The sequence below is a fragment of the Nyctereutes procyonoides genome, unplaced genomic scaffold (assembly GCF_905146905.1).
Source record: "Nyctereutes procyonoides isolate TBG_1078 unplaced genomic scaffold, NYPRO_anot_genome, whole genome shotgun sequence".
Classification (NCBI taxonomy): domain Eukaryota; kingdom Metazoa; phylum Chordata; class Mammalia; order Carnivora; family Canidae; genus Nyctereutes; species Nyctereutes procyonoides.
In genome coordinates, this window is record NW_026575135.1 from 53,215,728 (window position 1) to 53,275,856 (window position 60,129).

General features: G+C 48.1%; 2 protein-coding genes and 1 long non-coding RNA gene across 9 annotated transcripts; 1 reads left to right on the plus strand and 2 right to left on the minus strand.

The window, feature by feature from the left end:
- Window positions 1-1,879: 1,879 nt before the first annotated feature.
- On the minus strand, window positions 1,880-5,152 carry SOWAHA (sosondowah ankyrin repeat domain family member A). Its single transcript, XM_055302339.1, has one exon. It carries the CDS (start codon window positions 5,065-5,067, stop codon window positions 3,334-3,336), a length of 1,734 nt encoding a protein of 577 aa, XP_055158314.1. The 5' UTR covers window positions 5,068-5,152; the 3' UTR covers window positions 1,880-3,333.
- Window positions 5,153-29,855: 24,703 nt separating this feature from the next.
- On the minus strand, window positions 29,856-34,536 carry LOC129494816 (uncharacterized). 2 transcript variants are annotated; one of them, XR_008661408.1, is made up of 3 exons: window positions 34,416-34,536; window positions 32,841-32,942; window positions 29,856-30,176 (listed from the first exon to the last, which is right to left on the minus strand). It is a non-coding gene; the product is annotated as an uncharacterized LOC129494816 (long non-coding RNA). The 2 variants fall into 2 exon arrangements; XR_008661407.1 differs by lacking the exon at window positions 34,416-34,536 and having other exon boundaries at window positions 32,841-33,368.
- Window positions 33,505-59,833, plus strand: SEPTIN8 (septin 8). Of its 6 annotated transcripts, none has more exons than XM_055301932.1 (10): window positions 33,505-33,527; window positions 45,311-45,431; window positions 46,385-46,580; window positions 47,128-47,308; window positions 47,822-47,983; window positions 48,550-48,646; window positions 48,864-49,032; window positions 49,254-49,386; window positions 49,484-49,674; window positions 58,469-59,833. In XM_055301932.1, the coding sequence occupies exons 3-10, from the start codon at window positions 46,414-46,416 to the stop codon at window positions 58,632-58,634; spliced, it is 1,266 nt and encodes a 421-aa protein (XP_055157907.1). In that variant the 5' UTR covers window positions 33,505-33,527; window positions 45,311-45,431; window positions 46,385-46,413; the 3' UTR covers window positions 58,635-59,833. The 6 variants fall into 6 exon arrangements, with proteins under 6 accessions (XP_055157907.1, XP_055157906.1, XP_055157908.1 ...); XM_055301931.1 differs by having other exon boundaries at window positions 33,506-33,527; window positions 47,122-47,308; XM_055301933.1 differs by lacking the exon at window positions 58,469-59,833 and adding an exon at window positions 52,384-54,784 and having other exon boundaries at window positions 33,506-33,527; window positions 47,122-47,308.
- The last annotated feature ends 296 nt before the right edge of the window (window positions 59,834-60,129 follow it).

Below are 60,129 nucleotides of genomic sequence, written 5' to 3' on the forward strand. Positions count from 1 at the left end.
ATTTCTTCCAGGAAATGGCCCAAAAAAGGGGGGTCAAATATGGGTCCAGAGAGGGCCCAGCTTTATAACTGTGTTGAGGAGTGCTTTCAGCTCAGCTGGCTGGATGACCTGTTTAGGTTCAGAAGACAGGGGTACGGATGCTAGGGGAATGTTATGAAAGACATGGTGATGTCTATTTTTAACTGAAGTGATATACAGAGCATGAAATAACCTCCCTTTGATGGGACTACATCCCCTCCCCAGTCCATTGTTATTTATGTATACAAATACTAACATGGTTAGTGATTATAAGAATGGTGATCATATAAAGCAAAGCTACAGATGAGAGCTATTTGGTTTTGGTACTGAGGCCACAAACCCCAATGGGACCAATTGGGCACCGTGGTAGTATTTCAAGATGGTGTTGCAGTTCTCAAGGAGCTCTAGGTACTCCCTCCCTATGCTCTACCGTCCTCGAAGCCTGTAGGATAGATGCTGCAGTCTTACCACCCATGGAGGAGGGAGATAGAGTCTGGAGAACTGGATGACTTGCCTAAGGTCACTAGATGAGTAAGGGCTGAGATGAGACCACCTTGCTTTCCTGCAGCAGGACACTGTCAGGGAAAAGAGAATCAGGAGGCCATCCCATCTGTGACAGTTATAGCTGTGAATCCTGGACAAGTTACTCATAGTTTCTTGAGGCTTCCATTCCCTCACTTTAAATTCCAGATACTAACAGGACATACCTTGTAAGGTTGAGGTTAATACCTGCACAGTGGTTAAAACTGTACTTGGCACTTAATAAACACAGGCCATATGTGCATCACCCATATCCTGGTCTCCATTAGGTGTGACATGTTCTAGAATAACCTCCAACCTCCTTTAAAGGAAGTATAAACCTTTATTTAAAAGTTTGTTCTAGATGACTCATACACATCTATATAACAATTAACTTCTCCCCCATTAAAAGGAGTGATTCTCTTCTCCATGACAATTCTAGCCAGCTAAATTGCCTTAAATTAGAAACATTTTTTTCTTTTTTCTTTCTTTTCTTTTCTTTTGTCATTTGTTGAAAATACCCCTCACAGGTGTACCTCCTGCTAGGCAATATGTAGTTCTTGAAAACTTTCCATATACATATCAAAGTATAACTTCTGACTGACTTATAGTTCTGGAACATCTTGACCTGCAAGGAAAAAACGATGGTTTCTAATACCTAAGTTTTAGGCTTATTGATCCTAAACTCTTGCCAAATGTTTTACTTCACTTGGAAGGCTTGCAGCATGCCCTTCTGAAACACAAAGATTCTTCTGGCAGTTTAAATAACCGTCCTCTGATTTAAGTGTGCAGTAAACATTAGTTATTGTTATTACTACTCTGCAGGTTTAGATTCTGTTTTTCTCAAGGCAGGTCATACCTCTGTTTGTGACCTTTGTTATCCTGTCTCAGTCAAGCCTCTCTCTTACCATGGAAAATCTCTAATATTTTATTCTGTCTTCTAGACCTTCAGCAACTGAAACTGCTATAATTATTGCCTCCTACAATTTTTCTGCAGAGGCAGATTTAATTTGCATTTTTAAATAATTTATGCAGCTTAGCAAGAGTTCCAGGCAAGGAAGGTGGGAAGGAAAGGGTCAGATCAGGGCCTACATTCATCTGTTGTTCTTTTTTTTTTTTTTTTTTTTTGATACTATATCTGTGTGTGGATGCTGCCTTTATTTAGCAGATCATTCCAAACTCTTTCAATAACAGAATGCCTGGAAGAGGCAGAAGAGGATGAGAAAAAACTGAAGAAATTAAGTAGATAAAAAGAAAAGAAAAATACAGTAGTAAGGGCTGTAGAATGTTTAAGGGAAAGACATTACCACACAAGTAAGAACAAAATGGGAGACTTGTTTATTTCAGTGCTTGAATCAAAACATTCCATTAAGGACTGCCTTAAATAATGTCACACAGGATATATATGGAAGGGAGAAGACACACTCCCCTGTGCCACAAAAACTATTTGATATAACTAATGACATGCAAACACAATTTGCAAAAGCAGAGCATGACCACAATATGATATTTAAAAAAGGCTGGTTGAGCAAACAGAGTCCCCATCTTTAAAACAGAAAAAGAGACCTTATAGTTAGAGTGGGTTGAACCTGGTACCTCTTGGTAATAGCAAACCTTCTCAATTACAGATAGAATCAAAGGTCCAGAGAAGTTAAGCCATCCCTGAAAGGTCACTGAGCAAAGAATTCTGTATTTGCTATTTTGGAATAAGTGGTTTGCTTTCAGATGGCTTTTAAAAGTGGATATAATATATTTTTTGTTTCTATAGAATTTTCATATAAAATAGTTGCTCTTTAAGTGCATCTACTTTTATTTAACCAATTATTTTTCTGGTATAATGCTATGATATGTTGTTGTTCTTTAAATATTCACCTACTGCATTGAAAGGCGCATCCAGATTGGAAAACCAGATTCAGAAACATGGCACAATGGTGCATTCACAAGTAAATCATACTTAAAAAATTAAATATTCATGCCAAATCAAAATAATCACCCACTAGTGCCGAAGACAGTTTATATTTCATCATAAAGACAACCAGAAATTACAAGTATTTGCCAAAATGTCTCCTTTCTCTCACTGTTAAATCATTCTTACTCCCCAGATGCACTTGTTTCCTAATATTTAGCATTCACAGTACAACTGAAATGAATCACATTCACAATGATCACATTCTGTGTTCAAGTCTCTCTAGAATCGCCTAAAATGAGGTAGATAAACGTTTAAGGGTTTTGTTGGTTGGGACTACTTTCCTTTAGATCATGATCCCGTTTGTTTCTTTTTAATAGAATTCCAAAATACTTAGCAAAAGATCGAAAATGAGCATTTTGCCTAAAAATGGAAAAATATAATTTCAAAAGGTCATTATGAAAGTCGTTTTACCTCATTTTAATTTAAAAACAGGATAAAGGCAGCAGCAAATTACAAAACCACTAGGTATCTTAAAGCTGACAGTCCAACAGAACACATTTAAAGAGACCCTTGCTCTAGTTCTGGCTTGGGAGTGTGTGGTTGCAGAGGCATCGAGTGGACTCATTCGGGGGCCCTTAGCTCTGACCCAGTATTCAAGACTGATTTCTGGAGTTCCTTATCGAAGGCTCTCCCTGACGTCTTGACTCCCATCTTGACTCGGAGGCAGGTCAAGCTTCTGGCCGAAGCTAGAGGCGGAGGCCCGCCCGCCTGGGTGGAGCAGGGCGCCCCGCGCGAAGCCGGAGACGGTGCTGAGCGGCTGTTTTGGGCAGGCTTAGGCTGTGAGGGGCCGGCCGCGTTGCATCAGCCGAGCCGGGCCTCAGGGACCGTCAGGTTGCGGGGGGGAGACTGGGCACGAGCCCAGCCAGGGGCCCGGGAGTAGGTCGACGAGAGATTTCTGGGAAAGCCGGCAGGCCGCTGCGGGTCTTCGTCTTTTTCCGTGGAGCTGTGGGCGAGGCACCCAGGAACTTGCCAAGGGAGCCCGACTTCCTCATGCCTCGAGCCAGGTCTTGGAGCATCAGGTCGTCGGCCAGGACACCCAGGAACGCACTGGTGGTGGAACTGAGGATGGTGGCGGCCACTTGCACCGGGCGCCGGGCCGCATGGGGGCCACTACCGGCCCCGGCCCCGGCCCCGGCCCCGGCCCGGGCCCCGGCGGCGTCGGCGTCGGCGTCGGCGTCGGCGTCGGCAGAGCCTGGAAGGCAGGGGTCGCCGAGCAGGCGGCGCAGCGCGTACGAGGCGCCGGGCGGCAGGTACTGGTAGGCGCGCCGCCCGCTGTGGTCGCGCACGTGCACCTGCGCGCCCAGGCGCACCACCAGCAGCACGGCGGCGTCCTCGCGGCCGTGCAGGGCGGCCAGGTGCAGCGGCGTGTAGCCGCCGTGCGAGCGCGCGTTCACGTCCACCGGCGCGCCCCCACGGCGCGCGACCTCCACCAGCTGCAGCGCCATCTCGCGGTCGCCGCTCTTGGCGGCCCAATGCAGGGCCGTGAAGCCCGACATGAAGTCGCGCTTGGCCGCCAGGCCGCTGTCGCGCAGCAGCAGCCCGTGCAGCTGGTGGGTCCAGCAGCCCCCCGCCGCCCGCACCAGCCACTCGTGCTCCGTGGGCTCCAGGGGCACGGCGGGCGGCGGCGGCGGCGGCGGCGGCGCGGCGGGCACTTCCTCCGTGTCCGGGCTTAGCAGGCGCGGGCCTGCGCGCGACAGGCGCCTCAGGTGCGGGGAGCGGCCGGGGCCGGGGCCGGGGCCCAGGCCGGCCTCCTCCACCGACAGCCGCCGCAGCAGCAGCGGGGAGCTGCGCGGGCTCGGCTCTTCCGACAGCTGCCGCCGCAGGCCCTGCTCCTCGGCGCGGATCCGGAGCGCGGCGGGGCCCGGGACGCAGCGCACGGGCAGCAGGCAGGGCTTGGGGGGCGGCGGCGCGTGCCGAGGGAGCGGGGGCGCCTCGGCCGTCGGGCCGCGCCCAGGTTCCGGGCCCGGCGCCGCGGCGTGGGGCAGGGGCTCCCCCGACAGCGGGCTGGGCGGCGCGGCCGCGTCTGCAGAGGGCCCCTCGGGGGCCGGGGCTAGCTCAATGGCGGGAACCTGGGGCGCGGGGGCACCCCCCGATGGCTGGGCGGGCCCAGAGGCGTCCTGCGGCTCGAAGGGCAGGGCCGTGTCCTCGCGCGGTGCCACCGGCTGCTGCGGCGGCGGCGGCGCGGCCGGGGATGGAGCCCGCGCGCCAGGCGCTTCCCGGGGTGAGACGGAGGTGCTCTCGGAGGGCAGGGCTGCTGCCCCGGGCGCGCCGGGGTCGCCCGAGGGCGGGGGCTGCGCCGCCTCCCGGGGCCGCAGTTTCTTCTTCAGCACCACGAACTTGACGCCGTCGAACTCCTTCACCACCGCCACGTCGTTGACGAATTGCTTGAAGCGGTCCCTGCGGGCGGCGCGGCCGCGCGGGTCGCCCGCATCCAGCAGGGGCTTGAAGCGGCTCAGCAGGTCGCAGCTGCGCACCTGGCCGCCGTGCTCCAGCAGGAAGCCCAGCACGGCCGCCTGGCTCACGCCGGCGGCGGCGGCGGCGGCGGCGGCGGCCAGCGCCATGGTCAGCGCAGCTCCCGGCTGCCGGCAGGGGCACGCGGCCGCGGCCGCTGGGACGGGCGGGAGCGCGGGGAGCGGGGGCTCCGGGAGCCACGTCCTCCCCGGCCAGGCTCACCTGATCGTTTCCAGCGAGGCGCGGCGGGCGTGTCCCTGAAGCTGGACCTTGGTCACGCCCGCGCCGTGCCGCCCGGGGGCCTCCTGGAGGAAGGTGCGGGGGGCCGCATCGTGCACCCACCGCCTCCGGGGTAGGTTTCTGCCTTCGTATTGCGTCCAATGGGCGCCGGGCTCCATCCCCCGAGCTCGGTGCTCCCTTACAGGTGACAGCTGCCACCAGGACCGCGGCGGCGGGGGGGGGGGGGGAGCGGAAATTATCCACCGCCCCCTCCCCCACCCGGGAATTAAAGGCGCAGTGCCACGCTTCAGCGGGCGCCCGGTTGCTAGGTGGGTGTGCTCCCCAGGGATGCTGTGGTCGACCGGGGGAGGCGACGCTTTTTCTTTCTTTAAGGAATAGTTCACCGCCACAAAAATACCGGGAGGTTATTTAACAGCAATTATTTGTTCATCAATCCCTCTCCGATTGTCGACTGCGTTGACCGCGTTTCCCACAGGGAAAGGGCATCTTGCAATTTGCAGCTAAGACAGTGGCCATGCATGTTACCCAAGGTTTAGAAGGGATGTTTTAAAAAAGCAGTTGTTTCATGATGAGATAGTACATTTTCACGTGGAAGTTTGAAAATAAAACCACAGAAAAATACAAAGGAGAAATATCACTTGAAATCACCATTAACATTTTGAAACATTTTTCTTCTTCCTTCCATACACACGTGCATACATGCTTTTTGTTTTAGAATAAAAAGCGAAATGGCGGGATCCCTGGGTGGCGCAGCGGTTTGGCGCCTGCCTTTGGCCCAGGGCGCGATCCTGGAGACCCGGGATCGAATCCCACGTCGGGCTCCCGGTGCATGGAGCCTGCTTCTCCCTCTACCTCTCTCTCTTTCTCTCTCTGTGACTATCATAGATAAATAAAAATTTAAAAAATTAAAAAAAATACATTTAGAATAAAAAGCGAAATGGTAATCATGCTATATTTAAATTTTTCCATTTAAGACACAAATATTTGTTGAGCACCTAATTTGGGCCAGTACCTTTTCCGGCTGTAATACATCAGTTAGCAAGAGAGATAAAAACCCCTAATCTAGTGGAGCTCACGTGGCAGGGAAGGGGGGATGGAAATAATATGGTGAATCTGAAAATTCTGTAATATGCTAGATAAATACAATGGAAAGATAAAACAGTAAGACAGGGGGGTCAGATTGCAATTTTGCACCTTGTGTTCAGGGCACGACTCATTTGAAGGTCCCAATTATATAAGGACTAAGGACTTGAAGAGATCAGGTAGTTATGCAGCTAGGTAGGAGAAGAAGCTTTTTGGCTGAGTAAACCACCAGGGCCAAAAAAATGGGATCAGTTTCTTAACTTACAAACACCATACTACAAGTATATAATCAGAGGTACGATTTCTTAGTAGTTTAAGAGAATAAGCCTGGGATCATAATTGCACACTCGAATCATAGCTTTACCTTGGCTTACTTGATTGACCTCTCTGTGCCTCAGTTTTCTTATCTATAAAGTGGGGATGATAATAATGCCTACCTCATCAGATTGTTGTGAGAATTAAGAAAATAAACACAAGAGACTTAAAGCAATGCTTGGCCCAAAGTAAGCATTCAAATTGTATAGCAATGATTATACCACTATTAATGACCAAAACAAAAAAGAAAACAGTAAAATGTGAAAGGCCATCCTTTTCCCAATCCCATTTCCCAGGGCAATTTCTGTCTTCAGTCCTTAAATGCATACGATTTAATCTTTTTTTCTCCCACTTTTTATTATATTGTGAGCATTTTCCTCAATGACAGTATCTATTCTTTAAATATATATGATTTTTACTATAGCATCAGATAAATACAGTATTACGCTTATTTTCTTTCTTATAGTTAGTAGTCTAAATTGTTTCCAGTTTTTAATTCTTGTGAATAGTGGTGCTCATATATAAAACTTTGTGCACATTTCTGATTAATTCCTTAGGATAGAATCCTACCAGTAGAATTACTAGGTCAGAGGGAATTCTTTTCAAAACTCTTGAAACTTAACTGCTAGATTGTTTTCCAGAAAAGTTACAGTCCTGTAAAAGTACCTTGTCTTTCCCTCAGTGGTATTGAGTAGCATCTTTTAATTTGTCAATTTGGAAGGTGAAAAGTTGTAGGTCACTCTACTTTTTATTACTAATGATGTTAAACTTCCCCCCACTTATTTATTGTCTATTTGGATTTTTTCTTTTGTGATTTACCTCCCCCCCCTTTATCCATTAATATCTTCCTGTTGATATGTAGTTATTAACCTTTTATTGTATACATTGTCCAGATTTTCCCAGTTTGTCATTTGCCTTTTAATTTTATTGGTGGCTAGTTTTTTTATTGTAAATACTGTATCCTTGTAGCTTAAGAATGCTAGTTCAAAATATGAAGATACATCTCCCATTTAAAGGAGAACGTTTAGGATCAACTTACTCTGTAATATTAAGCAGTCTACATCAGAATGATAACAATGCCCTTGAAGAAGTCCCTGTGTTTTTAATCATGCAATGATAACTGTAATCAGCTATCATTTATGTCTGAATATTACCTTTTCTTCAAATCCAACTCAAATCCCACCCTTGCAAAGTCTTCTGCAGCTGCCCCAGGGGCATCCTCCTCCTCCCCCCCCCTTTTTTTTTAAGATTTTATTTATTAATGAGAGAGAGCGTGGCAGAGACACAGGCAGAGGGAGAAGCAGGCTCCATGCGGGGGCCCAAAGCGGGACTCGATCCTGGGTCTCCAGGATCACGCCCTGGGCTGAAGGCCGTGTTAAACCGCTGAGCCACCCAGGCTGCCCATCCTCCTCACTTCTATGATCTATTTCAGTAAACATCTATTGACTATCTTTGGGTGCAAAGCAGTGAGCCAGGTGCTCAGGGGAGAAGGCGCAACCTGCCTGTGGAGAGCTTACTGCTTAGTGGAAGAGAGAAAAACAGTTACAAACATGTTACATTCAGATGAAATCAATGCTCTGCAGGCTTACCAGTGCACAGCTTCTAAAAGACACATGAGGAAGCCTTCAGGAGGTAGGCCGAATTTGCGTATGCACAAGATAGGCAAGGGTTTGCAAGTTGGACAGTGAAGACTGAATTCAGGGTAAACAGTCTAGTGTGTTTTCTGTTTAAGTTATGTGTTAGAGGTACAGAAGATAATGTCAGGGAAGTAATCTGGGGTCATGGATAGAGGACCTTAAATTATACTTTGCCCTTTATCCTGTTTGCAGTAGATTGCTGTGGAATGCTTGCTTTCTTTTTTTAAAAAGTAGCTTCAATTCTTTTTTCTTTTCTTTGTTCTCCAAAAATGATGGGTTCATTTTTTTAAGATTTTAATTCCATTAGTTAACATACAGTGTTGTATTAGTTTCAGATGTACAATATAGTGATTCAACAGTTCTATACATCACTTGATACTCATCACAAGTGCCCTACTTAATCCCCATCGCCTATTTCACCTATTCCCCCACCCACCTCCCCTCTGGTAACCATCAGTTCTCCATATGTTTTAAAATTCTTTTTTTTTTTTAGATTTTATTTATTAGAGTACAAGGGCATGTGCAGGCACATGCATGTATTCGAGACAGAGAGAGAGAGAGAGAGAGCAAGAGCAGAGGGAGAGGGAGAAGCAGATTCCCTCCTGAGCAGAGAGCCCTAAGTAGAGCTAGATCCCAGAATTCTGGGATCATGACCTGAGCTAAAGGCAGACGCTTAACTGACCGAGCCATCCAGGTGCCCCTAATTATTTTTTGACTATAGAATTCATGATTATGTTTTCCCAAATTCCAATAATTTCCAAAATATAAACAAAATAGATTACATGTTTGAGAAGCATTCCTAATATTTGTTGGCTTATTCTATGAAGCTTTTTATCTACCTCCCTAGGTATAAACACAGTCATGTATATGTTCAGTGCAGGTGGCATTAGAGCACCCATTATTTCATAACCCATGCTGCTTTGCGGCCTGCCTGCTATAACTCATGCATGTGTGGTGAAGGGATGGAGGAGTGGCACTGCTGGAGGGATGGCACGTCCTTGGGAGAGACAGAGACAGTGAGCTAGGGCAGCAGGGCAGAAAGATAGGAATAGATGCCAAAGCTATTTCAGAAGCAGAATTTGCATTATACTGCCTGTTTTCATTTTTAGTCACGTTCCCTTCGTGGTGATTTTCATTTCCATAGCTACTTTTCATATGACAAATTGCTGGTGCCTCAGAAAAATTATTCCATGATCTCATAGGAAGTGGAGCCTCAATCGAGCTGGAATTTTGTTACTGCCTCCTCTCTCTAAGAGGAGGCGGGAGAAGAACCCTCTGTTAAAGATCATTACTGACTTATGCGGTTTGAACTCGTTCTGACTGTGATCACCAAGAATAGACAACGGATTAAATACTGATTGAAAAGGAGTTGCTGGTACAAGCAAAGTTTATTGACAGTGCTTGACAGGCTTCAGGCTCTGAGCTATACAAAGCAATGTAACCAAGGTCACAGCTTATTATTGGCTGAGCCCAATACTAATTTGTACTCATTTACCATTTAAAATTAGCTCACCAATTACTTAAAAGTGATGTTCTGAATGTTTAATAAGGAGAAAACTCATATAAAAGTCTAGCTTAAACCTTTACACTTGTGCATCTGAACATACTCCACTTTAATATTTTAAGTGATGCATTTATAATTTGGCAAACATCAGGGCAAGGGTGCCAATGACATCCAGTTCCCCAGGCTACTTTTAAAGTTGGGTGCCCTCCTGACAGTGAGGCCATCAAATCAATTCTTCCAGTGACTCAGTAGTTTGCTCATAAATATTAGGAAAATCAAATATAAAATATACATTTATAGCAAGGGTTAAATTTTATGTGTCTTGAATTTGGAGGAAGCAACAGACATTTGTTTTCTATCTCATTTCTCTCAAATCTCATATCTATCTCATTTTTCCTATCTTTCAAGTGTTTGCTTCTACCTCAGTATCTTAAATTTGAAAGTCAGCATAGATGGCCCTTTGTATTTTTTAAAGCCACATTTAAAAATAAATGTAAAATGTTAAATCTCCCATGCTCTGTATTCCATAATGTATTGTTTTGTTTTGTTATATCGTGTTGCCTATTCCAACATACAATATCCTTTGAATTCTATGTCTGGGCTCCACAGAGACCCAGAGTGGATGTTTCATGTTTGTGACTGTCTCACCCCCATCATGGGACAAGAATAGGCCCCTTACATTAGGCTTCATCCACCACAGTCTGGCTTCTCTGCCTCCTGGTGTCTCACCAATGCATCATCATCAGTAAAGAAGAGTGTCTGGGGCCCCAGTCAGCAAGAGCTCCAAGGATATGAGGAAGATGGTCTCCCCAGAACGGCTGTAAAAGGACTTTGCCCAGATAGCAAGCTTTTGCAGTCATGACTTCCGGAATAAATCATGTTTTGTTCTTGCTTACCAGCTCAGAGGGAGCAAAAAGGGCCTCTTTCTCATGCCTGTGACTTGTATAGTTCCCTTTTCTTCAAGGTTGAGGGACTATCTTTATTTCTAAATCTTAGTGACAAGTGTCACATTCTTCATTATATCTGAGATCCATTTCTCAGGATGCTTACCAGATTCTGCAGATGTGCTCAGTGGGTTGTTAGAGCACCAGTAGGTCTAGTCTGTGGACTCTCGGAAAACTGTCCAGGGTAGGCAAATCATGAGCGGATGTGGTCATTTTCTGCCTTTAGTCATCCCTTCTTGGCCTATTTTATTCTCATAGATGAGTTTTGATTAAAAAATATGTTTACCCCCCCAGAGGGACATTTTGGGACTCCTTTTTATTTTCAAGGGAGTCAGTGTCTAAATTAGGAGAACTTAGTTTGAGAGGCCTGCAAAGTGCTATTTTAACTATTTCCTTAATCATAAAGTGGATTCCCTGCTTGGGTCAGAGTGAATAAAGCAGCAACCCAGAGGTCCTTCCACTACGGACTTCCCCATTCAAGAGGGCTTTGAGAAGACAGCACCAAGTGTTTGAAAATGAGAAATCCACCAACATCTGGCTTTAAAGATGGACAGGTGGAAACAGTTCAAATCTTCTCTGAACTCTTGTACTATATATACTACTATGTATACTATGTAATATATTATGTTTAACTTGCCTTCCATGTAACAACATGGCTAAAGATAGAAAGAATTCTTAGATACCAACTCATCCAACTTCCTAGTCAGTGATTCTAAGAGCTCATTAATAGAGAGCTCCAAATAAACTAATTTGAAGTAAGTTATACAGAGCCTGAAAGTTATGCATTGGTTGAGACCCTTCTAGGGATGTGTTGGGGGAGGAGTCAAACTGAGGTGTGCAGTTGGGTGGTGGTTGGAAGTGAGAGGTGGGTTGTGGGATGGACAGCCAGCCAAAGGTCTAGTTCCAGGTGCTCAGCTTGCTTGCTGAGCACTTGCTTCAAGACTTGCTTGCTGCTTCAAGACTTGCTTGCTTGCTGCTGCAAGACTATCAGCTAAATAAATGGTGAACAGTTTTATTAACAGTCCTCAGAGTAATAGTTGGTGACATTGAACAATGGGCAAGAAACAGGAAGATGAACCCTGCCTCTGAGGCTGTGTGGTCTGGGGAACAGGTCATTAACAGCATGGGCTTTACTTATCTGACTGTGCATCAGTGAAACACAAGGATTGCTAAATGAGAATAAGGATAACACAGGTCCTTTTCCTATATTATTTCTAATATTCCTACTCCTGAGATGGCTCAGGCTCCTGGGAGCGAGATGCTATGTGTCACCTGTTGGGACATAATGCTAAGTGTTCCATAAATATTGCTAATGATGGAATGGTGACATGATAGTGACTTTCATTGCTTTGATTTTTCTGATTCAGAGTGGGCTCAGGATGCTGTCCTCAATAACTAATCAGTGGTTACTTAATGTGTTCAATAACTACTGATAATGCCGAAACAGTAACAGCTTGTCACATGACAGTGACTCTCATCACTTTGTTCCTTTGCAAAATGGGGCAGTTACTGTCCATAAAGCTGGCTCCCACCTGGGGGTAACCCACTTGGACATGTTACGGTGGGTTACCTTGGTTCAAGAGGTCCATTATTGCCAGAGTGAGGAGTGAGGCCAGGAGAGATCTGCTTTTTTTGGACTTTCCTGAATATAAACTTCTGGTTACCCCTTTTCAGATATGGATTGAATGGAGGTGAGTATAGCACAGCTAGAACACAAGCTACACTAACCCTGCAGGCTTCAGTTCCAGATGAAATGGCCGGAGCAAGAGCAAGGGACAAAAATACAGAAGTGCTTGGTGGTGCTCAGCAGGAGGAAAGGTTCCACTTCCCCATCCAGTCTCAAAAACACAGACAATTGAGGATTTCTTTCAGAAAGAGAGAAACCCTCAGCTGCAGCTTGGTGCTGTGTTCCTTCCTCTCTCCATCCTTTCCCGATCTTTCTCTTCTTTACCAATGATGATAGAATTTCCTGGGCAAAAGAATCCATTCTTTTTTAACTGGAAATTTTTGGCAAAATGTCACAATGTTCTTCTGTCCTCAGAGCTCAACATACTGGGCTTTAGAAACTTTCCAGGGGAGAGACAATAAGGCCACAGTCTGCACAGAGCCTTCTGTGTGGCTGTCACAGTGAAGACAAAAACAATCATGGTAATGTTAGTGAGGCTTGGGTTTTTTTTTGTTGTTGTTGTTGTTGTTTTTTGCTGCTGCTTCTTTGTGATAGTTTTTCACTATTCTGTCTACATTTTTAAAGAACATTGTTTATGTCCTCATTAAAAGAAATTGTTTATGTCTCAAAATTATCAAATCCTGTGTCTTATTGGTCACTTTCCATTCAGAAGGTGTAGGGGGTTGAATGGTGGCCCTCCAAAAAAGATATGTCTATGTCCCAGAACTCATGAAAGTGACCTTATTTGGAAAAAGGGTTATCACGGATAAAATTAAACTAAGGGTCTCAAGATGAGAGCATCCCAGGTTATCTGTTGGGTGCCAAATCCAATGACAGTTGTCCTTATAAGAGACAAAAGAGAAGACAGAGAAAAGGAGAAGGTCATGTTAAGACAGCCAGAGATGGGAGCGATGCAGGCAAGGAAGCCAAGGTATGCCTGGAGGTAGTAGAAGCTGAAAGAGGCAAGGCAGGAGTCTCTCCTGCTGAATTTGGGGAAGTGCAGCCTGCTTATGCCTGGGTCTTAGATTTCTGGTCTCCAAAACTGTGAGAAAATAAATTTCTGTTGTTTTAAGTCACACTGTATGTGATAATTTGTTATGTCAGCTATAGGATACTGATAGAGAAGGTTAGAAAAAACTGGAGGATTTATCCAAATCCTCCAGGACTGGAAGATTGCATCCTGAAATGGCTTTCTTCAGGTCTGTAGGGCTCAGATGACCCAGGGCTGTGAATGAATCTGGCCCAGGCATGTCTCAACTAAATCCCATGGTGTGGCTGCATATTGGAAAGTCTTAGTGTCCAGGTCAAATGTTGGGAGGAAAAAATTCCCAGATAGTATAAAGGTATCCAGACCCCAAGGTAGGCCCCTCAGTCTGTGAGGCATTCTAAGTGATGAGATGGCAGGCCAGAAGATTCTTTTTACTTCATTTGGGAGGGGTGTTCTTTTTTTTTTTTTATCAAAATCTTTTAAGATTTTATTTATTCAGAGAGAGAGCATGGGGGGGAGGACATTGGGGCAGAGATAGTATCAACCAGACTCCCTGCTGAGTACAGAGCCCAATGCAGGGCTCTATCCCACAACCCTGACATCATGACCTGAGCTGAAATCAAGAGTCAGACACTTTATAGATTGAGCCACCCAGGCACCTGGAGAGGGATGTTTCTTGATAGTTCATTCAATGAACTCCTGGTTCCTCCCTGTTCCTTCTCCACCCATGACATACTTTTACTTTCCCAGAACCCCACCACACCTTGTACCACCTGCATTTGTCCAAAATCATCTGCAACATGGCATTCCAAGTAGTCATCACCAAGCTGAGAGAGTTGACAAACTAGGTGAAATATCTTCATATTTCTAACTTGAAGGATAATAGGTGACAGTTCCTATCCCCTATGAAACAATTGCCTGGTAGGGAAAGTAGACATATGAAAAAGAGATCTATGGGAGGATGTGCTCAGAGCTAGACAAAATCTGTTAGCATGCTGGGGCATCCAGAGGATGGAGCACTTCTTGGGAGAATCTGAAGGTTTTCTGAGAAGACAAGAAATGTGAGCTGAGTAATAATCAGAAACTGCAGACTGAGAAGGAAGAAGGAAGGCATTCTCACCAGAAGCATTGGCATGAGCAAAGATTTTATATATATATATATATATATATATATATATATATATATATATATATAGAATGCTTATGGAACAGCAAGAAACTCAGGGTGATAAGAGAACAGGGAAAAAAAAATAAGAGAACAGGGGTAGGGATGGCAGAGGGTTGCTGAGTGCAGAAACAGGTTGGAGAGGGTGGTTGGTGCCAGACTATGAAAGGCCTCACACATCCTTGATGACTCAAACTGAACGTGTCCAAACTAAACTGGTTATCTTCTTCTCAAACCCTCTTGCCCCACCCCCAGGGTTCTCCAGCTCGTAAAAGGGACCATCACTCACGCAGCTGGCATGATTCTTCCAAACCCTCTTTAGTACCTCTTGAATCCATCCATCCAGCTCTCTCTGTTCCTATGCCAGGCCATCATCAGTCTGGACATCTGCAGCTGTCCTCCTGCCCTGCCCCTACCCCCTCACACCTCCACCTTCTGCCTTGCCTCCATTCCATTCTCTGCCTGCAGCCAGAGGGGTCCAATTAGAACACAGATCTAATCGTATAACCTGGTTGTCTGTGTAAAACTCTAAACTATTTTAAATGGCTCACAAGACCCCCTATAATGTAGCTACTGATTAAAGCAATACATACTCAGAAAAGCTTATCATGGAAAGCAGTAGTGCTCCAACATAGTCTTCCCCATCCTGGGCTTCCTTCCTACAGACATTTTCAGCAGTTCTGAGTCTTGTACTTCCGGTGGTTATCTCTATATCCCCAATAGTATGCTTATACTGAAGCTTCTTGATTTATCAATCTTGAATATCCTAATATAGTAGGGCATATATAAGGTTTCATTGACTTCTATTACCTTTGTCTCTCCTCTCCATCACCAGACTATTTGCAGTTCCTCCTCAGGCTTGTTTTGAAACTTCAAAAAGTATACTTAAACCTTAACTTCTTGCCTATCAATCTTGAACAAGTTTACCATTAACCTATCCCTTTGTATGATGGGAACATTAGAGCTCCTAGCCTATCATCCACCTTCTCTGCCCCAACCATTCTGTACCTTATGCATTTTTATGATGTTTATTTTCCATTTAACCATAGTGAAATCTCCCATAAATTTTTTCCAAGTTGATTCTAAAAAAGCAAGAAAACAAAAACAAAAAACAAAAACAAAAAACAAAAAAAATGTTTGTTTACTTTAGAATAACCATAAAAAACTGTTCAGTGCAGCTCATGTCTATGCTATGTCTCAGTTTGCTTCATATTTGACTCTGCCGTTCTTGTCTGCTTTTTGTTTTTCTGGAAATGTCATTGTCTTTTCTTTCTTTCTGTTCTGTGAATCTCCTGAGCCATGGATCATACTCCCTATTCTAGTCCGTCCCTCCCCCACCCCCCACATCTCTGGTCAAGCCAGCCCAGGCTGTCCCTGCTTGCGCACAGCTCTGGGCTCCCATCGTGGCACTTCCTTTCACTGCTCCCTCCATTAGATGTACTGTTTATGAATGTTGGATTTTTCTCTTGGTAACTGCTAGAGCACGCGATTGAGTGCTAGTGAGTAACTCCCTTAGAAAGAATGTTCAGGGGATGATTTTTTTTTTTTTTTACATTTTTGTTATGGGAAACTTCAAACACATGTAAAAGGAGAGAAAATAATTCAATGGACCCTTATATACCCTATCAACTACCTCTAGTAGTTATCAACCCATGGCCAACCCTGTATCATGTGTACTCCTAGCTGCTTCTCACCCCCCCCTAGATTATTTTCAAGCAAATCAAATCCCAGGTAGCAATTACCAGTAAATATTTTAGAATTTATTTTGAAAAGGTACAGGTTTTTTTTGTTTGTTTTGTTTTAGGGTTTTTTTAGAGAGGGAGAGAGAGAGAGGGTAGGGCAAGCAGGGTAGAAAGAGAAGAGAGAGACTCTTAAGCAGACTCCATGCCCAGCATGGAGCCTGACGTGGGGCTCAATCTCACTACCCTGAGATCATGACCTGAACTGAAATCAAGAGTCAGATGCTTAAAAGACAGATGCCACCCAGGTGCTCTGGTACAGGCTCTTTTTAAAAAATATAATCACTGTACTATTAACACACCTAAAAAATAGCTATAATTTCTTAGTATCATCAAATAACTAGTCAGCATTACTAGTCGGCATTCAGATTTCCTTGATATATATAAATGTTTGCTTGTTTGAATTGGAGTTGTTTGATGTGTCTCTTGAGTGTCTTTTAATCCATGGTTCCACCATCTCTTTTTTTCTCTTACAGTTTGTTTGTTGAAAAAAGAATTGTTTTTTAGTTTTATTTTTCTTGTAAAATTTCCCACAATCTGGATTTTGCTGATTGCATTCCTGTCCTGACTTTTGACATGGTCTTTTATCTCTCGTACTTCCTTGGAATTAGTAATTAAATCGAGGTTTTTGATCAGATTCAAGTTTGATTATTTTGGGGGCACTTTCATAGGTGGTATTGTGCATTCCCAAAAGGATGCACATCCTGTCTACTTGGCTCATATCATGATGTGAGTGGCCACGGGTGATCCTTGTGTAGGTGCATTATTTTATTGTGGGTTGCAACATGGTGATATCCTGTCACTCTTTCAATTAATGGCTAAAAGATTTCTATATTAGAGAGAAACTTCCCCTCATTTACTATTTAGTTACCCTGACGCTCCTATGGGAAAGGTTGGATATATTCCCTTTATTTACCATTTTTCAAAATAATGAGTCCCTAGCATCTTCCAAAGGCAACCTGTGAACTTTTAAAATTTTAGTCATGGACTTAAGCATGTTTGATGTATTTCATTTCATTATGGTTATTGTCATTACTGATGCTCACATCATCCCTTCTTTTGCTACTGCAAACTTTGTTCAGTTGGCTTCTGAGACTCTTTCCTATTTTCTTTGTCGGTATCTGAAATGATAGATATTTCAGTTTTATCTTATGTATTTCCTGTCCTAGACATGGAATGAACTATTTCTTACTGTTACTAGGTTGGTCTTGTATTTCTAGGTCTTTTTAGTAGATAGAGCTAGAAATGCATTTTTATTATTTTTAAAAAATATTTTGTTTATTTGAGTGAGAGAGAGAGAGAGAGAGAGAGAGAGAAAGCATGAGTGGCAGTGGGGGCAGTGGCAGAGGGAGAGAGATGAACAGACTTCCCACTGAGCAGGAAGCCTGACCAGGCTCCATCCCAGGCTCCTGGGATCATTACCTGAGCCAAAGGTAGTCACTTAACTGAATGAGCCACTCAAGTGACCCTAGAAATGCATTTTTAGAAAGAGAAAATACATAATGACTTCACACTGAAACTTCTGAATCAAACTGAAGACTAAGGATTTTTACTTAATTTCATGGATCTTTTATCTTTTTTTTCCCCACACCCAATATGAAGTAAACCTTTTTACCTTTTGAAATGTCTGAACATTTCTTTATTCTCCCTTATGCTGAACTGACAGGTTCACTTGGTATAGAATTCTGGGTTGAAATAGTTTTCCATGAGAACTTTGAAGACATGCTCCATTTTCTTCCAAGCAACCAATGTTACTATTGAGAAGTCTAATGCCATTCTGACATTTTCTTGTATGGAGACTTTTTTCTTTTCTTTTAAGGGAGCTTTTAGTATATTTTCTTTATCCTTATAGCTCTGACATATCACTATGAAATGTTCAGGTGTGGATCTTTTAAAATTAACCCTGATCCACACTTGCTTGGAAAGATGGATAGGGAGAAGTTTTCAAGATGTAGGTGGCCAGTTAACCTCTGGCTTTTAGCTCCTCTTCTGATGCTTGCTCTATGTGGTATCGGTGGTCTCTGAGTCCAGAGGCAGGGAGGGTGTGTGAATAGGTGGATGTAGTCCCCTCTGTGAGGGTTCTGGTCTTCATGCACTCTGCTTCATACATAAGCACTCATCCTTCCAGCTGCTGCTTTATAGAAATGTGTTAAAATCCTTTATCTGAAATCTTGCAGGTAAATCCTCTTCTGTATTGAGGAAGAAAAGAATATACTTTGCAATTTTTACTTATCGTCTCATCATGGACTCTTGGAAAGAGTGGAGATGGACTTGAACTGGGAGCCTTGGCCCTCCCCTAGCTCTCTTCCCTGACCACTGGCTCTTCTCAGTTTTTGCAAGGGGACTTGCTTTCTCTGAATTCTGTTCCTTCACCCCAAAATATTTCCCCTTCCCCACCTCCACCCCACACAGACTTTGTGCCTGGTGACTCCTGATCATCTTCCAGTCTATGGCCCTTCATCAAGGTGATCCCCTTGCTCCTTCACTAGATCTGCCCCCCCAACTTGTGCTCCCCTCACATTTTCTGCTTTCCCCGGTGTCACAGATCTCCATCCACTCCCATTACCTGCTCACTGCCTGTCTCCAGACTCTGAGCCCCTTGAAGGCAGGATCTCATCTGCCTTGCACATCACTATACTCTTCAAAGTCGTTCTCTCTGGGCAGCCAGCAGCCAATATGTGGCCAGCGTGGTTTTGAGGAAGCCATCAGGTAGTAGTGTGGGTGACGAGCTCGAGAGAGTCATGTCGAGGAGACAGATTGGGAGCTGGAAAAGCCCTGGACTAGGGCAGAGGCAGGAGGGAGGGAAAAGAGAGCCCGGCTGTGCTGAATTTTCTGAGGATGCAGGATTTGGCGACACATCCTACAGAGGTGAGGAAACGTGAACATTCAAAGATGACTCCATAGTTTCTGTCTTGCAAGAAGAAGAAAATGGTGTTGCTGTTTCCTGAGATGGGAAAGATTAAAGAAGGGAAAGGTGCAAGTTGAGTTTGGACAAATTGAATTTTTATGTTAAAGGGTGTTTGTAGGTCACCTGGGAAGTAGCTGCAAATGAGGACCTGGAGCTCAATAAAGGCATCTGGGCTGGAGCTACAAGAGTCATGAGCTCCTAGATGGTGAATGACTTGAGGGTGTGGGCGAGGCCTTCTAGGAAGAAGCAGGTAGGCTCTTGGGGAATGTCAGTCCTATAGGAGTGAGTGAAAGAACAGTTTGTGGAGGGGAAGAGGAAGGAATGGACAGAGAGCTATGAGGAGAGTCCCGAAAGCCAAAGGAGGAAAGAGTTTCAAGAGATAAGGACAGGGAGAAATGACTAAATTGTGGCATGCCCATCTCCTTGGAAGATGAAGAAAGAAGAGCCGTAGATAGTGATGAGGAATTAAGTGCAAGTATGATTTTTACTAAATGAACCCGGTGATTTCATTCAACCATATTTATTGAGGGCCTACTGAATGTCCAGGTCCTGGGGATTCATGAGTGAGCAAAATAGCTAAAAATCCCTGTCCTTGTGGGGCTCACAATATAGTGGAGGAGACAGAGGACAAATAAGAAAACTGAAATACACAGTATGTGAGAAGCAAAGGCTAGCATAGCAAGCATAATTGTCAAATGCTAAGGGGCAAAAATAAAGCAAGGAAGAGAAATGGGAAATGTAGGGAAGGTTGTGAAGTCGCATAGGGTGGCCAGGGATGGTGACTTTTGAGAAAGAACTCAGAGAGTGAGGGAGTGAGCTGTGTGAATATCTTGGGAAGAACATACTGGGTAGAGAAAGGACTATATTGGGAGTGCTCCAGGGACAGCTTGGAGTTGTGTGGCTAGAGTGGAAAGAACAAGAGAAGGGGTCAGAGAAGTAATGGGGGCTTATGTCATGTACCACCTTACCAGCCATGATATAGACCAGGGCTTTACTGTGAGGGAGGTGGGTCATTGCAGATTTAGGAGCATGGTAGTGACAGGATCTAAGTTGTGCTTCAACAGAATCGCTCACTAGCAAGAGACTGGGATTGAAAGTTCATGCTTTGAAGCCCCAAGGCAATGATATGCAGAGTATAGAAGGAGAAAGTTCAAAAGTTGGAGGTGTACTCAAACAAGATAAACATTTCTGTAGACCAGAAATAGATCATCAATCCAGGGGCTCAAGCACAGCCCCGATAGACTCACAGTCAAGATGCAATGGAGATATCCAGAAGTGCCAGTGGCTAAATGCATTCCCCACAAGACCCATTGCCGAAAATCAGGTGCTGGGGTGGAGATTGTGCAATGAGATGTATAGTTTTTCATGTTTTCTTTCTTTCTTTTTTTTATTTTTTTTTATTTATTTACGATAGGCACACAGTGAGAGAGAGAGAGAGAGAGAGAGAGAGAGAGAGGCAGAGACACAGGCAGAGGGAGAAGCAGGCTCCACCGGGAGCCCGACGTGGGATTCGATCCCGGGTCTCCAGGATCGCGCCCTGGGCCAAAGGCAGGCGCCAAACCGCTGCGCCACCCAGGGATCCCTGTTTTCTTTCTTTTAAATCCAAACTCTAAATGTATATGCATTCTACTTTTATTTATGAGCGGACAAATACCTAGAAAGACATGCATGGGAGTAGAGTGGGAGGCTGAGGCAGGGGTCTCCCAGTCTTTCCCTTTTCTAAACTGGGTGTATTTGGATCTTTGGCTCAATGAGTATGTACACCATAACACAGAAAGCAACAGAATTCTGGTGCAGTGTGGAAGAGTAGAAGCCACTGGGTTTGGCCAATAAGAGGTCATTGGTGGCCTCAACAAGACCACTTAGTTTCTTGGATTTGTGGAGACAAGGGATAGCCTGCCAAAAGACACAGACACATGCGTGAGTTGACAAGTAGACTGCTCTTTCAAGAGGTTGAATAGGAAAGGGAAGGAGAGAAACCAGAAAGGTCCATGGGGCGGGGACAGGGAGGGAAGACAAGACTTGGTGTCTTCAAGGAGCCTCCATGAGAAGGTGGAAGGAGGAGGGGAATGAGAGATTTAAGATCTGGGAAGAGGAAGGAACAACTGACCTGGTAACAGGGAACACCCCGAGGAAGAGCCAGGAGCTCTTCCAGGTGGCATCCTGGAGCCCCGAGGGTTGGTGGTCCAGGCAGCACTGCTAGATATGGGTGTTGGGCTGGGTGGAGAGCATGGGTAGGGCTCAGGGCTCTGGAAGCTGGCCCATACCTAGCAGCTTCAGTTGTAACACAGTCTGTCTGCCTCTCACCTGTCTGGATTTCTCTGACTCTGCTGTGAGGGCAAGAAGTACTCCTGCTGTATCCCTGTGGCTCCAGCACACAGTAGGCCCTCAGTTAATGTCTGTTGATCGAAGGAGTGGATTATTCTTGTTAAAAAGAGGTCAAGTGGGAGGGCTGGAGGTGGGGGGAGAGTGACTAATGTTTGGAGCTGTGGCTGGGAATGGGCCAGGGCAGTGGCTGGGAGCAAGCTTCGAATTTCTAAGCGACTCTGGGAGGTCTGCTGAACATGGAAACATCAGGAGGTAGTGCTGTCAAGCAGCATGGCTGTGATACATTTTTTTCTCTCTCATGCAACTCTGGGCAGTGCAGGAGCATGCCGAGAAAGCAGATGGGTTTTTTGTAAGTGAGTTGACCTGCTGTCATCTTCTCAGTGGAGGCCTAGAAGAGTTAATGTCACTCCCGAGGCCCTGGCTTCCTTCCTAGAGAGGGTTTCTGCCTTGGGTGGGCTCATTCTTTGTGTTTGTAGCTGCTGTGACCAGAGCAAATTAGTGTGTAAGCCTCAGCCCAAATGTCACCCCCAGGGAAGCCTTCTCCTTCTCTCTCCTCCTCATATCTTCCTCTGGGTCCCCAGCAAGGGTCCCATGAGCCACCCTAGGAAGCCTGGGCTGGGGTGGGGGGTTGGGGGGCAGTGTCAGCCAGGGTGGAGCACTCACTGGGAGGGTGAGACATCAGGGATTCACCAGCAGGCTTTCCTCAGGATTGCTGAGCCACACAGAGAAGGAACAGGACATTAGCTGAGACCTAGAACCCCAAGATTCTGGAGGCCAACTGAACGCACACAGGCTAGGAAAGGGAGATGGGTATCAGGGGACAAGGTGGAAGTTGGCAGAGAGACCACAGCAGGCTGCTGGCATGAGGTGGCTCAGGTTTGGGCTTAATAATGCTGCTGCTTGTGCCTTTTTATTAGACTTCCTACACATTTTGCTTTGCTGCAGGCAGATTCTTAAAGGGGTGGCCAAGTTCAGCCATATATTGTTATAATTAATAATGTTTATGTTGGCCATCCTGTTGAACTCTGAACTCTGGCAGGCAGTGACCATGCCTTATCCTCATGCCCCCGGCACACAGGCTGTGTGAAAGAGTAAGTGACCTCATTCAGTCCCAAACCTTCTACAATCATACTAGCATGGGCCAGCACGATCCCAACAAGAAGCCAGCCAGTCCTTCCTCTCCACTCCAGGAGGGACTTCACAGATGAGAACAAATTCTAATCATCCTGTATCTGCAAGTTGTCAGAAAAATGGACTCTTATCTCAAATGACTTTGTCCTGGAGTCAGAAGAACAAACTTATTTTATTTTTTAAGTGAAGTATAGTTGACACACAATGAGCCACTAGTTTCACGTGTATAACATAGTGAACTGACAACTCTGTGCATTATGCTGTGCTCACCACAAGTGTAGCTACCATCTGTCACCATACGATGGTATTTCAATATACTTCAGGCTATATTCCCTGTGCTGTACCTTTCGTCCTTGTGACTTCATTTTATAACTGGCTCCCACTACCCTTCACCCATGTTTCATTCATCCCCCCATCCCCCCGCCCTTCTGGCAACCATCATTTTCTAAACTCCCATGACTTCAGGCACCTCCCCAATAGCCATTCTCCCCTTCTTTCTGTCAGGACTCAAATTCTGTTCAGATAGCAATGCTTCTAAGCCCTAAGGGACAAATCATTATTGTTTGTCATGTGGGAAATTATCTTGATGTGATGCAGTGTCTAAGTACTCCATCAGGCAGGCTGTTCAGAGGTCGTGAGCAGAAGGACTTAGAGACCAATTTAAGATCGTTGAATCACCCAGTTTAAGGATTCAAATTAACGCTTGCAGTGAAAAACAAGGGGAAAGATAGAGCAGGGGAACCCACTTAGGGTAAGGTGTAGGCACGGTGGAAGGAGCCCACTGCCTGAATCCTGTGTTCCCTGGCCTTCACATTCTCCACCCATCCCTCCCTCCCTCCCATCATCCTTCCCCACTGAGCATGGTCATGAGAACCAGAGTCGAGGGGCTTGGCAAACAGAAGTTTCCAGGAGCCAACACATGCTCTATCAAAGAAACACGGGAGCAAGTACCCCTGGCTACAACCATAGCATGCGGATGACCCTATGGAAAGCTAGAGAAGAGCACTCAAGAGGTCAGGATGGGATCATAATGAGGGCCACCATGGAGGTGGGGGGTGGGGGTCATTCCCAGCTGGGGATGACAGCTGTCAATCTGGAATTAGCATGGTGCTAACCTTACAACTTGGTTTTTCCATCCCTTTCTGTGTACAAGTAACACTCTTGTGTTCTTGTATCTTTTTAATCTATGTTCAACATCCATATGTTTCATTTATTCTATGTCTAGCACGTCTTGCAAGTTACCAACTACTGTCTATACTTAACACATTTTATAAATTTTGCCTGTCTTTTATTTTTTTTTGTCTTCTACAGCAGACTTAAATATTCTCAGTAGTACAGCCAATACACATTATTGTACGTAGTGTAATATACACCTTTGGCAATCCTAGAACTTCTGAGTGGTCATGTGGCAAATCTCTGGTCAGTGAGTCCCTAGGAGGAATTTTTAGGGGGCATCTGGGAAAGATTTTCTTCCCTGACAAAAGGCAAAAGCAGTGTACAGAAGAAATCCTTTGTCCTTTTTCTGATCTCCATGTGTCTTTGGCAATGAAATAATGAGTGGCACATAATATACACTCAACAAACCATTGAATGGGTGAATAAAAGGCACCAGTGCCCAACTTTAATACCTGTGACTCTGAAATCATGCTTTGTCTTCTGATAAGCTTCATTCCTAAATCTAGGGTTGGGAAGATGGAAGCAGGATAGTGAAAACAAATCTGATGATGATCATTTAATAATAATAATAATAATAATAATATAATAAATTAACTGCAGCTTACATTTATTGAAAGTTTACCAGGTCAGAAATGGTTCTAAGCATTTCACACTTAATCCTCACACTAACCTCATAAGGTGGAAATGATTATTATCCTTGTTTTGCACATGAAGACACAGAATCACAGAATGTAAGGTAAATTACCTGAAGTTACTCACCTGACAAGTGGTGGGTCTACTGCTGTAAAATTACAACAGTGTGGCTTTACACAATGCAAATTTGCTGTTATACGGTTCTAGAGCCCAACACAGTCTTTCTGGGTTAAAATTTCTGTTGGCAGGGCTGAGTGTGGTCCTTTTGCAGGGTGTAGGGTTGAGCACATCTCCCTGCCTATTCTAGAAGCTGTCTGTATTCCTTGCCTTGTGGCTGCATTAATTCTGATCTCTGCTTCCATTGTGACATCTCTTTTTGACATTCCTGACTCCCTCTAGCAAGACTCATGATTACACTGGGCCCATCTGGATAATCCAAGATAATTTCTTTGTCTCAAGATCCTTAACTTAATCACATTTGCAAAATCCCGTTTGGCTTGTAGGGGAATATATTTACAGGTTCTAGGATTAGGAGAGGGATATCTTTGGGGAGGTCATTATTCTGATTACTCCACCATCCTGCCCATGCAGGTCCTGGACCAATGGGCCCCCCATCCTGTAGCAGAAGCTCTGTCACACACCAAGGAATGGAGGAGTGTCCCCTCAAAGCTTTGTCTGCTTTCCTAAGAGCTTCTATCTTGTGCGAGCATGAAGGAATACTCAGTAGAGCAGTAATATGAACCAAACAGCTGAGTTATGGGGCTTTGGCCTCTTGTCCATCAGTTCATCTAGATTGTTTTTTTTTAAGATTTTATTTATTTATTCATGAGAGACACAGAGAGAGGCAGACACAGAGGCAGAGGGAGAAGCAGGCTCCCTGTGGGGAGCCCGATGGAGACTCATCCAAAGACCCCGGGATCATGAGCTGAACCAAAGGCAGATGCTCAACCACTGAGCCACCCAGGTGTCCCTGGATTGGGTTTTGTACATTAACCAGATCCTTAGTTCTATTTTCATTCTTCAGTCAGATGGCCTCATTCTTGTGTGTGTCTGTTCTTTATTGCTAATTTGTTTTTATTTCTATTCTGAATTCAACTTAGAGTAATTTCTCTCAGTTTCCTTGAACTCATGCCTCTATTTTCCCTGGCCAACCCCTTGGTTGCAGGTAAAACCTTACCTCTCCGCTATCTTGACTCAGACTCACTGATTCCTCTGGATTCCTTTCAGCAGCAGCCCTTTCCAGATCCAGTTTGTCCCTCTGAATGGATTCTCACTAGAGGTGTGGTTTCCAGGCTTATTTTTAGTTGCAGAGGAACCCTTCCTTGAAGTGAAAGCCCATCATATATGGCAGATGGAATGGAGCTGTCTGTGGGGAGGGGGTACAGCCCCTCCAACTGGACCCATTCTCCTCTCCACCCTTCTTCATGGCTCTTCTGGGCCCGAGTTGAAAACCATCACTCTGGGGACTCTTGGGTGGCTCAGTGGTTGAGCATCTGCTTTTGGCTCAGGGTATGATCCTGAGGTCCTGGGATCGAGTCCCGCATTAGGCTCTGGGGAGCCCGTTTCTCCCTCTGCCTGTGTCTCTGCCTCTCTCTGTGTGTCTCTCATGAATAAATAAGATCTCTTTAAGAAAAGAAATAAAAGAAAACCATCACTCTGCATGTGGATTTGCTTCTCCCTAGTTAGCTGTCTCTTGTCCTGATGGCTTACTTCCTTAAATGCCTTGGCCAGCATGAAGCATGTGTCCTCTCTCGAATTTCCCTCATTCTCTTTGAAGGTCACATTTTCCCCAACAAGCACAACATTTTAACTTCTCATCTCTCTAGTGTGTCCCCAGGTGGGGCTTCCACTCACCTGCTTGTGTCCCATCCGTTCAGCCTTCAGGGCTGGAGGCCATGCTGGAAAAGGCTGGCTGGCCAGCTGCACGTCACCTGGCCTCTCCACCATGTGAGCATTTGAAGTCCTTCACTTAGGCCATAGCTCTCTGGTTACTGAACAATTGACATATTTTTTTTTTCCAGAGAATCTTCTTTGGTCACAAGCACCTTGGAAGAGCAGAGATGCTTCCAACTCAGGGAGGCAGGGGTTCCATGAGCCTGTGAGGAAAGGGGTGTGGAGGCCAAGCTGTGGGGCAGGATCTTCCGGCAAGCCACATGGAGCCCCTTGTAACGTTGGCGTCAACCCTTGTCCTCCGACCCTCCAAGCCAGGTTTGGAGTGGGCTATCCTCCCAGTGGGCAGCTCTGGATGGCAGGGAGTCCCGACAAACTGGGACTGGGGACTTGTGGGTGTCTCTGTGGCCCATTTACTGAGGGCTTCCTGGACATCTTGGAACACATTATGTGGGTCTTTTCCAAGCTCTGTTCTTTTTTTCTTTTCTCATTCTACATAATTATTTCCATACCTAATCTTGTACTTATAGTTGTGTATCCTTTCTCGAAGAAAGCCTTCCAAATTCTATAGGCTTCAGGCCCTCTAAAACCTGGATGTGTCCCTGCAAACCATGGTCTCGGGGCTCTCCCAGCGGACCCAGGGACCCATGCTCTAGGGAGGTTTCTAGAGGAGGCAAAGATTCTCATCTCCAAGGCTTTCCAAGACATCTGTAGTACTTTGTGTACAGGATGTCCATGGCACATGTTCTGGTGGAAGGCAGGGAGGCCTAAGTTTTGAAGTGCTTCTTGTCCTGTCCACAGCATGCCAGTCCCACTGTAGAACCCTAAGGCAGAGGACAACTGGAAACCCATGAGGGTAGGAAAGGGCTACTTTCTCCTGGTTACTCTCCTTGTGCCACACAGCTCCTACACCCAGCTTTGGTGCAAACTTTCTGGAAAAAGGATTCAGTGTGGTCCCTTCTCTCCAGAATGGCTTTTCCATCAGGCTGGGACTCCTGGTTTAGGCTTCAACCTGGCAGTACTGGTGCTTGACTACAATTCCTAAATCTAGCTTTTAAGAGTCACGTATTACATAATGGGAGAGTTTGCCTGCCTGGAACATCTCAGGACTTGTGAGTTCAGTGCCTAGGACCCAGTAGGTTCTTTGGATCTGCTCTTTGCTTTGCATTGTTTCATAGCCATTGATACAAGTTAGATGTGAAAGCCAGTGATAGCTAACACTATTTTTTTTGTTTTATTTTAAAGATTTATTTATTTATGAGAGTGAGCGAGCAAGTGAGCAAGCTTGCAAGGGATGGGGGCAGAGGGGGAGGGAGAGAGAGAATCCCAAGCACATTCCCCACTGAGCATGGAGCCCAATGTGGGGCTCAATGTCACAACCGTGAGATCAGGGCCTAAGTTGAAATCAAGTCAGATGCTTAACCAACTGAGCCATCCAGGTGCCCCAGCAAACACTATTTTAAAAACGTGTAGGGACACTTCTAGATATAGATAGTGGATTAAAGCTTCCCCAAGGCATTTCTCTTTCTTAATTTCTAACAAAAGAAAGTAAATAAAACTACAAGGGAAATTTCCTATCAGCTACCAATACAATCAACTTCAAATTTGGCATCCAAAGAAAGATACAGAAGATTTTGGAATGCTATGGAGTGGCGCAGCACATCTCTGCTTTCTCTCCTGTCCCAAATGCCCAGAAATGGGCAAAATCCTGAACATTCTCCCAAGTGCTCCTGAATCTGAAAGGAAACAGATGTGAGTCATGCCCTTATATTCTTCCTCTTCTGAATGTACCATATTTAAAAGGGTGCTGGGGAGAAATAGGGGAAGCAGGTAGTATGACCCATGGAGCTGACTCAGTTGATGGAAAGAAAACCCTTAAAACAACACTCCAACTGGGAAATTGATGGAAAGCCTGGGTTCTCCCCTTTCCTTGCAAAAGGTATCTAGTATCCTTCTCTCCATCCCCAATCAGGTGACCTGAGCCTTGAGCAGGACATTAATCAGAACCTCAGGACAGGAGCACATGCAGGAATTCCAATGAAGACTGCACTGTGCTTCAGTTGAGCTCTCCTCTCTCCCTTCCTCCCCTCCAACTTCCAAAAAGTGTACAAAATCCAAATACCCTGCCTCTCACTTAGGTCAGAGGGAAAAATAGACTGATCTCAAATAGTGGGGAGATAGTCAATGAGCTCCTCTCTCCTGCCATCATGTTACAGAAGCATAATGTAGGTCTGGACAGAGCTACCAAATCAAGATGAAAAGAAACGGATGCCAACACATGGCAGCACATAATTAATGATAAACAGAGGGGAAAATAGTTGGCAAAAAACAAAGCCTCCTCCCCCTCTCGCCCCTACTCCTATCTCCTGCCAAAGGAAATTGCTTTCAATTGTTTCACATTGAAAACAACTTAATAAGAACACGAATTCAATAATTGAAGGCTCAAAGATAGGATGATAAAATGAAACTTGATAGCAAGGAAACAAAATGAGGACAAAAACAGCATCATGATAGAACTAAGAAATAACTTAGAACTAACAAGAAAGACAACTAACCACACAGTAACTCACATTCCTGAACTGGGGCAGCTAAACAAAGTAAGGAGATTTAAGAAAGTAGAATTACAGAGCACCTGGGTGGTTCCGTGGTTGAGCGTCTGCCTTGGCTCAGGTTATGATCCCAGAGTCCTGGGATCGAGTCCCACATCAAGCTCCCCTCAGGGAGCCTGCTTCTCCCTCTGCCTATGTCTCTGCCTCTCTCAGGAATAAATAAATAAAATCTTAAAACAAACAAACAAAAAAAGAAATTAGAATTACTAGAAATGGAATACATATAAGGATGATCCAACATAAGGATTAACTGGTATCCCTGAAGAAGGAAAATAAAAAATAGAGCCAAAAGAGAATGCCTAATGCAGAAAAAATGTAAACTGCAGATTGAAAGACCCATTATGTTCCAGAAAGGCTGGATTCAGAATGTTTAATACTAAGACATGTCTTGGTTAAATCAATGAACTACAAAACCTGATAGAAAGTGACTTCTTTAGGCATACAAGTAGGACAAAGAGGTCACCTACAAGGGGGAAAATTCAGACTTGTTTTAGATCTTTTCCAGAGAAGAAAGTGCAACATCTACCATACTCTATAGGAAAGAAGGTGAGACCCAAGAATATCATAACTGGCCAAGTTCTGGTTCCAGTGTACAGGCAACAGGCAGACATTCTTAAACATCCAAAACTCTTCTTGATAAAACAGTTTAATGATGAAACTCAGTCCATGAAGAGATGAAATGAAATGAAGAGCTTGCAATGGAGAAGCCTTGATAAAAGGCTTGGAATGCATTTAAATCTAGAATGTATACCAAGTAACTGCAATTATATTTCTACAGAACAGAATATGTTTCTCATAATCCTGGACAATGTAACAATATTAATATAAGTAACAAAAGTCAGGAGGCAGGGCAAGGGAGATTGGCAAGTGGAAAGGATTATGCACGTGTGCGTACACACACAATTCAAATGTATCATTAAAAAAAATGACTGAATATCTTAATGCTTTTCACAATTTTTGTTTACTCTCAGAGGTACCTTTCAACAAGTAAGGTCTATTGTGGTCAAGAAACATGACTTGAAGGTCAACTCTTCTTTAAGTTTCAAGTAAAATCAAATGTCATTCTTCAAATTAAAATAGCATCTGCATTTTTGTCCAATTCTTGTAAAGTATCCCTGTGATCTCTCTTCCTTTCTTTATGCACAAAAAGCTTTCTGGAATGATGTGATGTAATGGTCATTTCTGTGGTCGATTCTGAAAGCTCGTATACAGCTGGTTATTTTCTTGCATGTTACTTTTCAATATTTTAATCTTCCGATACATCTACAAATAAACAATTTTAAGTATTAGAAACAAAATTTTCTCAGACACCTCACTGCAACAGAATAGTCCAAAAACAGACTCAGCAGAGAGGGCTGCTATTTCCCAGCGTCTACTCTAAACATTTTATGGAATTTTTAGCATATACATGATGGCCAGGATGCAGACCCCATTTCCTAGCTGGGGTTCCGGCCGATAGGATGTAGGCAGAGGTACCATATGGCAGCTTGTGGGTCATTGTTGAGTACTTGATCATTTTCTCTTTATCACCTTCATTACTTCCTGCTGTCTGGAATGCGGATATCACTGTATGAGACCAAGAGATCAAGACCTTTCAAAGCAAAGGGACACAGAAGGTGTGTATAGCGTGTCACATCACCTAGACTGCCTTTGTGGATAACATGAGGAAGACAGAAACTTCTGTCTCGTGGAAGCATTGGAACCGAAGCCTAACAACTGACCCACAGACCTACACGTATGCATAGAGAAATCTAGACTCTGATAACTATTTGCATTGTACATCAGTGGGGAAAGACTAAACACCTGGCTTGGCACATGCACAAACAAATCGTCCTTGGACCTAAACGTGACAACAATTTTAAAAACGCTTTGTAAGAAAATGCAAAGGGAATATCTTTATGAATGTGAGAGAGGGAAGGACTTTTTTTTTTTTTTTTTTTTTATTTATTTATTTATGATAGTCACACACAGAGAGAGAGAGGCAGAGACACAGGCAGAGGGAGAAGCAGGCTCCATACACCGGGAGCCCGACATGGGATTCGATCCCGGGTCTCCAGGATCGCGCCCCGGGCCAAAGGCAGGCGCCAAACCGCTGCGCCACCCAGGGATCCCGAGGGAAGGACTTTTTAAAAAGATGTTTTATCGTAAATATCAGAAAGGAAACAATAGGTAAACACCAACATTTTACTCTTTAGTATGACAAAAGGAACTATAACAAATGTAAACAACAAGCAACAGTGAAGTCTGTCATGTTCAAGTTCATTGTGGTGCCAGATGTGTATGTGGGGTGGGGGCAGAGGGGTGGTCAACTAAGCGGAGAGCTGCATATCCATTCCTTTTTACCTCTCAGAGAGTGGCAATGCATATTAGCTTATCAAAATATCTCAGAACTTCTACAGAAATCTTTTTTTTTTCTCGTGTGGAACTCAGCATTCATACATACAGTTATTTTATTTCTAACTGTGGGACCATTGTGAGTGTGTGTGTGTGTGTGTGTGTGTGTGTGTGTGTGTGTGTGTGTAACATCTATGAACTTCTCCTGGGTGTTTAAGGAACACATGGGAATGCTGCCATAAGAAGTAACCCTCTGCTTCATGTGAGAAATGATTGTGGCATTCACTTTTGTGTGCCCACAGGTAACTCTTACTCCTCCCATAGTTTTGGCCAGTAGTAGCATTGGAGGGGAGATGAAGGAAGTGGAGAGGGTGGAGACAGAGGTGGAGGAGAAGAAGAAGAGAGAAAAAGGAAGAAGATGAAGAAGGGAAAGGGGAAGAGGAAGAAGAAAGAAAAAGAAATTTGGGGTTTGGGTAGTAGGTGTAAATTCCTCTAGTGAAGTGAACATATCTCAAGAGGAAGTCAGCTATAATTTGGGTTGTTCCTTCTCATAGCCATCAGCTGGGATTACTACAAGTAGACATTTTGAAACATGTCCGACTAGGGAAAAAAAGGATCATTTTTAAGATAATTTAGGGGGTGCCTAGGTGGCTCAATTGGTTAAGCAGCTGCCTTCAACTCAGGTCATGATCCCAGGGTCCTGGGGTCCAGCCCCCCATGGGAGGTGTCCCTGCTCAGCAGGGAGTCTTCTTTTTTTTTTTCTCTCTCTCCCCCCCCTCCACTGCTCATTCTCTCTCTCTCAAATAAATAAATAAATAAATAAATAAATAAATAATCTTTAAAAAAAGATAATTTAGGGCAGATTTCAGAGAGTTGTGATGCAGAAAATGGCACTTGTGACAGATTTCTTACTAGTTATGGAGGGAAAAACAGGTAAGAGTAGATATGGTCTAGGATGGTCAATTCAACATTGATCTCTCTGTGTGTGTGTGTGTAGTCTGTGTGTGTGTGTGTGTGTGTGTCTGTCTGTCTGCCTGTCTCTCTCTACTCTGACTTTAAGGCCTTTATAGTCTTTTTTTTTTAAGATTTTATTTCCAAGTCATCTCTACCTGCATTGTGAGGCTCAGACACACAACCTGGAGATCAGGAGTCTGCTGTGTGCTCCACAAACTGATCCAGCCATGTGCCCCAAAGCCTTTATGGCCTAGAGAGAGATTTTATTAAGCATTTTATTTCAAATATAGTTTAAAGCTCCTTACTTATTTTGTCTCATTTAATCCTATGACATAGGTACTCTAATTCTTGTTTTTAGGATGAGGAAGAAGACGAACAGTTAATTGTGTAAGGTTAAAAACTTAGCACGGGATTAGAAGCAGGATTCCAACCCAGGAGATTTGCCATTGATACAACTCATTTCCTCACTGCTCTATGGCTTGTGGATAACTACTATGTAGCATGTGAAAACCACCACAGTAGAGGGGAACAAAGGGAACACATTGAGTAGGAAAGGACCACTGGAGTCAGTTTAGTGACAAGCTACAAACTGGGTGGGAGAGGAAGAGAAAGCCATTTTAGGGTAAGAAATTTACCTACCTGCCTGCAAGCCAGTGGAAGGGTCAGGAAGGGGGCTCATCTTAAATCCAGGTGTGCCAAATCCAGATATGGTCTTTGGGCACCTCCTCCCAGCACAAGTTTCTGAGTAGGAAGAACAGGCCACGTTGTTTCTCAGAAGATATGGAGGGTGATGTGGGGGAAGTATGGAAGGTGGAATGACCGCAGAGGAGGCCAATGGAGGAGCAGGAGGCAAATCTTGCCATATTCCCAAAGAGAGAGCAGAAAGGCAGAAAGAAGGGAAAGAAAAAAAGAAGAGTTTTAGAGGATTTGGAGCTAGATTTTGTAAGGCTAGACAGTGAAAAGGACCAGAGCTCGCTGAAGCCATCGGCTTGCTTTGAAGTGTTGTTTCTCCGAGATTTATGAACATTTTGAGTAGCAAGGTTAGCAGAGAGAATGTGCGTGCCCTGAGACGTGTGGTGTGTGGTTCTCTTTGCACAGGGCCCAGATTCCACTACGACGTCGCCTCCAGTCCCTGGGGCAAGCAGGGTGATGAAACTTGCAATCTAGCGCCTCGACGGTCGAGGTGAAACGAGCATCCTGCGCATTCGTTGCGCAAGGACTCAACCCGCAGGAATGGAAGGCTGGTCTCTTCCCGGGAAGGCCGCCCGCCGGCCGGACTCGCAGGTCCCGCCCGGGGTCCCGCCCAGGCTCGGATCGGAGCATCAGGTGGGGCCCCGGGCCCCGGCAGACGGGCTCCGGCGGCTCTCCCGGCCCCGAGCGGCAGCGAGTGGGCGGGTGGTCGCAGGGCATTGGCCGGCTCCGACGGGGTGCAGGCAGCTGGGTGGCGCGGACACCCCTGGGCGCTCGCGGCACCCGAGTCCTCGCCACGAACCTGGCTTCCTAGCTCGCGGGGCCCAGTCCCAGCCCCCCGCGCTCGGCGGCAGCCTCGCGGGGACCCCCGTGCCGGCCCGTGGCCCCCAGCCACTGCGCTCCCGACCCCCAGCGCGCGGACTACAAGTCCCAGCAGCCCCCGCAGCCCGCACCTCCCGCCTCGCCGCCGAGACCCCCGGCGGTCCCAGCGCGGCTCCGGCTGCGCTCGTGGCGGGGCCGGGCGGGGAGGCCGGTCCCGCGGGCGGGGGCGGGGGCGGCTCCGCGACTTCTCCCGCCGCCGCCGCCGCCGCCGCCGCCGCCAAGGGGAGTTTCCAGGAAGTGGCCATATTGGATCCATTCAGCCGCAGCCGCCCGGGCGGAGTGCGTCCCGCAGCCGGCTGGTCCCCGTCGCGGCCCGGGTGCTCGCCCCGGCCCGCCCGCGCGGCGCGGAGCTCGCCATGGCGGCCACTGACCTGGAGCGCTTCCCGGTGAGGGCCCTGCCGGGCCGCGGCGCGGGCGGCGCGGGCGGCGCGGGCGGCGCGGGGAGGGGGCCGCCCTGCAGCTGCCCGGGGGCGCCAGGCGGGCTGTCAGCTCCGCGCGGCCGGGCCTCGACGCGGGGCCGGCCCGGGGCCCCCAGAGCGGCTCGGGCTCTGCGCAGCGCTGGCCTGGCGCCCCGGGGCGTCGGGGGGGCCCCCTTGGGCGCGCGGGACGCGGACCCCTTCGCGGCAAGGAGCCAGTACCCACCTGCCTGGTTCCAGCCAGGTGCGAGGGCAGGCGGGGGCCCCAGGAGCGGGACGGGGGGGGCAGTCCGGGATCCTCCGGACCCCGCGGCTCCCGGGGAGCCAGCTGCGCAGGTGCTGTTGGATGGGCACCGCCTGCAAGGATGCAGCCCAGAGGCTCCGAGGGAGTCCTTCAGGGGAGCCCAGGGGAGCTGCAGACTTGGGTCCTGGAGACCTTGGGCCTGCTTTGCCTTCCCCCTCCACGTGTCTCCCCTCCCCACTCCCCACCTAAGCGCCCGGATCCTGGGCTTCAGTGGTCCCGTCTGAGGCAGCCGTTCCCCCAGGAACGAGGAGCGATTCTGCATTCAGCCAAGTGGACGTTTGTTTGGGCCCCAGTCTGGATGTGCCTTCTGCAGGGCTACCTGCTGGGGTGGTCCCCGCAGGGGTCTCTGTGGGGCTGAGCCCCACCAACAGGCAACTTCCTAAAGATGTTTATAATTCACCTGGGGATGGGGGGAGCCTTTGGGGGATCGTGTCCGCCTGTCCCCGGCTGTCTAAGGCTGGATCTGGGTGTGTCTGGGAGGCTGGGCTGTGACAGTGAAGGAAGCTGTGTCCTCTTGCCAGCATGTGAGGCCCTGGTCTGCGAGAAGGGGGAGGGGGAGGGAGGGCCCGGGCCGTTGATGGGGTTGGGGGGGGGGGGGGGGGGGCGGACGGTGAAATGTTGAATATGTGACTGATAAGGAATTGGTTCTGAGTCTAAATAAGGGAGGTAGGACTTATGTAATTAATGCTATAAATACTATCATCTGAATTTATGCACGTACATTTTCCCTTTAATCTGAAAATACATTTGTTGGTCTACTTTGCAAATATGCATAAATGAAGCAGAAGCTGTTGGTTTCATAATTTCTAGACTGAGGTGTTTTATTCCCATCGAGGAGGGGGCTCTGTGTCAGTCAAGTAAGTTTAAATACGGGGAGATGCGGAATCAGAGGTTGGGTGAATCAGAGGCTTACCTCACCCCAGCACTATAAATTGGAATTTATGTACCCAACGAGGGGAGTCCCTGAATCCTAAGAGACATGCTGATTAGCTGAAGGCCAAGAGATCTGTGAATGTTTGCGCATCTGTGCATGCATGTCTGTGTACATTTTTTGTGCCCAGCTGACCAGAAAGTTATGTCTGAGTCTTGTCTGTGGCCAGAGGTTGCTCTAACAGTTGGTCTTGCTGGTGGGAGCAGTATGTAGGGTAACCGGAATCAGATTGCCTGATATGAATCCTAGACTACTACTCATTGGCCATGTGACCTTGAGCACATTAGTTAACCCCTCAGTGTTCTTATCTATATAATGGCATGAAAATATTACCTTCCTCCTAGGGTTATGGGGTGGATTCAGTAAGAGAATCCTGGTGAGGTACTTAGAGCACTGTCTGGCACATGGTAAGGATTCCATAAATGACACATGATACCTAGTGCCTGAGTGGATGTGGAAACTGACCCTCTTTGTAAGAAGGCAGCAGAAAATGAGTTTGCTCCATTACACGGTCCCCTCCCTCGGGCTCCGTTCACTGTATGCCCAGAGATTGTCCTCAGTCCCTGAGCTGAGAAGCCTGATAGCACTGCCTGGGAGGTAGGGTGGAAAGATTCCCTCAGATTCCCCGTGTTGGCGTTTCTGTGAGGATTTCAGGTATTATGTCCTTGGTAGGTCAAGGCACAGAGAGGGGATTGACTCAGGTATGGCTGTACAGCCTGAGCTCAGGGGCCTTGGTTACTGCCAGGTTAAGCTGGCTGAATGGACGCCTTCCACACCCTCTGCACTCTGAGCCGTCACCCTCCCGGGAGGACTTGCACAAGGTTGATTTGGGTGGAGACCAGGGGTGGGGTTTGGCCTGAATTTAGGAGTCTAGGCTCCATTCCCCTCTCCCGGCTTGTCATCCTGGGAAAATAATTTCTTTTTCTATCTTGCTATAAAATGGGCCCAACCATACTAATATTCTTCAAAGGGTTTGTGGAAGGTTAATTACAGTCAAGGACATGTTTAGAGATATGCTTTGGTGTCTCTCCTGCCTCAGGGTTGACTTTGGTGTTAAGTGCTGGCCACGAGGCTATGATTTGATTGAGCCCTGCCCCCCACCCCTCACCTCAGGCTGGCTTAGTGGTCAACCCGGCACCGGCTGGCCTGGGAACTGTCCCGTCCTGGAGCTTAGATGAGCATATGGAGTTGTACCTCGAGGTCAGTATGTGCTGGGTTCCTATTCCCCGCATGCTATATACAGGCTCAGTAGCCTTTACATCTTGTGGCTAGGCTCTGCTCAACCCTAGGTCAGCTGAGGGGTGTTTAGGGTTGATGTCTCCTGGCTGTGCGTGTCTGGGAAGCCCTCCGGGGAGTTTCTGTTGCCTCTTGTCTTCCTTGAGCAGCCAGACTCCTGTGTGCTTTTGCCATGCTCCTCCTCCTTGCTGGGTCCCAGGGTTTCCTGCCCCTAGGGCCATCTCCTGTGTTTCTTCAGTCAGAATCTGATGGGGCAGGGTTCAAACTCCAAGGCAAAGGAGGCTATAGAGTCAGGAGAAGTGGAGCTGTGAGGGGGAGAGGGAAGAAACGTGCAGCATGGCAGCCTCACGCCTGGCATTCCTCCCAGCCAGTCACCCCCCCCACCATCTCCGCTTTATCCCCAGCACCATCTGTCACTTCCGTTGTCACCCCTGTAATCTTGACACTTCCCCAAGAAGCAGGCTATCCAAGGAGTGCCTATTCTGTCCCTAAAGCAAAAACTGGTGGGAAGGGGTGTGGGAGGCAACTCTCTCGTGCAACAGGGCTCTGTCATGGAGTGGTATCTCCCTGTCCTGGAAAAATGGCCAGGAACCTCCTTGCTGAGACATTCTGAGAGAGATACGAGAGCTCAGCAAGTGACATCTGTGAAGCTCTCAGTGCCTGGTGGTGGTAAGAGGTCATAAGTGAGCACCACCTGCAAGGCTGTAGCTCTGCCCCACCTCCCTCATGGGCATCATGCCTTGCTCTGGGAGCCAACTTCAGGAAAGTCTGCCTGTGATCTTGTTTGAAATGGGTCAGAGTAGGGAGGCTGGTGGGAAGGGACCAGTGATTCAAGGGAACACACAATAAGGGACTGACCAGGGTAGGGAGAGAGAAGATGGCAAGAAGGAGCCCAATTACAGTGTCAACAAGATGGGAGAATGGATGAGGGCTGGGAACGCAGGCCTGACTTTTGTCAAAAGCTTTGGGTGGCAGGGAGGGCTCTGGATGTTTTGTGCCACTGGGTTGTGAATGGCAGCAACCTGCACTCCGGTGACGCTGCAGGTGCTGGTCATTGGTTAGTTTAGGTCTGAGACCCAACCCCAGCACCTGAGTAACCCTTGAGATGACAAAGATGGTGAAGCCCTCTGAATTTTGGGCTCCAAGATGGGCTAGGTGGAAGTATGTTATTTGGGGCATTAACTACCGTGAATGGCTCTGTGGCTTGGGTCCAACTGCCAGAAGAAAGCAGCTGCAGGATGACAGAGCAGAGGCCCTGAGGGCTGGCTGGCCTCTGTGTCCCCTGCAGCTTCTCTAACCTTTCTGCGCCTGTGTTGCCAGCATGGGTCTTGGGGTCCCCAGGCATGGCCCCAAAGGTACAAGCTTTGCTAGACAACCAGACATGGAGCTGTGCAGGCAAGGGGGAGACACATATGACTGGGGAAGGGATGTTTTCCAAGGGCAGCATGCCATCATGATAGAGTCGGAGTGTTCTTTCCTGGAGCCGTCTGTATCTTCAGGACTTATATGAGGAACCATAACTGGGAAGAGGTGATGGAAGACAGGGCAAGGAGCATCTTGGTTGTATCTTTACTTTAATTGTCCTGGGTGGTCTTGAGGCAAATTAGGTATTCTTCTCAGAACACATGGCTTCCAGGCAGTTCTTGGTCCCTATCCTGGAAGCCATGTTAGAGGGATAGTGCCAGGGGAGGAGGGAATAAGGACCCATTTTAGATTGTAGGTGCCAGCTACTCTTTGGGGGGAGGTGGGGGCTCTTGGGCTTGGGCCACCTGCAGCCCAGGGTACCAGAGAGGCTTTGGGCATGAACCTAAGTCCACTTTCCAGACCTGGTTTGGTGTGAATTCCAGGGTTTGAATCTGATACATTGCATGGCACTGGGGTGAATGAGGCAGGCAGCAGAATGATCATACTGCAGCCCTGAGCTTCCACTGGCCCATGTTGGTATCCTTGTATTTCTCCACCCCTTCCCAGCACCAGCATTATCCTGGGATTGGAGAAGGGGGCGGTCACCTTCATTGCTCACATTCTCCCTTCCAAGGATAGGATCTCGTTCACTGTGGAACACAGTCTGCTTCCTATCAGTGATGTCCAGACCACTTATGGCTTTTCCTGCTACAAAGCAGTGGGGGCTATCGCTGGAGTCCCTGAGCCAAGTGGAAAGGTGTGAATACATGGGTTTCCAGTACCTTCTGAGGTCCAGAGTGCCTTTCCCATGTGCTCCATGGTGGAATGGACCACTCCTTCTCAGCACAACAAAGCCCAAGAAGGTGTTGCATTCTAGACTTGGGGCAAGCTGATTTGGCCCAGAAACCAATAAGTGTATTTAGCTTCTTAGAAACCTTTACTTTGATATGAGAAGTGTGAAACAAGCTATCCTATATTGCTAAGTGGCAGCCCTGGCTTTCTATGTGCACAGAATGGGAGGAAAGTGCCTGCTAGTGAGCCAGGGACTCAGAGAGAATGGAGTATAGGGGTCAGGGCGTGGGGTGGCCTTAGGTTCCTGGGGGTAGTTTTGCTCTTAAAGTCCCTTTATTTTCCAGGAAGGAGGAGGCGATGACTGGCCTTTTAAGAGTGATGGTGGCCTCCTTCTGGGGCCTAGCTACCATGTTTCCATTGTTGCCACCATGTAGGTTGTTCCTGTCTTCTCCCCAGGTTTTTGCTTTGTTTTGTTTTTGTTGTTGTTTTTGTTGCTGCATTAGGAGAGAGACACTTTTGGTGTCATCTTGACCATGGATAGGTGAATCCTGCCTCTGTCCTTTCCTCCTGGCTTAGGAGAGCAACATCCACCCCCCCCCCCCACATCCACTTGGTTATTTCCCGTAACCTTTGACCTGGGTTTAGAGGCTTGCTGTGGAATCCTGGGATGTGAGCCTAAGCCTTTCCTGGGAAAATTCCTAGGATTCCTCTCAGACTCAAGGACAGTTGTGCTATGACCACGGGTTCTGGCCAGCGGCCTCTGCTCTGGCTATTTAAGGCCCAGGCTGCTTAGAGTAGCTAGAGCTGGGGGTAGGGTAGTTTGTGCCAGGAACATGGGTGGAGAAGGCCCCCAGTAGAGCGAAGACTCCTGAGTTCATGCTCAACATTAATAGGGCTTCCCTAGGGCTGGGTCTCTCTTGGGGAGCGGGCTTCCTCTTTGCCTGGCAGGTGCTCAGGCCAGTGGATTCTAGGCCTGGGAGCCTGGGGGAAAAGGGTATCTGAAGACTAAAGCCCCAGAGAACTCTTTGGAAGGCCTAAGGGTGGGGATTTTCTCTTTGTCCGGGATTCGGGAGCCAAGTACCTGTACAGTAGGGTACCGTTTCTGCTTCTATCCCAACGACCAACCTACTTTGGGAGTTTGACCTCAGGTTTCTTTATTTACCCATACCTTCTTTGGCTCTGTTGGTTCAGACATTCAGCAGATTTCTAATTTCTTCAGGATAAAATCCTATTCTTGTGTAGGCGTGCCATCAGACATGGTTCCTTCCCTAAACCCAACTCTCTTCCTGGTGAAAGGAGCAGCTCCTTTTGGCTGACAGTTAGGGCTGCTCCAGAGAGCTCAGACAGAGCATTTCCTGGTCAGGAAAAATGACGTCCTAGTTATCCACTGGGCTGCAAAACAAAATGCCATTCTCTACTTTGTTCTGGATAGCCAGGCATGGAGGAACTCGGTGGGCCTGAGCAGTTGTTATTTTGGTTGTTGTCTTTGATGTGCCAAAGAAATGATGACACAGAAGCCTGGGGCCTGGCTCAGGAGCCAAAAGCTTGTTAGTGATTAGAGAGGGGATAATGGCCCTGTGGAGTTTCCCCTGTAGAACTCAAAGCTTCCAACTCTGTTCTGGAGCTTTGAGAACACAGTTAGACCCTTCTGAGCCAGCACCCAGGACCTGGGGGTACACATGGGGCAAGAAGTGGGCCCGCTCCTCCCCAGGGTCTGAGCTGAGTTATGCAGCTGAAGACTCTTAGTGGGGAGCTCTTGCTTGCGAGTCTCCATGCCCCAAGAGTGAAGACTGTGTGCTCACTCTTCCAGCTCACTCTCCTCCCAGATGCCATGTTGCAGACTGTCAGGCCATGTACCAGGTATAACCCCTACATAGCTTGTGTTGGGCCCCATGGTCTTCTCGATTTGTACTGGTTGCCAACCTTTAAAAATGAGAAGTTGCATGTAAAAATCAGGATCTGTGGATTCTCCTGAAAAATTGTAAGATTTGGACGTCCTAGGCCTCTATTCCCACAGTTGGCTGGAGTTGCAGTACCACGGCCACTGCAGCATGAGCACAGGCTCAGCCATTCCCACCTCTCCCTGCGGGACCCTGCACTCAGCCAAGTCAGCAGGTCTCAGCCAGCAGGCCGTGGAGTGATGTGCTTGGAAGCATGGCTTTTGCAGGCATCTTGTCTCCATTCAGATCCTGGCTTTACCCTCCTGAGCGGTGTGGTCATGGGCAAATTACTTAATCTTTCGGAGCCTCAGTTGTCTCATCTTTTTGATGGAGGTGGTGAGCCTACCTCACAGGGCTGATGCACGGACAAAATGACGCTCAGAGCCGCATGTGGTGAGCTCTTGGTAACCGTTATGTATGGTTATCCTTGTCATTACTCTACTTTTTCTTCTTTGCCCATTGACATTACCTGCTTGGCTTCTCTAGCCCTTTGAATTTAAGCTGCGTTAGATGGAGCCCCCAAGGTCTAGGATCTGGTGTCCTCATTTTTTTTCTTGGCAGCCCTCCCAGTGCCTGGCTCATGCAGCAGATGGGCCCGGTGCATGGGTGCTGGGTGACTGAATGAAGGAGTCAGGAGCCTTGTAAGTACGGACAGGGCAGACGGTACAGCACAGTGGTTTGGGGCAAGCGCTTGGTTACTCTCAAACCCTGGCTCTGCCCCTATTTGTTATGTAGCGTCTGTGCACCTCAGTTTACTGGCCTATAAAATGGGGATAATGGTGTCTGCCACACAGGGTGGGGAAGGACTGTGTTGGAGCCTGTGAACCACTTGGCTTAGTTCACACCAAGTGGTCCTCAGTGAGGTGTTGGGGCATCATTTGACATTATTCCTTCCTTTGGTTGTAAATACTGAGACGGTTTCCTTGGCACACTTTCACCTTCCCTGTCCTTACTTTCTTTGCTTTCTCCCTGTTCCTCTGTGTTTAGATTTTTACTTTGCAAACCCTAGCAGTCAGGATGTTCTCAATTGCGAGTACTGGATAGGCCCACTCAACTAGCTGAAGCAGTAAAGGAGGGGAATATGGCCAGGGGTAAAGGGAAAAGCCCAGAAATAGAGCAGAAACTGGCTTTCTCTCTTCTGTGATTTTCTTGGCACTGCCGTCCTTGAGTGGGCTTCAATGTTATGCTAGCTCCTTGGTTGTACAATGGTCATATGGTCATATGGGTTGAGCCTGGGTCACTTGCCTAGACCTGAGATAGTCATGGGATCATGCTGATTGGCCCAGGGCTCTCAGGACCTACCCTTAGAGTTGGAGTTGAGGTCTTACCTGCAAATTGCAGGGCATTTTCAGAGTCACCAGGTAGCCATTGGGAGATCTAAAGTTTCTTTCTGAGTTGTGTTAACGAGACATGCCAGTGATACTTTGGGGACTGCTAGCTCCTCCTAGGCTGGGTCAGCAGAGACACCCAGTTCAGGGACCTTGGAGTGAGCAGTATACCCAGGATCACATGTTGTTGATGCCAAACATAGGATCAGAGAGGTTGGCCTTAGTGACAGTCACACCACAGTAGACCAGGAAGTCAGATCAGTCTCCCAAGACCAGGGAACAACAGTCTGACCTCATCAGGACCAGTAGCCTTTCTTCTGTGTGTGTGCATGTATGTGTACGCTCACCCCAGAGATCGACACTCCCATGGTCACTGAGGCTCCTGAGCAGGCATTGATTGCTCCAGGTCTATGGTCCCTGGAGTGACAGAGTGCAGCCTGGGCAAGAGTCTGGGAACAAGCTCCTCCCTATACTCCACACCCTTTTCCAGAGAGAGAGAGCTGAGTTGTGTGGGTGAAGGCAGCCAGGGCTAGCTGAGCCAGGACAGGTGGATTTTTGTGAGAACCGCCCCACCACTACCTGCACCTCATTGCTGCGCTTAGCCTTTGGAGCCTGGAACTGTGAGAAAGTGGGGAAACTCAGAAACAGGATGGCCTCTATTTCTGTGCAAGTACTCTGCAGCTGAGTGTGCGCGCGCGTGTGTGGTTTTCAGACGCAGCTGACTGGGTGGGTTTTGGCGGCAGGCTACAGGATGTTGGATTGCATCCTGATTGTGTCACCCTTGGAAGAAGAGGATGAATAAACACATAGCCTTCTCTGCAAGCACAGCACGCCTTATATTTTGAAGATTTGCAGTCTCGCCTGAGAAGAAACATGCTCTAGACTAACTGTTCCGTCCTCCATCTGATCCTTAAGCTGCGATGAGCAGGTGGAGCCGAGACTACATAATGCAGCTCTGTGTGAGGTGGGCAGATGCCCCTGGGTGCCATAGCGGTTGAAGACAGCGTTCAGTGGTTTATAAATGGCAGCGTTGTGTGGCACGTTGGGCATACTGGTGGGAGGGTGGGAAGAGCGGAAAGCCTGACCTCCCCCAGCCTGCAGTCAGCCTCAAGGAACTTCTAGAAGAGTTGGAAAACCAGGATGCATAAAATAAGGACAACGAATAGTGCAGGGAAATGGGGACACAGCCAAGGGAGGGGTGTGGAATATAATAGTAGAGCCAGATCAGAGCAGGTGCCAGGGAAAAGGGAGAAAGAGCTGTGGAGCCCAGACAGAGGGACCAGTCGGAAGAATGAATTCAGAGGTAAACTGGCTGACTCTGTAAGGAAGGCCTCAGACTATGAAGGACCTAGAATGCCACACTGTGGGTTTGGACTTGACCCAGCACATCCTATGCTTTCTTTACTGTTTTTGATGTAGGTCCCAGTGAGAGGAAGCTGCCTTTGGGGCCTCTTTGTCTGGCTATGTTTGCAGCCCAGGGGGGAGCCTAGGCTTGAGTGGGGAGGTTGTAACAGGATCTCCTGGGGCTAGGGGATATGGGGAAAGGGTCAACTGTAGGAACAGAGGCTCCGTAGAGAGAGGGTTATCAGAGAGCAGGTTTTGGGGTAATCCTGACTTGTTTGAGGGTGTAGCACAACTGCCCAGGGGGTCCACGTGGAGTCTTGGCTGCCAGCACATGAACCTGGCCCTCATCATCAATGAAATGCTGCAGTGGCTGAGCCAGGGTGTGGGGTGAGGGGAGAGAGACAGGCATTATTGGTCAAGGAGGTTAAGGTCAAGTATGTGTGTCTGGGGGCTCTGGTTGAGAGGAAAGAATGGTTGGAGGGGTTCTGGCTGAGGCAACAGCCTGTGGCTACTAAGAAGTCAGAGAGGGCTCAGGTGCTGAGCAGATGCCTCTGTAGGAGGGCAGGCAGCCAGGGCCTACTGTCTGGTATCCACATTGGCATGAGGGCTGACACTGTCCTGCTCTGTAGCTCCTAGGGCTGCCTTCTTCTAGGCCTTTGTCCTCCCCTCTGGAGCTGTGGGGAGGACAGAAGAATGGGACTCACACCCTTGGCCCTTCCCTGGCCTTGTCCTTTCTAGTGGGCAGTTAAGGCAGAGGGCCTCAAGAATAGAGGGGATGTGTTTCTGCCCAACATGGAGTTGTTAGGGGCCTGCCCTCACGACAGCCAAAGCTGGAAAGGCTGAGCCTGGGAACCTTCCCTTGGAGGACAGCATTTTATCCCCATTCCCAGGGAAGCAGAGAAATGATCTGCACAAATTGGAGTCTGACTTTGACCCTCTCCTTCGGGTCTTGGTGGTTTCTTTTTATAGCGCTGTGGGCCAGCTCCACTAGCCCCAGCTCACTCGGGACCTGCTGCCTGCCTCTCTCCTGAGGCCAGGCCTCCATTTTCTCATCTAGAATCCTCTGTCCAAACAACCAGGGTTGGGGTGGGTGTGGGAGGGTGGCATGAGCCAGAGCCTGGGAGTCCCTATAGAACACCACCAAGGCAGGAGAGTGAGGCCTCAATCACAATGCCTCAGAGACTAGCCCTGAGACCCAGTTGGTAGGTGTGAGGGAGCACTGGCCCTGTTAGCAGGGCCCATTTGTGTACTCCATGGTTGGGTGCCTCGGGAGCAAGGGGTGCATGTGGGGAACTGTGAGCCTGGCCCAATGGGGGAGGGCCCTCTGATGGAGAATAGGTGTGAAGGGGTCAGGCCAGACCTGCCTCTGTTTGAATCTTGCTTCAGTAGGAGTGTCTGTGAGGTCTGGGAGAGAGCTGCCAAAACATACACACTATCCAGTCTTGGCCTCTTGAAATCTTAATTTAAGATCCGGGGACCATCTGGGGCCTCTTCTCGGGCAGGAGAACAGGTGTACCCTCCAAGGTGGCAAGTAGGGTAGATGGTTCCCTGGGCCATCTGTGCCTGGAGATGTCTCAGGCCCAGGCATTGCTTGCCAGCCCAGGTAGAAAAGAGGCATGGGTGAAAGCCCTTTTCTGGGCTGGAAACAGGCCCTGGGTACACTGGGCTTCCTCTGTGGAACCTCTTCCTGGAGTTGGAACTTTGGTGCGCTCACATTGTGTCCTGAGATTTGCTGAGAATTCAGACAAGTTGGGGGGCAGACATCACTGGGGTTGGGCCTCTCCCCACGTGGCCCCTCTTCCCCAGTGAGCTCACTGCCTTGCTCCATTTCTTTCTTGGCAGAATGCAGAGCCAGAGCCTCGGAACCTCTCCCTTGGTGGTCATGTGGGCTTCGACAGCCTCCCGGATCAGCTTGTCAGCAAGTCAGTCACACAGGGCTTCAGCTTTAACATCCTCTGTGTGGGTATGTGTCATGGTCCAGTTGTGGGGTGGCCTCGGGAGGTGGACAGGAGCCTTCTAGGAGATGGGGTGCTGCTGCCCTGTCCACCTGTTGAGTTATAAGGGACCTCCCAGGCAGAGACACTCTTTGGGAGTCAGAGCGAGGCTTTAATTAGTGTCTTTGCCAGGGTCAGGGACAGAGCTGGGGGGCCTGACTCCAGTTGCCTTGAAGATTGAACAAAATTAAACATGTGAAAGTGCTTTGTAAACTGAGAGTTTATCACAGAGGTTCAGATTTATGTGTTTGTTTTAAAAACATTGACTGTCATTCGTATTGTGTGTCAAGGACACTTGTGGTAAACAAGACTCTCCTATGATGGCATGCAGTAAAAGCTCCAGCACGCATCTGAACAAATACAGCTCCACACAGGGAGGCTCTGGGAGGTTTCATGTGCCTCAAGGCCCAGGGCTCCCAGAGGGCACAAAGAGCTCTCTGCCAGACCCCCTACAGGTGCCTGTGCCCTGGCCTCTGCCAGGCTACGAGGGCTCCTCCAGAAGCAGCCTATCCTGAGCCAGATAAAGCTGAATGGATCAGGAGGCCACTGATGGCTTCACACCCTGGCCCTCCTGGGACCATGACCAGCCCAGGCCTAGGATGGATGGTGTACAGACTAGGTGACTGGGTCCCATTGAGGCCAGCAGAGACTACTGGCCAGTGTTCACAGTTGCCCACATAGCCATGGCTTTGTCCAAGTCAGCCCTCTGGCCCTTGCTTCCACACGTTATGTTTGAGGCCACAGAGAAGGGATGGTTCCTGGGATTGGGAACACTGAGTGATGCAGTTAGAGGCCTGCCCCTCCCTCTTGTGTGGAGGCTGAGGATGCCTGAGTCCCACCCACCCATCCTAGCCAGCAGCCAGGGGCAGCCCCAGTTCCAGCAGTCTTTGACATCCTGTGTCATCCACTCCTTGCTTCCCAGGGGAGACTGGCATTGGCAAGTCCACCCTGATGAACACACTCTTCAACACAACCTTTGAGACAGAAGAAGCCAGTCACCATGAGGAGTGTGTGCGCCTACGGCCCCAGACCTATGACCTCCAAGAGAGCAATGTGCACCTCAAGCTGACCATTGTAGACGCTGTGGGCTTCGGGGATCAGATCAATAAGGATGAGAGGCAAGAGGCAGGGGATCCCTGGGTGGCTCAGCGGTTTAGTTCCTGCCTTTGGTCCAGGGCATGATCCTGGAGACCTGGGATCAAGTCCTGGATCGGGCTCCCTGCACGGAGCCTGCTTCTCCCTCTGCCTGTGTCTCTGCCTCTCTCTCTCTCTCTCTCTCTCTCTCTCTCTCTCTCTCTCTCTCTGTGTCTCTCATGAATAAATAAATAAAATCTTAAAAAAAAAAAAAGAGGCAAGGGGCGGGAAGGGTGGCCCTGCCCTTCCTCTTTCCCTTCCTCCATGGCAGCCTTGGTTCTAACACTCAGTCCCAGCTCTCTTCATTCCAAGCTGCCCCCATACAAATCACACCCCATGGGGGCCAGAGGCAGGCCTCCTGGGGAATAGCTGAGGTCTTGAGGACCCCTTGGGAGGTTAGGAGACACGGCTGGCCACCTGTACCCAGACAGGGACATCCCAGGCAGAAGCCACTTATCTGCACAGAGGGAAGGCTGGTGGATAGCACCACAGTACCTGCCTCCTGGGTGATGGAGCTGTCTCTAGTTACAGGCCTATCGTCGACTACATTGATGCGCAGTTTGAAAACTACCTACAGGAGGAGCTGAAGATCCGCCGCTCACTCTTTGACTACCATGACACAAGGATCCACGTCTGCCTCTACTTTATCACACCCACAGGGCACTCCCTCAAGTCCCTGGATCTGGTGACCATGAAGAAACTAGACAGCAAGGCATGTACCTCCTGCACCAGACTTGTTCCATGGGCTTCCTCCACTGAGCTGGGGGCTGTGGTGCAACTGCCCATTGTGGTCCTTAGGGGCCTGGAGATAGGCCCTGGGTTGGTCCTCTATCTTCTCTTGCTTTAGTCCCTACTATGCCAGTGGGCTCCCATCACTCTGGGCTCTTCCTCTAGAGCTCTGTCTCCTGGGTCTGGTCCTGACTCCCTGCCTTTTAGCTACATTGATTCTTATTCTCAGGTTAAGGCTGGGTTTGCCCAAAGGACTCATTATGGGGCTGAATGGTGGTTTGGGGGAACCAGGGCTATAAGAAGCACCACATATGATTGTTACCACCCATTAGAAAGGTCCCAGTAGCTGGGTTCAGGCTGGGACTACCCATGGGAGCAGCTCCATCTCTCTGGCCTCCTGTCCTTCTGCTGGGGGATGTGGCCTAGGTGGGGCTGTTCATAGTCAGGGGGACTCAGGGGGACCTAACCTGCTGCTCCTCTCCCCTGATCCTGGCAGGTGAACATTATTCCCATCATTGCCAAGGCTGACACCATCTCCAAGAGTGAGCTCCACAAGTTCAAGATCAAGATCATGGGCGAGCTGGTCAGCAATGGGGTTCAGATCTACCAATTTCCCACTGATGACGAGGCTGTTGCTGAGATTAACGCAGTCATGAATGTGAGCATTGGGCACTAGCCTCAGGGCCAGAGGGCTCGGTGCCAGCACAGATCTGTGACACACAGCCCCAGAGACTCTGGTTTTCCAGGACTCCAGCCTTAGCTTCTCCAAGAAAGAAGGGTGGGCATCTGGGAGCCAGCTGGCCCCATGTCCTATGGCCAGGAGATGGGAGTAATTGGGTATTGGGCTGGTGCTGGGCCTTCCCTGAGTTTAAGTTTCACAAGATAAGGATTCTGGGCAGGAGATGAAACCTGTAGGAGTGAGCAGGCAAGGTGCCAGGGCTTGGGAACTTGGAAGAAAGCCAGGCTTGCAGGTCCTATGAGGGACCCTCTAATGGTCCCTGTGGAGCCCCAAGGCTGAAAGAACCCCTTAAACGTGAGGAAGAGGGGGGCGTGGGTTCAGCCTCCCCCCTGTTTGGAGGCTGTAGGGTGCTTCTTCAAAAGCCAGGAAGTGAGCATCTGGCCAGGCCTCGTTCAGGTCTGGCAGCCCCTCCCCCGGACCCAGGCCAGGGTCTGTTCATGAGCATGTGTCATCTGGTACTCAGCGATACCTGGGCTCCTTTCCAGGCACACTTGCCCTTCGCTGTGGTGGGCAGCACTGAGGAGGTGAAGGTGGGGAACAAGCTGGTCCGAGCACGGCAGTACCCTTGGGGAGTGGTGCAGGGTAAGTGTGCTGGGAGAGCCCATCCCCAGGTGAGGGCCCACATTTAGTGTCCTGGCCCCCCTGCTGCCCACGGTCTCTGTCCCATGTCCTTCCTGTGGCCCTCCATTGCCTGTCCTGCCTCTGGAGTGCGCCTGTAGCACTGTGACTGCCGTCCTGTGTCCTTTCCCCCTGGGACCCATCTGTGTGCCTGCCTGATGCCCCATGTGTATGCTTTCAGTGGAGAACGAGAATCACTGCGACTTTGTGAAGCTGCGGGAGATGCTGATCCGGGTGAACATGGAGGACCTCCGAGAGCAGACCCACAGTCGGCACTACGAGCTCTACCGGCGCTGCAAGCTGGAGCAGATGGGCTTCCAGGACAGCGACGGCGACAGCCAGCCCTTCAGGTGACGGCCTGTGCAGGGAGTGAGCCTGTCTCCACAGCCGTGGCCGGACTGGCCAGACTGGCATCTGTGCTTGGGGGTTTTGTGAACCAGTGAGAGAGGCTGTGGGGACCGCAGTAGTGCCCTCATCTCCGGCCCCCCCCCAACCCTCCCTTTCCTTGGCTCTGCCCCACCCCCTCCCACCACAACCCCACCCTTGGCCTATTCTCTCTGGGTCCTCACAGCCTGCAGGAGACCTACGAGGCCAAGCGCAAGGAGTTCCTGAGTGAGTTGCAGAGGAAGGAGGAGGAGATGAGGCAGATGTTTGTCAACAAAGTGAAGGAGACAGAGCTGGAGCTGAAGGAGAAAGAGAGGGAGGTATGTGCGAGCTCCGGGTTGTGGAGAGGCCACGTGAGGGAGTGGGGGGCCTGGCTGGGCACCCACAACATCTGCGCTCCTCCCTCTGTGCTCCCAGCTCCATGAGAAGTTTGAGCACCTTAAGCGGATCCACCAGGAGGAGAAGCGCAAGGTGGAGGAGAAGCGGCGGGAGCTGGAGGAGGAGACGAACGCCTTCAACCGCAGGAAGGCCGCTGTGGAGGCCCTGCAGTCCCAGGCTTTGCATGCCACCTCCCAGCAGCCTCTGAGGAAGGACAAGGACAAGAAGAAGTAGGTGGTGGGCCCCCTGTCCACGCTGGCTCTTGTTCCCTCTGGGCACTCACTCTGTCCTCCTCTTGGCTCCTTCACTTGGGTTCTCGTCCATGCTCACCTGTTCACCATTGTGCTCTCATTCTCACCTGCTTTCCCACCTCCTTTTTGCCTACCTTTCTCTTCCTTTTACTGGTGGGTGTGATATCTCAGGATTCCAGGTATTCGTGCACTCTCCATCTTGCACAAGTGATCCCTTGCTCCTTGGTACTTCCCCCCCACTTCTCCTTCTCTCTCTCTCTCTCCTCGCTTCTCTGTTCTTGTTCTTTCTCTCCTCTCCCCACCCTCTCCTGCAGCCCCTTCAGAGCTGGGGCAGTGAAGCCTGGGCCAAATAGGCAGGGTGTGGCCCCTGAAAGGGTGTAGAGGTCCCAGGGAAGGTCTTTCAGGCTGGGAGAGGGGCAGGGCCTGGGAATGTCAGCATTTCCAGATTCCAGAAGCTCCTGTGGTTTCTGCTTGCGCAGCTGTGGCGCCTGCCCCTCAGGCTCGGAGACGGTGGATGTGGGACCCACGTTGGCTGGCGGATGGTGACTGAGGGCAGGGGACACGTGAGCCCAGGCAGCGCTGACCCCTTGGGCAGTATGCTCACCGCCTGGTGGAAGGAAGGACAGCAGCTCCCCATAGGGACTCTGGGAGTCCTGCTCCATAGAGGGGCTGCCCTTCAAGTTAAGAGTTGGAAGAGAGAGAAGGACTAGGGAGGGCAAGGAGGCTTTTTCCAGCCTCCAGGAGTGCAGTTAACTTCTTGGCCAGGTGGGGGCAACCCTGAGTCATTTCTCCCTGCTTTTTTTCATGACCTCTTTCCACACTCTCCTGGCTTCTAGGGATCTCCCTCCTTCACCTCACTTCATTCAGTGCCCCATACCACATCACACTGTGGGACCTTGTCTGTCCCTGCTTCTCTCTGCCCCTGGCCTCTATTAGGTACCTTCTTTCTCTTGTCAGCTGAGGAACTAAGCAGGTGATTCCATTGTTGCCCTCATCTTTGGGCTCTTTGGATTCCCAATCCTTCTTGGAACATTTGGGAGTATGTGTATCCAGCCCTTCTTTCCTTGCCTTGTGGTTAATGCCATGAAGCACATAGGAAGCTGTTGGGTCTGGGATGCTGCTCGTGGCATTGGCACGCTCCCCACCCCCAGTATTGCATTCCCCAACGTGCACACACCCATGCACCCACACCTTCTCGTACACTGTGTTACTGTCACTCTAGCCCCATTGTATCCACAGACTCAGGCACACATCTCCCAACACACACCGCCCCCAAGATACACAAGCACGGAGGCAGAGAAACATCTAAGGAAAAGAAACTTCATGAGCTGCTCCCTGGGGATGGCCAGGGGTACAAAGCCAGGTGTTTAGGAATTGAATGCTAGTTCTTATGCCTGAGGCCTCCCTCTGCTTTGGGGGACCCTCTTCCGTTCTCTAATCTCCCTTATCCTGCTTACTGGTGCTCCCACCCCATCTGCTGGCTCTGCTGGCAGAGATGATCCCCTGCCTGTGCCCACATTCCTCCTCAGCCCTATGAATTTGCTCTCTGCTTTGCATTTGTTTCCAGCCCGGGCCCGTCTCCAGCTTTAGGCTTGGTGAGCCCGGGGACTCTGTGAATTGGAATCCATTTGGGTTTTAAGCTAGTGGCTCAGAAATCTGGTTTCTCCTGGAAAGGGGTGGTTATGTGGGTATATGTCTCAGGTGTTGGCACCTAAAGAGACTTTGCCTTGCTCCCCACCTACTTGGCCCAGGCCACCTTGTTTCAGAAAAGGCAGAGTCTCCTAGGAAATAAGTTATGGAAAAACCACTCAGAAACTGAAGGCAAGGACCTGTGGCTGGGTAGGGGCCAGGAGGTGGAGCGCAGGTTGACTGCAAGGAGCACTGGCACGGCCCCCAGTGTCAGGTCTCCCTGCTTTTCCATGTGGCCTGGGTCTGGGAGACAGGTCTCTTCTGCTTGCTGGACATGCCAGAAAGCTTCAGTCAGTTTGGCCTTGGGGAGAGACACTGTTCTCCCATGCTGGCCTTGCAGAGGCCAGGGGTGGGCTAGGTCAGGTGGCTAGGAGTACTCCTTCCTCCAGCCCTGGTTAGGGGAATGGGCTAAGTGAAGAATGCATTGGAGGCAGTGGTGGTGGTGGTGGTGGTGGGGGTTGTTTTTCATGACCATTTAGTTGCATTGCTTTGATTGGTTATACTTGGTCTTCAAATTTTAATCCATTTTTGCAAAATTACTTCCCAATCAGATCTTGACTCTCAGCCTGGGATGCCACAAACTGAAGCGAATTCTCTGCTTTGCTCATCACAAATGCCAAACTGACTGCCCTTTCCCAGCGTCCAACTTGTCTTTTGTTTCTGTTTGATTTGGTCGTCTGCGTACCTTTTAATGTGTCTGTTTTTTGTTTTGTTTGTTTTATTTTTATTTTTCAGTTAACGCACGCACAGACTTACAAAGAGCGGACTTTAGACTTTCATGTGTTAAGTTCCTTGAGTTACACCTTGTGACCCTTCTTCTCCCATAACATGGTGTGAGGACGGACTGGGAGCCGGTACAGACTCCAGTGTTTACAGCCTTGCTTGATCCCCTGCCCCCACCCCAGGCTGCCCTGGGCCTGGCGGGCTACCCCTCTCTATGCAAACACATCAAAGCCATGAATGCTGGAATCCAAAACTGACAAAGTTTATTTTTTTCAGAGCCAGTGGCTGGTCTTCCATTTACAGTGTCACTATTCCTTGACGGAGCAGTTATGTGCCACTCTAGCGAAGGCCCCAGCCGGCGATGCTTGACCTAATTGTTCAGCGTCAAGATGGCAACTCACGCGGTGCCCTAGGTGTGGTCGCGTGGTCTGGTATACATGCTGCAAAATTCACCCGATTCCCCTTCATTTTAATTTTTCTAACCTAGAGCTTAATTTCAATAATAACTTTTAAGAAACTTCTAAATTTTTATTTTGGCACAAACATAAAGACAGATAATATCCTCTCCCATTATTTTCATAAGTAACCCAGTTTCCCTGATTTTTAAAAACTAAAAGTATCTCTAAACCTTTCTTATGTATAAAGCATCCCTATAATATTTAGGGAGAAGTGGGCAATAAACATCCTGTAATGACAGTGTTTGGAATTTCTTTACGGATGAAAGTGGATCATGAACAAGACCACGTCCAGTGTTTTTAATGTGAATGTAAATGGAACAGCAGCCCAAAACCGTTGTCTGTGTGTTTCAGAGGTGCTACTTGTAAACAGAGACCAACTCCAGGTGTGTGTTAAGTGTTTGACTCCAACTAAGATCCCCAAACCAATCCTGCATATTCCAAATGCAGAGTACTCAGTTGGGGAAAGGTTTTTTATCTCAAGGTCTTTGTTTTCTGTTTTCCTGGCTGAGTCACAAGGAAAAGAGATGAATGTGGACAATTTCAGAAAACACTACCAGCAAAGGAGCTGTCCCCTCTCCACTGAATTCTTCAGGGGATCATTTTAAGAAAGCACTAGCAGGATTGATTCTTCTGTGTTCCTGTTGGTTTGCGAGCCAGTGGGAGTGTCAGGGCTGAGAATATGGTGTGATAAAATAGATGAAAAATGAGTAGCTCAAAAGAAGGATTTCATTTAATGTTGATGGAGCACTGTGCTGGGCACAGGCTACCCAGAATAATGCGCAGCCCTTCCCTCAAGGAATTCACAGTCTAGAGCACTCCCTAGGCAGAAGCCTTGGGAAGCTGCGCTAACTTATTGTTGGATTGGTCATTTGTTTTTCCTTGTCTTCCATCCTCCTTTTCATTAATGTTTTCCCTCTTTCTGCCTTGGCCTGCTTTAGTGATTTCCAGGACCAAGTCCTGGCTTCATCCTGGCTTCTGAGACAGGGCTCCTTTGAGAGGGGGGACAAGGGGTGAGCTGTGTGTGTCCAGAGAGGCATGTCAGGAAAAAGACAGCCTTTTCCTCCTCACCAGGAGCAGAGGTTTTATGGATGCCCAGAGTGAAACTATTCCCAGTGTCCTGCTAAGACCAGGGGTGGATCAAGATTTTGAGGGGCTTCCCTGTGGGCATTCAAAAGGCAAATCAGTGTATACCTAAGGCACATGTGGGCTAAGAATGGCTTGGCTTTAGGGGGATTCTATTTGTTCAGTTGGATTGAAGTGCAGAGCCGTTAAGGTAGCCTCCATTAGCTAACATATTTCTTAAGATGAAGCTCAGTGACCCAGTGGATTAATTGGTCATGTAATAAATGGAGACTCCTGGCTCACAGGCCAGTCTGGGGACTCTGGAGTGGATAGATCCTGCCACTCATCCACCACGGCCTGTGGGCTGTACTGCAGGCTTACTGGAATGCCAGAATTGTGGCTGGTTACCTGCCTGCGGGTTCAGGGCTTCCCAGCATCTCTGGGGAGACCTGTCACTGTTAAATTTTCTGGGGTCTGAGCTGCCTCCACAGGTCCCATTGGCTTTAGTGAGCCTCACTGCACTTCTCTCCCTGCACTGCTTGTGTTTAAAAGTTTATCATCTTTAGCTGAGACCAAATTAATCCTTGGTGAACAAGGTGAGCTTAAAACATGCCATTATTTAATAAGCGCTCCATCCCACGATGGGATATGATTTGCCGCTCCTTTTCAGAATCCTCTTTTGGCATTATTAGAGCTATCAGTGGGGTTACATTGGCATTTACTATCATGTCTTTCATAAGCCAAGTTGGTCTTGGGTAGAATCATATAATTTATTGTCCAAACTGAGACTTTACAGAATGAAAAGAGGTTCTGTTAATAATTATGTCAGATCAACAGGTGTAAGCTGGAATTGTCTCAGGCAAACTGGGATGTATGGTCACCCTGGTTATGGGTAACCCGAGTCTAGGTGGTTTGTAATTGTGCAGACTGCATATATGTTTCTGTGTGTCTGTATGTGGGTGCTTGTTAAGTGGGGCTCATATTACTGGATAAGAGGCCCGAGGGAAGTGTGGCTTGCTCGTCTGTTATGTTAACAAGCTTTTCTAAAACTGCTTCACTTGTTAATTCATTTATTCCTTCATACATTGACTGTTTTTGTTCCTTTCCATTCACTTTGTACTCTTTTTTTTTCCCATTAAATTTTGCATTTATTTTAAGTTTTTGTGGTGTCTTTTTTGGGCAATAGCTTTTCTGATTTAACACATTTCCTAGCCTATTAATCTGCTACAATTATGGTAAAATACAGCTTGTCTTTTCTGTGAACTTTGTGGGGTTGCTCAGCTTCTATAGGAGTTATGTTTTAATTGTGACTCCTGCTCTAGGCAACTGAGAAAGGCTCTGGAATGGGTGTGGAATGGAGGAAAAAGTTAGGAAAGGGAAGTGGAGACACAGTCTCTGGTCCATGAATTTTTGGTACATGACTGGGTGCCAGCCATGGAGAAGGCAAACACTGCCTTTTTAGAGTTTACATTGTGGTAGAGTAGACTTGACACAGGATAACTAACATTTGGGTTCTTACAGTTTGTCAGGCATTGCTCTAAGTTGCATTACGCACATTAATTCATCTAATCTTCATCATGATCCTATGATTAGGTACTGTTTTCCCCATTTCATAGGTAAGGCACAGAGAGGTAAAGTACTACCCAAGGTCACACAGTAACGAGGAGAATTGGGATTTGAATATTGGTGCTCTGTACCCTCAATTCCGGAGCTATAGCTCCCCCTTGGCAACCCAATGGGATGATGGAAGAACAGTGAAAACGTAGCCAAAATCCAAGTGTGCAGTTTGACAGTGTGAGTTGGTGGACCTGAGATAGTTCTATAGAGGTGGGATGCCCTGTCGGGTGAACATTTGGCTGAGGAAGGGCAGACTGGTGCTTGAAGGAAGCCACGACATGCTCGTAGACCTACCTGTTGAACTTTCTCTTTTGGGCACTAGGTTAATCTCTGGGAAGTCCAAAAAGAGGAGAGGGGACTGAGGTCAGGGAACTGACAGCCCAGCAGGGAGACATGCAGACATCCCTAATGAAAATACACCTCTGCTCTACCTGCAGGAAGGTAGGCAGCAGGGAAGCAAAGGAAAGACAGAGACTCTCCAGGAAACCGGGGGGAGAGAAAGGCCTCACTGGTGGAGGGAACAGTACTGTACAACTCCGTTCACCCATGTGGGGAAAGTAGTATTTGGACAAGTGTTAAAAAGGCCCCTCCTGATCATCTCCCCTGCTCTCAGCCCGTCTGTCTGTCTCCACACATTTCCACGTTCTGCAGCCATAGTCCTTCACCAATGTCTGCCCCTCTGTAGATGGGGACAAGAGCAAAACAAGTTGTGTCCATATTTCTCTCACCACATCGATCCCCAATCTCTGATCTGAAGTGGGATAGGAGTTCCTTTAAAATAAAAAAAGTAGGATGGAACCTGGAATCCCAAGGCAAGCTTGAACATCATAAAACTTAAACACCCAAGTGGTACTTCGGCAACGCAGAAGTTTGCTATCCCAAAGAGGAATATGGTTTACTGAAAGATGGAGCAACAGGGCTATCCCTTATCCCAATACAGGGCTCACAGGTCTACCTTCTCTTTTCTCTGGTTTTCTCTGATTGAGAGATTAGCTCTGAGGACCCAGTTTACACCCAGAGCTACCTGGTTAAGAGACACTGCAGTTCTCCAGAGTCAGAGACAGTTTGAGCTGAAGTGGGCCCTCAGCGTGAGCTCATACCCCACCCGCTACAGTGCCCACTCCCAGGGCAAGGAAGGAGGCAGAGGGCAGTGATGGCCCCCAGTGGGAATGGCTGTGAGCAGCATGCCACCTCTCCATCTGTGCTGGACTGGAGATAGTTGTTGTTGGGCTCTAGGAGATGATATCCCCAGTATACTAGACTATCAAGTCTAAAGCCGTGGTATCTGATACATTGAAAATAAGGTTGAAAGGAATTCAGGTTTATTTTTACAGAAGCTCCAACAAGCACATTTGTGTGGAGAAAAGGTAGAGATTTGTACAGACACTAGTATCGTTTATCTGGTCTCTGACCATTCTGTACCTACTAGCAGTCCCTGTGGCTTAGCACAGTTCCAAAAAAAAAAAAAAAAAAAAAAAAAAAAAACTGCTCACAGTGGAAAGACTTCACAAATCAGTGGTATATATGTAGTTCAGTCATTTCTGTCTGCAACACTACTGACACAGCTTTAGCTGGCGGAGGTGGCTGCCTAGCAAAGGGCTCTATGGTGTCACGGTGTCAGAGACAGCTGGCTTCGCCCTCACAGCCATGCTGGTAAGCTCCTTCTAGTAGCACCGTGGCTGCAGCAGGCTCAGCCTCAGAATCTGCTCATCTCAATCCAAAACTCTCAGAGCTGTGTTTCCCTACCAGGGGTCAGCTGCTAAGATCATTCATTAGCATGAAACTCCTCTAATTAAGCTAATAGACAACTTTCAGAGTAACATAGGAAAAACCTGTTTTAAGCTTGAGCAAATTACTGTACATTAAACAAAGCATACTTGGTGATCCAGTTCTTGTAAGAGAAGACATAAGTCATGACCAGGGCAGGAGAAATGCACCTGGAAAGATGGTCCCATTTCTGCAATGACAGGTAGGGTCACTGAGACTTGAAGGGCTACATGTGTGCCTGGTGTAAGCCTGGGGAGCTGGATACAAGAGCCTGAGCAGCTCTGGCGAGAGGAGTGATGAGAACTGATCTGCCTGCCAGACCCAGCCCGGCCCTTTGGTCCCACTGCTGGCTTGACTCCAACTCTCTAAAGGGCTCATACCAGCCCTTGCTGGAGAAGGAAAACCAAGCTGCACTGTGACTGTTCGCCCCTTCACACTGGTCTCAGACCCATGGGAGAAAAGGGAGAAGGGTCTTGATCTGCCAGACTACCCTTCCCATCAGTGACCCTGACCTACCTTTTCCTCTTTATTACCTCCTAAAAACAGAGGAACTTATTCTCAATTGCTTTCCAGTGCCTTTCCCCCTCCTTGTTACAGGAGCCAGAAAGCCTGGAATTCAGGGCAATCCCAGCAAGGATGGGTTGCCATTATACTCCAAAGGATACTGAGGGTAGGAGCACAGAGGGTGGGAGGTGAAACAGAAAGGTCTCTGAGCAGGAGGAGGACTACAAACTTCTCAGATGCTGCTCTACAAGCTCCTTGCAGTGGCTCAACTGCTCAGTACTGACCTGTAATTAAAACAGAGTGGTCATCGTTAAAGCAGGACCATTTTACATTCTAAGTAAGATTTTGAGTGCTAAAATGTTAGCATAGAGCAGTTTCAGGAAGTTCTAACCACTCGACTTAAGAGTATTAACCCACCATTTCAGGGGCCTCCACCTCCAACCTCAGCAAAGCTGTCATTAGTCTAACTATGCATTCCATTTTACCCCGTCCATCCTCAGGGATTCTGACCCTTCCATGCCTGCCTCCTGGTACCCTGGGACCTGATACCACATAGTTATATAAAGGGTGAGGGGTCTGAAATTTAACCTCTCTCATATTAAGCTCAGGGGTGCCTCCTCCTGAGCTGGGCACGTCCCCCTGACCTCACCCCATCCTCTTGACTACAAGGGCTTCCACTGAGATAAAGTTCTTCTTATGGTCAGAGAAACCCACAACTTGGTCCAGTAAAGGAAACATATATTCTGTACTTGTATAGAGGGCATGCCACATGTGCAAAGCCTAACCCTTAGGAAGACTCTTCCCAGAGTCGCTGTGGCCAGAGCATCTTCTGGAGCCCACAAGGGCTGAGAATGGCGATGTGTACCATTTGGGGGGCAGAGTGCATCAGCTAAAGGGGCAAAGTGGAGAGCCTGGTCTGGAGCAAAGTTGATGTCTACCTGTGCTTTCTTTAGCAGATCAGATATAGGAGTACACCAGTCGGGCATGAGCCTCTCCAGCTCTAAGGTGATGATGACCAAGGCCAGTGTGGAGCCCTTGAACTGCAGCAGCTGGTGGCCCGCCATACAGTGCTGCAGCTGCCTGGTCAGGGACGCGACGTGGAGGGAAGGATTCCTCTGAGGCAGCAGCTCCACCACGTGGGGCCAGCCCAGGACCAGCAGGGCGTGGAACTAGAGACCGTGGTTTTTAATGTTAGAACACAAAACCCCCCTACCTTTCATAGATAAATGACCAAAAATGCAAACAATTTCAATTTCCATCAGGGAACATCAAATGTTGCCCCACCCTTTTCATTCCCATCCATGCCCCCCCCCCAAGGGACTTGAGACTTAATACTCATTCTGTGGCCAAGCTGAGCTTCAACCTTGGAGAGAAAAGACAATCTGCTTCAGTGACATGGTCATTAGGAGCTTTAAGTACCTAGATGACAATGTTTCCATTATGAAAAACAGAAGCATACTATTCAAGATTAAGGCAGCAGAAAAGTTACTTGTATCTGTTTGATGTGAGAAGAAACTGCAACTTGGCAACAGTGACCAGGTCTCATAATGAAATAGCCCTTAGTGATTTGATCTTCATGCTTCATAATAGACCAAAACCCCGTGACATTTCCACATTGCATAATTTTGCCTTACTAACAGAATCATATCCTTAAGGATGACCATCATTTCCCTAACTAAAAACAAAACAAAAAAACTAATATGACATTTTTTAAGTGCCAGATCAATATGGTCTAAAGCTTCAATAAGGATTGTGTGTAGGTGAATAAAGACAGCTAAGTGAATGTGTGTAAAGTGTAGCACAAGCAGACAGCTTTTTATGTACAGTATTCATAGAATGGAAAGCTAAATATTTTTGCAGTGTGTATTTAAAAGAAAAACTCACCACAATAGTGCCGTCGAAAAATCTTTATAAAGTTAATTTAATGTCTTTGAGAAGTGGGAGTCTGGTGGAACTGTGTTGGATTTGCGATACATTTTCACTCTTGCATATGTCGTGAGCCTTGTGGGTCACCTTCCTGTGGTGCATGTGCAAGGCCATGTGCACACCTGTGCTTGGCCGTCCTATGTTGTAAACAGCTGTTCCAAAGGTACCAATGAGTCTAGAGTGGACTCTGCCAACCCCTCGTACTTACTATGGTCAAGAAGTCCAGCGGCGTCCCAATATAGAGGTCCCAGTGCAGTTTGTCCAAAATAGCCAGCTCCATCCTCAGCAGCTCATTCGGGCTATAGCCAGAGCCATAGTGCTTTAAGAAGTCTTTTACGCGTGGAATTAACTGTAAAAAGAAAATAAAGAGGCCAAAGCCCTGTATCATGTCATCGTAACTTGTTTTCTTATCCATGGGAACTTGTTTTTCTTATCCATGACCCGAATAGAGTTGTCTTCTGGTGACCTGTCACAGAAAATGCTTCTGAAAGAAAAACCAAATCAGATCTTGGCAGTGTGGCAAGTCCCCAGGTGGGTGATGACAATGTGTAGTGGGTGTCACATGGTCATCCTCTGCAAACAGGCTTTTAATTCCAGTGGAGTTAACATTCGGTGCTATATTAATTTCAGGTGTACAGTACAGTGATTTAATGCCAAGGGGTCTTGATCCCTAAATGCACTCCAGCTC

What these genes read in the sequence shown, in the direction of transcription:
- SOWAHA (XM_055302339.1), bottom strand. Translation starts at nt 5,067, where the DNA reads ATGGCGCTGGCCGCCGCCGCCGCCGCCGCCGCCGCCGGCGTGAGCCAG.
- SEPTIN8 (XM_055301931.1), top strand. Translation starts at nt 46,414, where the DNA reads ATGAACACACTCTTCAACACAACCTTTGAGACAGAAGAAGCCAGTCAC. An exon ending in CCCTTGGGGAGTGGTGCAGG is followed by an intron (nt 48,647 to 48,863) that starts GTAAGTGTGCTG and finishes GTATGCTTTCAG; the next exon opens with TGGAGAACGAGAATCACTGC. An exon ending in TGAAGGAGAAAGAGAGGGAG is followed by an intron (nt 49,387 to 49,483) that starts GTATGTGCGAGC and finishes CTGTGCTCCCAG; the next exon opens with CTCCATGAGAAGTTTGAGCA.